Source organism: Lampris incognitus, chromosome 14 (assembly GCF_029633865.1).
Source record: "Lampris incognitus isolate fLamInc1 chromosome 14, fLamInc1.hap2, whole genome shotgun sequence".
Taxonomy (NCBI): domain Eukaryota; kingdom Metazoa; phylum Chordata; class Actinopteri; order Lampriformes; family Lampridae; genus Lampris; species Lampris incognitus.
In genome coordinates, this window is record NC_079224.1 from 6,391,962 (window position 1) to 6,457,199 (window position 65,238).

The following is a 65,238-nucleotide window of genomic DNA, read 5'->3' on the forward strand; positions in this document are numbered from 1 at the left end:
CACCATTCGGCTGTCCTCCCTCTCATTCACACGTAGGTATTCCGTATTTTAGTGTAGAATACTTTTTATAATACTTGTTCAAACTCCTTCTACACCCTGACAGCTATCAAGTAGGTAGACGCACTGAGAAAACAGCCGGTCTCTGTGACCGTCCCGTGCTAGATGCTGTAAACCATGTGCCAGTCCGACTCCACGCCAGCTAACTTCACTGATACATCCCTCCTCTTTGGTTGAAGGGTTGCTAATCTGTGAAATCACCCTGTGTGGAGTCCGGCTGGGGTGAAAACCTGCATACACGTGGCTCTCCATGGCACACGGTTAGCCACCTCCGCCGTAAACAGAGCTCGTTCTCTCTATACCCGCTCCTGATCAGCCAATCAGGGGAGTTCTTTGCAAGCCGGCATCCCCATTGGCCCCTACTACTGGCTGTCAATCAGTCTGAGCGTACATGAGGTTCTCAGGCAGAAGTGAGGGGGCGGATTCTTTTGCAGGTAGTTTTCAAAACTTAGCTAGCTAGCTCTTGCAAACGTCCACCCAGGATCACTGCGGTGGCTGTGCTCAGTTGGCGTGTGCTCCCGTTCACAGGTGGTGGCCCAGGTTAACAATGGAGCAGGGGAGTTCAAGGTGGCCGTCATGCCCAAGACCACGCTGTGCGACGGGATGTTCCACAAGATTTCAGGTGCGGTGACATGTTCCACAAGTTTTCAACGAGATTTCCCCCACAGCATCATACCATCAGGTTGTAAAAGGACCAGTAACCATCATACCATCAGGTTGTAAAAGGACCAGTAAGGGGCGTCCAGGTGGTGTAGTGGCCTATTCTGTTGCCTACCGACATGGGGATCGCCAGTTCGAATCCCCGTGTTACCTCCGGATTGGGCGGGCGTCCCTACAGACACAATCAGCCGTGTCTGCGGGTGGGAAGCCGGATGTGGGTGTGTGTCCCGGTCGCACTAGCGCCTCCTCTGGTCAGTCGAGGCGCCTGTTCAAGGGGGAGGGGGAACGGGGGAATAGTGTGATCCCTCCCACACGCAGCGGCCCCCTGGTGAAACTCCTCACTGTCAGGTGAAAAGAAACAGCTGGCGACTCAACATGTATGGGAGGAGACATGTGGTTGTCTGCAGCCCCACCCGGATTGACAGAGGGGGTGGAGCAGCGACCGGGACGGCTTGGAAGAGTGGGGTAATTGGCCAAGTACAACTGGGGAGAAAATCCAAGAAAAGGGGAACCAGTAATGGTTGATGGTGTTTTGCATTTCAAGGGTTTCCATGTGTGTCTTCACAGTGATCAAGAGGAAAAACGTTGTGCAGCTGCATGTGGACACAACAGGCCACTACAAAATCGGGCCGCCGTCGTCCCCCACCACGCTGACCAAGGACCCGCTGTATGTGGGCGGCCTCCCGGGTAAGTGCCACATGCTGCACCAAGCCGCAGGCGGATGGACTTGATCAATTAGTTGGTTAGTTGTGTATACGGTCATATCAGTCATATGTGTATCTCCTGTATGTCCTGTATGTGTGTATGTGTGTATGTCCTGTATGTCCTGTATGTGTGTATGTCCTGTATGTGTGTATGTGTGTATGTCCTGTATGTGTGTATGTCCTGTATGTGTGTATGTGTGTATGTCCTGTATGTGTGTATGTCCTGTATGTGTGTATGTGTGTATATCCTGTATGTCCTGTATGTGTGTATGTCCTGTATGTGTGTATATCCTGTATGTGTGTATGTCCTGTATGTGTGTATGTCCTGTATGTGTGTATGTGTGTATGTCCTGTATGTGTGTATGTCCTGTATGTGTGTATGTGTGTATGTCCTGTATGTGTGTATGTCCTGTATGTGTGTATGTGTGTATATCCTGTATGTCCTGTATGTCCTGTATGTGTGTATGTCCTGTATGTGTGTATATCCTGTATGTGTGTATGTCCTGTATGTGTGTATGTCCTGTATGTGTGTATGTCCTGTATGTGTGTATGTGTGTATGTCCTGTATGTGTGTATGTCCTGTATGTGTGTATGTGTGTATATCCTGTATGTCCTGTATGTCCTGTATGTGTGTATGTCCTGTATGTGTGTATGTCCTGTATGTCCTGTATGTGTGTATGTCCTGTATGTGTGTATGTCCTGTATGTGTGTATGTGTGTATGTCCTGTATGTGTGTATGTCCTGTATGTGTGTATGTGTGTATATCCTGTATGTCCTGTATGTGTGTATGTGTGTATATCCTGTATGTCCTGTATGTCCTGTATGTGTGTATGTCCTGTATGTGTGTATGTCCTGTATGTCCTGTATGTGTGTATGTCCTGTATGTGTGTATGTCCTGTATGTCCTGTATGTGTGTATGTCCTGTATGTGTGTATGTCCTGTATGTGTGTATGTCCTGTATGTGTGTATGTGTGTATGTCCTGTATGTGTGTATGTCCTGTATGTGTGTATGTGTGTATGTGTGTATGTCCTGTATGTGTGTATGTCCTGTATGTGTGTATGTGTGTATGTCCTGTATGTGTGTATGTCCTGTATGTGTGTATGTGTGTATGTCCTGTATGTGTGTATGTCCTGTATGTGTGTATGTCCTGTATGTGTGTATGTGTGTATGTGTGTATGTCCTGTATGTGTGTATGTCCTGTATGTGTGTATATCCTGTATGTGTGTATATCCTGTATGTGTGTATGTCCTGTATGTCCTGTATGTGTGTATATCCTGTATGTGTGTACATCCTGTGTGTCCTGTATGTGTGTATATCCTGTATGTGTGTATGTCCTGTATGTCCTGTATGTGTGTATATCCTGTATGTGTGTACATCCTGTGTGTCCTGTATGTGTGTATATCCTGTATGTGTGTACATCCTGTGTGTCCTGTATGTGTGTATATCCTGTATGTGTGTATGTCCTGTATGTGTGTATGTCCTGTATGTGTGTATATCCTGTATGTGTGTATGTCCTGTATGTGTGTATGTCCTGTATGTCCTGTGTGTGTGTATGTGTGTATGTCCTGTATGTGTGTATGTCCTGTATGTGTGTATGTGTGTATGTGTGTATGTCCTGTATGTGTGTATGTGTGTATGTGTGTATGTCCTGTATGTGTGTATGTCCTGTATGTGTGTATATCCTGTATGTGTGTATATCCTGTATGTGTGTATGTCCTGTATGTGTGTATGTCCTGTATGTGTGTATGTCCTGTATGTGTGTACGTCCTGTATGTGTGTACGTCCTGTATGTCCTGTGTGTGTGTGTATGTGTGTCTGTAGCTATCCATCCAGTGTGTAATCTGCCTCTTTCATGCCAGACAACATGAAACAAGGAGACATTTTTAAACAGGCATATTCATGAAGAAAGAAAGGGGGCGTCCGGGTAGTGTGGTGGTCTATTCCATGTCTACCAACACGGGGGTCGCCGGTTCGAATCCCCGTATTACCTCCGGCTTGGTCGGGCGTCCCCACAGACACAATCAGCCGTGTCTGCGGGTGGGGAGCCGGATGTGGGGATGTGTCCTGGTCGCTGCACTAGCGCCTCCTCTGGTCGGTTGGGGCGCCTGTTCGGGGGGGGGGGGGAGGGGGAGCTGAGGGGAATAGCGTGATCCTCCGGCTGGTGACTCCACATGTATGGGAGGAGGCACGTGGTAGTCTGCAGCCCTCCCCGGATCAGCAGAGGGGGGGGGGGCGGAGCAGAGACCAGAACGGCTCAGAAGAGTGGGGTAATTGGCCAAGTACAATTGGGGGGGAGAAGGGGGGGGGGAGAAAGAAGGAAGACAGGCAGGAATGGTGCCAGCTCTGAGGGCTCACAGCTTGTTACCTTGTCCTGCAGAGACGCCTGCCCCAGCGACCCTCCCGGTCACGTCGTCCTTCCTGGGCTGCATCCAGAACATGAGGATCAACGGGGACCCGGTCTCCTTCGAGAGGCTGTCTAAGGTGTTTGGTGGAGTCAGTCTCAGAGAGTGCCCAGCAGGTTAAAGCATCCCGGTCTCCCAGTACCCAGACCCCGGGGACCACGTCCGCCGCGTGCCATCTGTCACCAGACAGAGAATGTGTAACTGGGTCAGAATGTACACATCACTAATGCGTCTGAATGTGAGGCTGCATCAGCATGTGTGTCTGTGTGTGTGTGTGTGTGTGTGTGTGTGTGTGTGTGTGTGTGAGCGGTGCATGGAATCACAACCTGTAGCTCTGAACTGAAAAACGAGTGCTTTTCTCTGCAGCGTGTCTGTATTTATTTTGTGATAAACTCGTTATCACGCTGCGGTTTTTGTGGTTGTGTATTCTACCGTCGGAGGTCTCGTATCAGGTCTGATCTACATGGGCACTGGGTCCATTTACCCACTCTACCCGGACAGCATCCGGGTGTGGGCCACTTCAGGCAGTGATGCGGCACTGATGGCCCTGACAAAATGGATGTGAGCCTGAAGTGGCCCACATGTATAACAGCAAATATGGCCCAAATGTGCCAAATCACATGTGGGCCTTTTCTGGCAAAGGTGTGGTGGTCTGGGCAACATGTGGTCTGGATGGGACCCTGAAGTGGCCCGTGTGGTAAATGCTGAATATATCCCACATATCACAAAACAAATATGGCCCACCTTTGGCAAATATGTGGCACATGCGGCATTGCTATGGCTTGGTTCTGGCCCAGATCTGGCGAACAGGAGCGGGCCGCCCAAGTGCCACCATTCCACGCGGTATGTGGGCCGGATGAAGGTGTCGGGTGTGGGACGGGTCCGGGCCACAGCAGTTTTGCTATCTGGGTAGACACTCTTGCTACTGTATGTGGTTGTGATTGGTGAGGTCTGCATAACAGTCCAGATTGCCAAGTCCGGGGGCCAAATGTCTAAACTGTACGTACACATGAAAACTCTACTTACGCCTCTTCCCACGCAGCTTTCCCACTGTGCGAAACTCCACGGCGGTAAGAATGTTCATACAGCTTTCACATCACACCATGCATACCGTATACGCAGTCTTTTGAGTCCCGTTAGTGTTATAACAGACCAACAAGTCCTCCAACCCATATGACCACACGGGTGGTTTGTCCTCTAATATGACCCACAGGAGGGTTTCCTAAAGTAGCGCCCCTACCGACGGCAGGAGGTATGCCACAGATACTTTTCGCCTCTGTGCATTGTGGGTTTTTAAAACAATGTGAGAACAATAGAATAAGTAGGCAGTGCGTTTTTGTGTTGTTTGGCCGTCTAGTATAGTAACTAAGATGCTATTGGCAGTATGTTTACCTATGAATGACGTCATAAGAGCTAACTTAACCTTAGCCACAAGTTACAAAGTCAGCTAGTGTGGACATTAGAACCGCTATGTGACATTACACTTTGCTTTATTAATATTCCTTCTCGCGACCAATTAAACTAAACCTTTGGCCTTTATATGCAACCAGCCAATCGGAGGTGTGTCTGAAGCCATTTATAGTACATTGTGGGCGTGGTCAGAAAGCTCGTACGCATGCGCACAATTTCAGGATATTGAAACTACGAGGAAAAAAAACAGGTGGGAACAGACGTACGAAGGGTTTTATAAAGACTGCTTATGCGTGTTCCCTGTTTTGCGTGTACACACATTGCTACACCCAAGTATACACAAAGTTTTATACATTCGGCCCCTGGTATGAGCGACCCAGCACTTTAAACGACATGCCACTTGTGGTGCTTTCAGGGCGATCAGCAGTATTGGCTGGTATCTCTTTATGCATTACTGTCGCCTCAGCTGTTCCACGTTTGGATAGTTTACAGATCTAGTCCCTGTTAGTGTCCAGATCTAGTCCCTGTTAGTGTCCAGATCTAGTCCCTGTTGGTGTACAGATCTAGTTCCTGTTGGTGTCCAGATCTAGTCCCTGTTAGTGTCCAGATCTAGTCCCTGTTGGTGTCCAGATCTAGTCCCTGTTAGTGTACAGATCTAGTCCCTGTTAGTGTACAGATCTAGTCCCTGTTAGTGTACAGATCTAGTCCCTGTTGGTGTACAGATCTAGTCCCTGTTGGTGTCCAGATCTAGTCCCTGTTGGTGTACAGATCTAGTCCCTGTTAGTGTCCAGATCTACTCCCTGTTAGTGTACAGATCTAGTCCCTGTTGGTGTACAGATCTAGCCCCTGTTGGTGTCCAGATCTAGTCCCTGTTAGTGTACAGATCTAGTCCCTGTTAGTGTCCAGATCTAGTCCCTGTTGGTGTCCAGATCTAGTCCCTGTTAGTGTCCAGATCTAGTCCCTGTTAGTGTACAGATCTAGTCCCTGTTGGTGTCCAGATCTAGTCCCTGTTAGTGTACAGATCTAGTCCCTGTTAGTGTCCAGATCTAGTCCCTGTTAGTGTCAGCCCGTCTGACTCCGTGTTCTCTTGTTCTGCGTGTTAACTGGTTTGGACAGATATGGACCTTTTACACAGACCTTGAAATCAAAATATTTTACATGGACTGTATTACCATGGCTTTGACCGCTTTATTCCTTTTTTTTATTCTTACATAGAGATGTTTTGTGTGGAAGTGAATGTTTGAAATGCCAGAAAATATTATTACAGCATATATTTATGTTTTCAAAGCTTTGTCTTTTTTTAAAAATCTTTTTTTTATCAGCTATTGTCTATCAGCAGTAGGAGAATAATTGTTGAAAATGTCTATTTATAGTGGGCAGTAGCCTGAAAATTTGCTGAAACAGAGGCTACGAAGACCTTATTACTAGAGTTATTAAAATCAGAAATGATTTCACTTCCCCTGCAAGTTTATACCTCATTGCCTTTAGTCGTGGTAATATTTGTGGATAAAATTATTGGATATATTTTTTTACATGCATTCCTGTCTCTTGACCAATGATACTCATTTGTCAGCCCTTTTATATTCTGTTTTGTGTCATTTATGAATACTTTCCATTTCGTTGAGTAAGACAAATATAGTGTGACTTATTTTGCTGTTGAGTTGTTCTCTTATCCTTAAAGATGAAATTTAACACTGCCCTGTTTTGACTTCACTACCAAATATTACTTGTTCTTGGTCCTAAGGGCACAGATGTCATTACAACTTGGTGGGGGGATTGATCAAGACTGCAACTGTGAAACTACACCCGAGACTCCCCGTTTCTGCCCCTCTGTGTTGCTGCTGATGCCCATAACAGATTGTTTTACTGTTGTTATTATTTAACAATTATTTAACATTTATTATTTAATATTTACTAAATATTATAAATAATTATAATCTATTTTAATAATTATAATTTATTGTTTATTAAACATTATAAATAACTATAATTTATTATTTTAATAATTTATTATTATCATTATACTTTATTATTTATTAAATATGATAAATAATTATAAATATTAAAATAATATGAAATATTAATTATTTAATAGTTCTTGTTTAACAACTATTTAACATTTGTTTTAGCCCATCATTCATTTTCTATGAGGTCTTTCTCGACTGGAACATTATAATGTTACAGGGGTCTTCGTCCTACTTACACACTGCTGTTTTGAGCCAACAAAATTTGTCCTCATGTCCACCTTTTTTATTTGCCATGTTTTGGTAAACCCTGACCTGGCTGACACACACACACACACACACACACACACACACACACACACACACACACACACACACACACACACGACAGGAAGGATTTAGGTTAATTATGGAAGGAATTAATATGCTTTTAACTGAACTCTTATATAACGCTAATTTATGCCATAATGAGCAATGGGTGTTAATGTGGGCTACTTGAAGCTATAACGTTAGCATAAGTTCACAGTAGCTAGCTAATATGAGCTGGCACACATTTAAATAACTAAGTAAACATTTATGTTAGCTTGACAATTGTTACCATGTACGATGGAGCTCCTCCACATCCACTTTAAACACTCACCATCACGAACTGGAATGAGTCTCCGAGTTTTTAAATTGATATAACTACAACATAAAGGCCTGTCTCCAATAAAGGCCAGGTGAGCTACACTGTTGAAACAAATATTACTGGGAGTTTTACAGGTATGATCAATGTAACATTAGCTAGCAAGCTAGCTTAAATAGGGAACTGGCTGGGGATCAGTTCAGAATCAGAAACACTTTATGTGTCGTTTCATTTCATGCACTTGTGCACATTAAATGAAACGAAACATCGTTTCCCTCAGCCCACAGCAGTGCCACACAAAGACAAAAACACAAGAACTACAAGAACACATATATCCAAACTAACACATATATCCAAACTAAAAAACTAACACTTATACACTGTATGGACAAAAGTATTGGGACACACCTCTTAATCACTGAATTCAGGGGTTTCGTTCAGACCATTGCCACAGGTGTATAAAATCCAGCAGCTAGCCATGCACTCTGCATTTACAAACATTTGTGAAAGAATGGGTCGTTCTGAAGTGCTCAGTGAGTTCAAGCGTGGTACTGTCATAGGATGCCACCTTCGCAATAAGTCAGTTCGTGAAATTTCTTTTCTACCCTGCTAGATATTCCACGGTCAACTGTAAGTGGTATTACTGAAAAGTGGAAGCGTTTAGGAACAACAGCAACTCAGCCACGAAGTGACAGACCACGTAAAGTCACACAGCGGGGTCAACAAATGCTTAGGCACAGTGTGTAAAAGTCGCCAACACTCTGTTGAGTCAATAACTGCAGAGATCCAAACTTCCTCTGGCACTGACATCAGCACAAAAACGGTGTGCCAGGAGCTTCATGGGATGGGTTTTCATGGCCGAGCAGCTGCATGCAAGCCTTACATCACCAAGCACAATGCCAGGCGTCAGATGGAGTGGTGTAAAGCACACTGCCACTGGACTCTAGAGCAGTGGAAACGTGTTCTGTGGAGTGACGAATCACACTTCTCTGTCTGGCAGCCTGATGGACGAGTCTGGGTTGCGTTCGCCAACTGCATCACTTCCGGCCGGCAGTCTCGAAGGAGACGCCTCGCCCCTTTCGTGACAAGGTGAATCCAGGCCGAACGACTGCTTTTTCCCGCCACACAGAGACGCATTCATGTGATGAACACAAGCCGACTCCGCCCTCCTCCCGAAGACAGCGTTGCCAATCATTGCTGCTTCATCGAGTCCGGCCATATTCGGATCTGACGAGACCGGGGCGCGAACCCCCGGTCCCCAGTGGGCGACTGCATCGACACAAAGCCGATGCTTAGACCGCTACACCACCGCGGACCCTCCTTGCACCTTTACTAATCAACTCTATGTCAACGTGGATTGTAAAAAACAAACAGCTAAATAACTATAAAGCTAGTGTTAAACAACACTAGCTAGCAACATAATCCGTGACGTCATATGTAGTCGGAGGAAGGACCCCGAGTCGATATTGTACCCAAGCAGAAATGGAAACCACACTGGAACTGCCCGTCTATATGGGTTAGCAGTTAGCTTAGCCTGCTCCGTTTCCGCGTCCTGTCAAACCGCCCTTGGTGTTTCCTCTTCAGGCGCAGCTCCGGTCGGGGCCGCGGTCCTTGGGCCCACCACAGGATGCAGGCAGACCAAGCTCCCTCAGCCGATCCAACGCCAGCTCTCCCAGCCAGACACCTTCGACACACATCCCTGCACTCCACACGACGACACTAAAAGCACAGCCAAGGCTAGGCGAGGCCGCCGCCAGACCGCCCTCGGTGTTATCGGAACCGCTGGTCTGCATGGGCTAGCAGTTAGCATAGCCTGCCCGCTTCCGCGTCAGACCGCCCTTGGTGTTACCTCTTTGGTCCCTGGGCCCACAGGACGCAGCAGACCAAGGTCTCCCAGCCATCAAACGTAGCCAAACTTAGACGCAGACGTGGACAAAGACACTGCATTGACGGTACTGGTTGAGGCCGCCGCAAACGTGAATTGGCGCCGCCATCTTCCCACACCGGAAGCGGAACTTCCGGTTCCACACCGGAAGCGGAAGTTGAAGCTAAATCACTTGAGATGGTAAAGACAGTTTGCTTACGTTTTTAAACCTTTTATTGTTTTTATGGGTAGACTTTATATTGGTTTGAATAAAATTACTTACAAGGCATCTGTCACAGGACTAGCCTGTGGTCCTGGCAGTCACTAGTCACACCACCACGAGACTCACTCACTGAATACCAAACTCTGATGGGCTACGGAGATGGACTCTGGAAGACGTGGTCTAATAGCAAACCAAGTGTCAGGATGAAGTAAAGCGTCAACTTCATTTCCCAAATTCCCACTGTTTAGTATATGCAAGAGTTCAGACCACTGAGCAGGATACTTGGGGGGGGGGGGCACACAAACAAAACCTTCAAAAAGTGTTGTGTTTATGTGTGAATTGTTTCAAAAGTGGAGTTGGCGTACTTCCGGCAGTGCGATGAGTGAGTAAGGCGGAAGGTTTTAGAGCTCCCTATCAATCTACTCATATATTTTCGTAATGTGTGTGTGTGTGTGTGTGTGTGTGTGTGTGTGTGTGTGTGTGTGTGTGTGTGTGTGTGTGTGTGAGTGTGTGTGTGTGTGTGTGTTAGTTAGTGTAGATAGCGGGACCGAAAACTAAAGCATTTATGATCCTAATTCTTTTTGGAGGTGGTAGGTATTGTCTCAGAGAGTAAGGGAAAAATCCCAGAAAATTAAAATTATGCATAATTATGCATAAATATGCAAAATATTAATTTTTCTAAAAATGGCTAAAAACCACTTTTCTCGGCATTTCAGATTATTCTGAGCATCTTTGATTTTTTCACCTATATATAAAAAAAATTTCTGGGACTTAGAAATGTTGGAGGGGGTTGGAGTGGGGGGGGGGGGTTTAGGGGCAGGGGGAAGGCGGTTAGCTGGCAGGATGAAGAGGGGGGAGATTTAGACGGGTGGATAACCACACCGCTACATTGTAGCGGGGCTCTTCTAGTTGTTCAATAATTTGGAAAATCGACGGTGCTTTTGGTATCTACAGTGCCCTTTGGTTCCCATTTAGTTGGGAACCAAAAAAAATGTGCTGGCAATATCTTTTAAAAAAAAAAAATTAATAATTTTATTCAAAGTGCTTCACAAAGTGCTCCACAAAAAAAAACAAAAAAAAAACTAACCGGTTACTTTCTTGCCCGGTGCGGGATTCGATACGAAGTGTACAGCACCACAAGGCGACATCACTAACCGGTCGGCTAAAGGGTCAGACCCGTTAGCTAGGGACTAACGTGTCCTATTAGTAGTTGTACGCCTTTGTTAGGAACTGCGTTACCCAGAATCCTAGACTTCATGTCGCAGGCTAGTGACGTGCTGAGGTCAGAGGTCGAGACGTATGAACAGGGAGCCTGGCTTGTGGGATAAGTAAAAGCTTCGGCGTGAATTTGGGAAAAGGGTCTGGGTCCGTTCATTTTAAAACAACAAACAAAACGTGGTAGCAGGAGTGAAACTACAGCGAGGTGTACATTGTGACGAGCGACATGGATTCCTTAAAACCACCCGGAGAGTTTGAATCTTACCGGGGATGTCGACAGCAAATGGCGGACCTTCAAGCAGCAGCGTGCCTCGCGGCCATGGGACCGGAAACGAAGCCGGATGCTAGGAAGGTAGCGTTACTGCTAACAGTAGCAGGCCCACACGCCACTGAAGTGCACACTAGTGCAGTGGTTCTCAACCTTTCTGGGGTCCTGGACCCCCTGCGTATTTTTGATCTACCCTGAGGACCCCTCCACCTGATCTTGGGGGAGGGGGGGGGGTTGCAATTTGATAGAAACAGTAGAAACTGCATTTTAAATGGCATTATAGCCTTTATTCACTCTTTGGGGCAAAAATAAGAGCTTTCAGTTGTAACTTAGATATAGTTAACAAAACAGAATTCTTATGCAGTAACTTTCAGATATATGTAACAAAACAGAATATGTATTCAGTAACTTTCAGATATATGTAACAACACAGAATATGTATTCAGTAACTTTCAAATATATGTAACAAAACAGAATATGTATTCAGTAACTTTCAGATATATGTAACAACACAGAATATGTATGCAGTAACTTTCAGATATATGTAACAACACAGAATATGTATTCAGTAACTTTCAGATATATGTAACAACACAGAATATGTATGCAGTAACTTTCAGATATATGTAACAACACAGAATATGTATGCAGTAACTTTCAGATATATGTAACAACACAGAATATGTATGCAGTAACTTTCAGATATATGTAACAACACAGAATATGTATTCAGTAACTTTCAGATATATGTAACAACACAGAATATGTATGCAGTAACTTTCAGATATATGTAACAACACAGAATATGTATGCAGTAACTTTCAGATATATGTAACAAAACAGAATATGTATTCAGTAACTTTCAGATAGATGTAACAAAACAGAATATGTATTCAGTAACTTTCAGATATATGTAACAAAACAGAATATGTATTCAGTAACTTTCAGATATATGTAACTAAACAGAATATGTATTCAGTAACTTTCAGATATATGTAACAAAACAGAATATGTATTCAGTAACTTTCAGATATATGTAACACAAAAGAATATGTATTCAGTAACTTTCAGATATATGTAACAACAGAATATGTATTCAGTAACTTTCAGATATATGTAACATAACAGAATTTTTATGCAGTAACTTTTAACAATGCAAACGGGAGCGAGATCTCTTATTAAAATACAATAAATGACACTTGTGAAACAGATGTAATTAGAGAAAAAAGTCCTGTTACCCTTTATAGTTTAGGTAGATAAAGGTCTCAGTCACATTTGAGTAAAATAATCCTATTTCTATAAATGTCATAGGATCTTTTTTTTTAAAGATATTTTATTTTCACGGACCCCTTGCAATTACACCAAGGACCACTAGGGGTCCGCGGACCCCCGGTCTAGAAACACTGCACTAGTGTAACGTGCATGGATAACTAGACACGGTGGTCCTTGACTAACGGGTCGGACTCTTTAGTCGAGCGGTTAGCGACGTCTCCCGCGGTGCGGGCGATACGGGTTCGCGTCCCGGCCGCGGCAGTTTCTGTGGTTGCCCCCCGAATTCGCTGCAATACTTTCGCGTATGAAAATGAAGATGACAAAGAGAAACTCGACGAAGTGTTAGATAAATTTGATGCTCACTGCTGTCCAAAGAAAATGAGACTTACACGAGAGATATGTATTTCGTCCACCTGTGCAGCAACAACGTGAGCCTTTTGATAATAGCTTTCTGACCGACCCGAAGCTAAAAGCACAGTCATGCAACTTTGCTACACTAAAAGGCTCCATGATACGGGACCAGATAGTTTTTGGAGTGGAGGATAAAAAGGTCATGGGCGGCACCGTGGCGCAGTGGTTAGCGCGGTCGCCTCACAGTAAGAAGGTCCTGGGTTCGAGCCCCGGGGTAGTCCAACCTTGGGGGTCGTCCTGTGTGGAGTTTGCATGTTCTCTGCGTGTCTGCGTGGGTTTCCTCCGGGGGCTCCGGTTTCCTGCCACAGTCCAAAGACATGTAGGTCAGGTGAATCGGCTGTACTAGGTGTAGGTGTAGGTGTGGGTGTGGGTGTATATGACGGCCCTGTGTGATGGCCTGGCGACCTGTCCAGGGTGTCTCCCCGCCTGCTGCCCAATGACTGCTGGGATAGGCTCCAGCATCCCTGAGAGCAGGACAAGCGGTTCGGAACATGGATGGATGGATGGATGGATGGATGGATAAAAAGGAAAGAGAAAGGCTACAGAGGGAAACAGAGCTAACGCTAGAAGGCGCTATTAAGATCTGCCAGGCGAGTGAGCTGTCCCAAATGCATGTGAGGACGTTCAGCGAGATGGCAGCGGGCACAGTGACCGTGAATGACTGCGTGGCTGTTGGTGCGGTCTCAAGCCAAGGAAGAAGACGCACACAGACCCCACCTGCACAGCAGACAGACAACAGGATGTTCAGCTGCAAACGTTGCGGTTCACAGCCCAAGCCAAGACAGTGTCCAGCCTCTGGTAAGCAATGTTCTAACTGCCAGGGAAAGAATCATTTTGTAAACTGCTTCTCAAAAAGAAAAGAGGGTGAAAATATCGACTGATGCCTCTCAGGACGGAATTGGTGCAGTACTCTTACAGGCTGAAGGTGAGCATTGGAAACAGTGGCCTTATGCATCCAGGTCCATGACAGAGAGTGTTGATGTGCTCAGATAGAAAAAGAATGCCTGGGGTTAGTGTTTGGCCTGGCCTAGAAAGGTTCCACAGCTATATATATATATGGCCTACCCACTTTCACTGTAGAGACAGACCACCATCCACTAGTTGCCATCATCAAAAAGAACCTGGATGAGATGTCACCAAGAATTCAACGGCTCATGATGAAAATGCAGAGATATGACTTTGAGCTGATCTACACGCCAGGAAAGCACCCGATCCTTGCCGACGCACTTTCACGAGCACCCACACGGAAAAGTGTGAGTACAACCAAGGAGGATGTTCAAGGTCATGTGAACATGGTGTCTCTCGCGCTTCCTGTATCAGACACAAAGTTCAGACAAATAGCCTAGGAAACAGCAAAAGACAGAGCTTCAACGTGTCATTGAGAACATGAAAAATGGATGGCCTGCAGGTTCCTGTCCACTGTTCTACAGCATCAGAGGTGAATTGAGCGTTGTTGATGGACTTGCTGAAACAAAACAGAATCATCATCCCACAAGAATTGAGACAAGACATATTGCAAAGACTACATGAAGGTCATCTTGGTGTCGAGAAGTGCAAAAGGAGGGCGAGAGAGACAGTCTTCTGTCCTGGAATTAATAAAGACATTGAGAGACTGATAAGCAGGTGTGAGACATGTCAGAAACACAGAAACGAGCAAACCAAAGAGCCTATGATAGTAGCAGAGGTGCCAACAGCACTATGGCACAAAGTAGAAATGGACTTGTTTCATCTCAAAGGTAAAGACTTTCTAGTGGTCATTGACTATTATTCAAACTCCTGAAATGGCATTGCTGTCAAACACATCATCAACCTGTGTCATAACACACACAAAATCCATTTTTGCCAGACACGGCATACCAAACACAGTGGTGAATGACAACGGACCATGCTTCACCAGCACAGAGTGGCAGAAATGTGCAGAACAGTACGACTTCAAACATGTGACATCTAGTCCTCTATATGCACAGTCAAATGGAAAAGCTGAGAAAGGCGTCCACATTCTCAAACAGCTACTGAAGAAAGCTGCGAACCGCAAGTCAGATCCCTACCTCGCTCCACTCAGCTACAGAGCATCACCACTTGAGTGTGGACTGTCACCTGCTGAGTTGGTGATGAATCGAAAGCTCCACACCACACTGCCGAGCTACTCAAAGCAGAAGAAACGTCCAAAACTCGAACAAAAGCTGCAGCAACACAAGATGAAGCAGAAGTCATTTTCTGACAAGACAGCCAAGCAGCTTCCACCACTGTCTAGTAATGATACAGTCAGGATTGAGGACCCTGATGGATGGAGTACGAAAGCCACTGTTCTTCAAGGAGTAGCTCCACGGTCATTCAGTGTGAGGACGGAAGGAGGACAGATCTTCAGATGCATCGTCGAAGTCTGCTCAAAACACAAGAGCCAAATCAAAACAGTGACACCTCTGAAAACACCTCTATAGACCCAGTGGGACATGCCAGCAATCAACAGGTTTGTTCTGGTTTACCCAAGCAAACAGATGCTGCAGGTCCTGAGGTCAAAGCATCTGCTGAAACATAGAGTCTTCAAGGAGTAGCTCCACGGTCATTCACTGTGAGGACGGAGGAAGGACAGATCTTCAGACGCAGTCGTCGAAGTCTGCTCAGAACACAAGAGCCAAATCAAAACAGTGACACCTCTGAAAACACCTCTATAGACCCAGTGGGACATGCCAGCAATCAACAGGTTTGTTCTGGTTTACCGAAGCAAACAGATGCTGCAGGTCCTGAGGTCAAAGCATCTGCTGAAACATGCAGTCTTCAAGGAGTAGCTCCACGGTCATTCACTGTGAGGACGGAGGAAGGACAGATCTTCAGACGCAATCGTCGAAGTCTGCTCAGAACACAAGAGCCAAATCAAAACAGTGACACCTCTGAAAACACCTCTATAGACCCAGTGGGACATGCCAGCAATCAACAGGTTTGTTCTGGTTTACCCAAGCAAACAGATGCTGCAGGTCCTGAGGTCAAAACATCTGCTGAAACATGCAGCAGAGCGAGAAGAATTATTAAGAAACCGGACAGATTAATGGAAAGTATCTGAGATGTTAAAAAAGAAGTTATTTATGTTTTTATTGTGTTTTAAGATCTTTCGTGCTGTTCATCCTTAAGGAAAGACTTGTTTGTTTATTTATTTATTTTTTTAAGAAGGGAAGATGTGTTGTTATACGCCTTTGTTATGAACTGCGTTACCCAGAATCCTGGATGTTATGTTGCGGGCTAGTGACGTGCTGAGGTCAGAGGTCGGGACGTACGAACAGGGAGTCTGGCTTGTGGGATAAATAAAAGCCTCGGCGTGAATTTGGAAAAGGTCTCGGTCCATTCATTTAAAACAACAAACAAAACACCAGCCAAGCTGACGCCACCACTACGGACAATACTGTTCTCAGTGCTATCGCATCACTCCACGCTGATATAACCGCTGCGCCACCGTGCCGCATAATATAATATATTAAAATATAATATAACTAGAGGGTGACACGGTGGCGCAGTGGTTAGCGCAGTCGCCTCACAGCAAGAAGATCCTGGGTTCGAACCCCGGTGTAGTCCAACCTTGGGGGTCATCCCAGGTCGTCCTCTGTGGAGTTTGCGTGTCTTCCCCGTGTCTGCGTGGGTTTCCTCCGGGTGCTCCGGTTTCCCTCCACCGACTGAAGAGATGTAGGTCAGGTGAATCGGCTGTACTAAATTGCCCCTAGGTGTGAATGTGTGGGTCCTGTGATGGCCTGGCGGCCTGTCCAGGGTGTCTCCCCGTCTGCTGCCCAGTGATGCTGGGATAGGCTCCAGCTTCCCTGAGAGCAGGATAAGCGGTTCGGATAATGGATGGATGGATGGATGGACATTTAGACTCAATGCAGCTCACAAGATGTGCACACACAGCAGGTCAAACACAAAAATAACTGGCCTGCTGCCTAATGAGCATTTTGTGAAAGTATTTCCCTGGATGGTATTAAGACTGGTCATGAGGAATTTAAAGAATGGGTATAATTAAAAGGGTTCAAGAGTGAGTGGGGAGGTAGGGGTGCTGATAGGAAGCAGCCTTTAGAAAATAGAGACTCCCGTTTGCTGTTGGAGAAGGGTAACATTTTCTTCCTGTCATTGACAGGGCTCCATCAGTGGTGATTCCAGCCAATTTATTCCAGGATAGACCAGCACCCTCAATTGTACTGCACAGCCCCTGAAATATATTTTAACGATCATGGATGAGTAGACTCACGAGCCCTTGGCTAACGGGTCGAACCCTTTAGTGGACTGGTTTACTTAGTCTCCCCGGGTTCGCTGCGGCGGTTCCCGGACTGCCCCCCGAATTCGCTACATAGGTGTCAGAAGTGGGATGGTGAGACCGCGAGGCCATCGGAAGCGCGTGCGCCCAGAGGTGTGAGGCAGCTGATATGCTGAAGCACGGGGACGCGCTTCCCGAAGGAGGGGGAGGGGGGGTAGTGTAACGATCATGAAGGAATAGACTCGTTAGCCCTTGGCTAACGGGTCGGACAGTGTAGTCGACTGGTTAACGTAGTCGGCCGTGGTGCAGGAGACTCGGGTTCGCATCCCGGCTGCGGCAGTTCCCAGCTGGCCCCCCGAATTTGCTACATTGGCGTCAGAATTGGGATGGTGAGACCATGAGGCCATCGGAAGCGCGTGTGGCAAGAGGCTTGAGGGAGCTGATATGCTAACGTGCTTCCTGAAGGAGTTGGGTAGTGTAAAGATCATGAAGGAGTAGACCCGCTAGACCTTGGCTAACAGGTCGGACCCTTTAGTCGAATGGTTAACGTAGTCGCCCATCACGGGTTCGCTTCCCGGCTGTGGCAGAATCCCGGCTGCCCTCTGAATTCGCTACATTGGTGTCAGAAGTGGGATGTTGAGACTGTGAGGCCATCGGAAGCGCGTGCGCCCAGAGGCGTGAGGGAGCTGATAATATACAGCAGACAGGCAAAATGAAAATCAAATGTCTGAAGGCGAAGAGCAAAACCCTTGTTATGGCAATTCTTTAATTCCACTCTGACAGTAAATGAGGAGCGAGACAAAAATCTCTTACAGTATTGTCACACTTTAAAGAATTTAAATACTTGGGGCCGACTGTCCAAAGTAATGGGGAGTGCGGAAGAGAGATGAAGAAGAGAGTGCAGGCAGGGTGGAGTGGGTGGAGAAGAGTATCAGGAGTGATTTGCGACAGAAGGGTACCAGCAAGACTTAAAGGGAAAGTTTACAAGATGGTTGTGAGACCAGCTATGTTGTATGGGTTGGAGACAGTGGCACTGATGAAAAGACAGGAGGTGGAGCTGGAGGTGGCAGAGATGAAGATGATAAGATTTTCATTGGGAGTGAAGAAGAAGGGCAGGATTAGGAACGAGTATATTAGAGGGTCCGCTCAGGTTGGACGGTTTGGAGACAAAGCAAGAGAGGCAAGATTGAGATGGTTTGGACATGTGTGGAGGAGAGATGCTGGGTATACTGGGAGAAGGATGCTGAATATGGAGCTGCCAGGGAAGAGGAGAAGAGGAAGGCCAAAGAGGAGGTTTATGGATGTGGTGAGGGAGGACAAGCAGGTGGCTGGTGTGACAGAGGAAGATGCAGAGGACAGGAAGAGATGGAAACGGATGATCCGCTGTGGCGCCCCCTAACGGGAGCAGCCGAAAGTAGTAGTAGTAGTAGTAGTAGTAGTAGTAGTAGTAGTAGTATTGTCACACTTTAATATGTTTAATGTTATCCGTGTTATACCTGTATCGTCACAACATTTGAGCAGTTTATTTTTATTGTCCCATTTTCTCTCTCAACTGCTCCACCACTCTGTGGATGATAGGCACAATGTTGCCTCAGATTGATACCCAAAAATGTTGAAAAGTTGTTTAATAGCACTATGTACAAAATGAGTTCCGTTATCACTGCTGATCTTCCATGGTATTCCCCATCTGGGAATAATCTCTTTTACTAGCATCTTTGCTGGAGGCATCTGCCTTTCCCATAGGGAGAACTTCAACCTATTTAGAGAACATATCAACAATCATGAGACAATATTTATTTCCCTTACATGGAGTTAGTTCAATGAAATCCAACTGCATGTGATCAAATGGTTGGTCAGGGGGAGGGTGCTAAAGGCCTGTGTGGTTTGCCCTCCTTATGGCATTAATTTCAGACAAATTAAATATTTTAAACATAAATTTTGGAAATAATTTATGAAGCCAGTGTTTGTTTACTTCGTCCACCACCCCGCTTTTGGCACATGGTCTATCCCATGTGCCAATTTTGTGAAACAAACACTTAAGCAGGCAAGAACATCCGTCCCCAGACTGCCATATATTATTTACCTATGTGCACTCAGGCTCTTTTTTTCTGTCTAACCTCTCTATCTTATCAATACAGACGTCATAAAACCTCTTTTTCTGTCCACAGTCTGTGTGAAGGGTTTGTCTGGGCCAGGCAGTCCTACTGTAGGTGTACTCTGTTTTAACTGAGTGAAAGTTGCGTCGGCAGCTCCTGTCGATGTCACATTGTCAGTTGGTTTTAGTCCATGGCCATGCATAATACATAATAGCGGAGCCTTCAGAGATGCATAGTCACAGATCCACTGTCTACAATAGCCTGTCATCCCTAAAAATTACATTAATTTCCTCTTAGTGAAAGGTTTTTGAATTTTGAGGGGGACTTCCACTTGTTTTGAGCCCCGTTTTACCATTTTAGAGATCTCGTGCCCTAGAAAGGTGACTTTTTCCTGGACAAATTGCACTTTACTCAGACTGGCCTTGTGGCTCTGTTCTACAATGCAAAGGTACCAATCTCATAAGCTTGTTTGTTGATGAACAGATCATTAAATCATCAGCATACTGTATCAGTACGCTCTCTGCTGGAAGACCTAAATTCTGCAGATTTGCATGCAAAATACCAACTACAACAACTTAGTTTTGTGTGACACCTTTCAAGGAACCCAAGGACGTTTAGATAAGAACAAAAAGAAAAAAATACAAGGACAGAAAATAAAAATAGCAAAGCTTGCCGGGGATGATAGAAGTGAGTAGAGAGCATACGCCTTGGTGAACAGGTGAGTTTTCACAGAAGCAGCATTGCGGATCTCTGCTGAAATCGAGTTCAAAGGGTTGGGGCGGCCACACTAAAGGCTCTATCCCCAAAAGTCCTCAGGCTGGTGTGGGGGATGGAAAGCAAGCCCGTGTCTGCGGACCGCAGATTTTGGGATGGAGTATAGGGGTTGAGGAGGTCTGATAGGTACTGGGGGGTAAGGGCATGGCCGGATTTATAGGTGAGGAGGAGGATTTTATAGGAAATGCGGGATTTGACCAGGAGCCATTGAAAGCGGACAAAGGTGGGAGTGATGTTTTGTCAGGGCTTGGTGCAGGTGAGCACTCTGGCAGCTGCATTCTGCACATACTGAAGCCTGTCTAGGGCTTTGCTAGGTAGCCTAGACAGGACTGCATTGCAATAATCCAGACGGGAGGTGATGAAGGCATGGATAAGGGTCTCTGCCACGGAGTCTGAGAGTAGTGGCCGGAGTCTGGAGATGTTTTCGGGGTGAAAGAAAGCAGTTTTGGCGATGGATTTGATGTGTGACTGGAATGAGAGGGTGGAGTCCAGGAAACCAAGGTTGCGGACTTCTGGGGATGGGCAGATAGAGCAGCCATCCACATTGACAAGAAGATCTCCAACCTTCCGGAGCAGCACCTTGGGAGCCACAACCATGAGCTCAGTCTTATTGCTATTTAGCTTGAGTAGATTTGATGACATCCAAATTTTTATTTGGATGAGGTAGCTGACAAGGGATTGAGGGAGGCGGGGCGGGGTGGGGGGGGGCTGAAATAAAGCTGATAAAGTGCTGAGATAAAGCTGCACATCATCAGCATAGCAATGGAAACTTAAACTGTGGTAACGAATGATTTGACCAAGGCGGAGCATGTAGATGGTAAAGAGGAGGAGCTCCAAGCACGGAGCCTTGTGGCACGCCTTAGTAGACGGGGGGTAGGGTGGAACTGGAGTCTCTGATGGTGACAAACTGTTTTCTTTTGGAGAGATATGACTGGAACCAGAAGAGAGCTACGCCAGTGAGGCCTAGGTATTCAGATAAGCGGTTGAGGAGAATGGTGTGAGAAACAAGTCAAGTGTCTTGATGCATGCTCAATAATCCAGGTAAGAAAATCAAAGAAGATTGAATCAGTTCATCTGGATACAACATTTACCGACAGATACATTTCATCACTCAACTAAGTGACATCTTCGGTCTAAACTGCCTGCAGGTATCCCCAACCCTTGTAAACAATACAGTACAATACAGTTGCATAATGACCAAAACCAACGACCAGTTTCATATGCAAAAATGAGCCGTGTATTTTCAAAACAACGCATCTCAGTTGCTTTCAAACCCCAAAACATGCTGCGCCAGAAGTTGATCCACCCCAGGGTTCGGGTCCCCTGGCACAAACAGAGCAATATCGTGTACGCGGTTAAGTGCATTGCCATGACTTAGACATTGGGGAAAATAAACAGATGCTGGCCAAAAGAATGGCACAACACAGGAGAGCTAACACGTCAGGCCAGGACTCTGCAGTCTACACCATCTACAGGACAGTGGCCACTCTTTCAGGGATGAGGATGTGCACATCCTTGATAGGGAGGAGCGATGGTTTGAACGGGGAGTCAAAGAGGCCATCTCTGTGAAGAGGGAACAACCATCCCTTAACTGGAGGGGGGGGGTGTGCTAAGAGTACATCTGTCATCATCTTACAATGCTGTGATTGCAAACATTCCCAAATCCTCTGAATAGTACACATGGCCATTGTAACTAGTTAACACTGTTAAGTTCGAACAAGCCCTGGCCCTGATCACATTAGTAGCCGTCTGCTGTCCCACTGTGCTGTTCGAATAGGCCCTATTTTCAGTTATATTTTTAATGTGTCACTCTGTCATTAAAAGGTCCCCAATCTATGGAAACAATCGACAGTAGTTCCTATTGCAAAAAAGAGCCATTCTCAGACTTTGAATGACTATAGGCCTGTAGCTTTAACCTCTCTTTTTATGAAGTTATTTGAAAAACTGATTAAAAAAGGAACTTCTGGACAGGACGGAGCACCTTCTCGACCCGTTACAGTTTGCATATCGAACCAACAGGGAGCTTCAGGATGCAACCGTAACTCTGCTTAACTTCATTCATAGTAACTTAGAGGGTAGTAAAAACCATGCCAGACTGTTGTTCGTAGACTTCTCGTCAGCCTTCAGTACCATACAGCCTCACCTGCTAGTGCAGAAGATTGTTGAACATTTTTGGGTTGGACAACCAACATTGTTGGATGGATTTTGGACTTCCTCACCAACAGATCTCAAAGAGTGAGAGTGAATGGACACTTTTCTGGCTCGACTTCCACATCAACCGGCTCCCCTAAGGGTTGTGTCCTCTCTCCTCTCCTATACGTCCTGTACATGAATGACTGCTGCAGTGTATGTATTTGTTCTCCTCACTACATGTTGTATCTATTTGTATTTATTTGTTCTCCTCACTACATGTTGTATCTATTTGTATGTATTTGTTCCCCTCACTACATGTTGTATCTATTTGTATTTATTTGTTCTCCTCGCTACATGTTGTATCTATTTGTATTTATTTGTTCTCCTCACTACATATTGTATTTATTTGTTCTTGTTGTCAGAGTTGTATTGTTCAGCGATTCGGGCGTGTATACCCAGTGCCAGACCGAAATAAATGTTAACTTTCGGAGGAATCAATACACAGTGGGGCGTCAGTTCTGTTCTCTTACCGGAATCAACGCAGAAAGAGAGAAGTCGGTTGCCGTTCGCCATAGTTAATTTACTCAGGTAACTTTCGCGATCTTTTGTCGTTAATCCCCTTGCATAGTTTGACAAACTAGCTAACTCCGCCATACTTCCGTTGCCTAAATGCGCGCACATCCACACCTACGTCATCACTGTTAACAGACAGATGCAGTTATACACGCACAGATCACATGTCAATCTCAGCGCATTTCATTGGCTGTTGTCATTGTCCGTCACACAATACCCGTATGTACTCATGAAGTTTGCCTGTGTTATACAAAATAAAGATTTACTTCTACAACTGAGAGCACACATTTCATACGTGTGAACAGTTCTCCTCACTACATGTTGTATTTATTTGTTCTCCTCACTACATGTTGTATCTATTTGTATTTATTTGTTCTCCTCACTACATGTTGTATTTATTTTTGCTCCTCACTACATGTATTTATTTGTTCTCCTCACTACATGTTGTATTTATTTGTTCTCCTCACTCCATGTTGTATTTATTTGTTCTCCTCACTACATGTTGTATTTATTTGTTCTCCTCACTACATGTTGTATTTATTTGTTCTCACTACATGTTGTATTTATTTGTATTTATTTGCCTTGTGTGTTCTGTGGAGTGTTCGTGTGTTTAAATGGTACTGCTGCTACACAACAGTTGCTCCTCTGGGGACAAATAAAACATACTTGACTTGACAGTCTGGCCATCCTGTGATCTTTGCAACACGCGCTGTGATTGGCTGAGAGCACGTCACGTGCTTGGCGGGCGCCATGTTGCCTACCAACGTCCGGCTCTGTCTTCATGACGTTTCAATGATTTTTCGGCCCATTTCTCGCCGATTTGTAGCATTTGAAGGAGAAATGGTGTGTTGTGCGGCTTGGGGCTGTTCATTTTGTTACGGGAGTCCAGCAATCGCATTATCCATGAAGCCAACTTGTAACATTAAATGTAATATACCTTTTATTTTTAGAAATAACACACTCCAGGTGTCACACTTTCTATATCAATGCGTCACACCTATTATTCACTCAAATGTGCACTTCCTGCTGGCTAACTGCCAATCATGGACGACTCACGCCGCCCGGAAGACATTTCAAAAAACACAAACTTTGCCTTACATTTAGAGACCTTTTATTGTGATAAAGAAATACAAGACCTTAGAAGACCACAAAACAAGCCCAAACCCAAACTTTCAGAGTACCGATCTCTATACAGTCTCGACGGTAGTCGGGCGAAAGCGAAGTGTTGCGGTGATACACAATTGAGGGTAGATTCACCAGGGGCTGCTGTTCCTTTAAGGCAGACGTTCAGAGTGCTGACGTAGGCACTGCTTAGAGTTTCCGGGGTGGAGCCCGGTTTGCAGCAGCCTAGCGGTTGGTTAGCTGGTTGCCAGGAGAGATTGCGCTGTATCGGTGTCGTTTTGTGTGGCGAGTAAACGGAATTGACTCGACTCTCCGTCTCCTCATTCCTGCACTCCCACAGTGTAAACAAATACACGTGGGTGAATGTAAAGTATGCCATCGTTACTGTCCTGGATGACGTATACCGACCTACATCCTGGTCAGAACCAATCAGAAGCGTCTAGGCCAATGTGTTCTCCATTGTTATGTCGTTTGGGGAAAAAAATTCACGGCCCGGGTGCGCCCCCTGGATTCGGGCATGTTATATCTACTATATCACCAGTACCGTCCAGTTCACTCACGCTGACTTCGGCTTCACTCACAACACCCGAAACGTACCCGCTTGACACGTCCCTTCCACCATGCCCGCCGCCGCGTTTGTCACGCCTACCGCACCATAGCCACGCCCACCGTGCCTGAGACCCTCACCCGTGTTTCTCTTATTTCTTTGAAAGTGCAGCTTGAGAGATCATGAAGTCAGCGCGATGCGCGCACGGGGCTGCCTACCAGTTGGTAGGCAATATGGCGCCCGTATAGCCTGGGCAGACCGGCTACACGGGCAGACCGTGTAGCCGGTCTGCCGTAAAAGAAGCCAGTTGGGCAGACTGGCTTCTTTCAAGGCGCTGCTGGACTTAATAGTCACACCCATATTTGCATATGAAACTGGTCGTTGGTTTCGGTCGTTATGCAGGTATATTGTACTGTACTGTTTATAAGGGTGGGGATACCTGCAGTCAGTTTAGACTGAAGATGTCCCTTAGTTGAGTGATGAAACGTATCTGTCAATAAACGTTGTGTCCAGATGAACTGACTCAACCTGCTTTGAAAGTCAAGTCAATTTTATTTGTATAGCCCAATATCACAAATTACAAATTTGCCTCAAGGGACTTTACAGCAACACAACAACCTAACCCTAACCCAACCATCAAATAAGGAACAACTCCCTAAAAAAAAAAAATTAACGGGGAGAAAAAATTGGAAGAAACCTCAGGGAGTACAACAAAGGAGGGATCGTTCTCCCAAGGTGGACAACGTGCAATGATGTTGTGTTTACACAATTTTCAGAATACAACATTGGAAGAGGAAAACAGAATTACAATGGAATTATAAGATATATGAAGAATAAACGGTTGAAGGCTGCAGAGAGGTCCAGGAGGATGAGAATACTGGTGCATTAGGCTCAGGAATGCAACTTGAACAAAGAACATTAAAGACACTAAGCCTGTTGCCGACCTGACTGGTACTGACCTACGGTCTTCAGCAGATCATCAGTTCACACACACACACACACACACACACACACACACACACACACACAAATATGCACCATAATACACCGCACTCTATTTATCATTACGGCTTTTTTGTGGTTATTTTATTTTATTGCTATTGTTGCTGCAGTGTTGAGGAGTCGAAACACAAGAATTTTACTCTCTTGTACTTAGAGATGTAACAATAAAGGATCTTGAATCTCTTCATTTGGGTCCAGGCCTGGCTTTTTGAGGATAGGAGTGAGTGCAGCCATTTTGAAGCTGGAGGGTACCGTGCTAGATTCAAAAGAGGAGTTGATAATGTCCACAATAATAGGGCACAGGGTAGGTAAACATACCTTGACCAGGATGGTGGGCATTGGGTCCAGGGAAGAGTTTGAGGCCTTGGCCATGGTGACCAACTTAGCAACTTGAGGAGCATCTACAGGGGAGAATGAGGAGAGGCAGCACTTGGGTAGGCACGCAGCAGGGGGAGCAACATCCTGCAACTGAGCTGTGTGTGTGTGTGTGGGGGGGGCAGGTACTAGAAGCTGCTGGTGGATAGAATCCAATTTGACCCGGAAGAATGGGGTTTGCTTCAGCATCCAGGTTTAGATCTTTAAGCCCCTTGGCGCGGTCATCGACAGGAAATGCTTCCATGACCTCAATGCTGTTAGATGAAACTTTGTGAAGACGAAGATTGCATGCTGCAAGCATCTTCTGCGTCCGCTTCAGCAGATCAATGACTTAATTAGCTGTGGGCCTCGACAAGAGTCCGTCATCAACATAGACTTCCCTCTCAATGAAGCGTCGTGCATCTGACCCGAATTCTTCTTCACCATGAGCTGCAGCACGACAAAGACCATATATAGCAACTGAAGGGGACGGTCTGTTGCCGAACACATGAACTTTCATTCGATACTCACAAATGTCATTAGCAGGATCATTGTGCTCATGCCACAGGAAGCGGAGAAAATCTCAATGGTCTTCACTCACGACAAAGCTGTGAAACATCTGTTCTATGTCCACAGTTACTGCTATGACCTCACGCCTGAACCGCAGCAGGACTCCTACCAAGCTGTTATTTAGGTCGGGTCCAGACAGGAGGACATTGTTGAGGGAGACACCATGACACTTTGCACTAGAATCAAAAACCCCTCTGATCTGGCCTGGCTTCTGTGGATGGTAAACACCAAAGATGGCTAAATACCAACATTCCTTTCCCTTTTGGGGTGGAGGAACAGGCTCAGCATGGTCACGATCAAAGATGTTTTGCATGAAGGTGATTAAGTGGTTCATCATCTCAGGCCTTCTCTCCAGTGTGCGCTGGAGAGATGCCAGCCGTGTGAGGACCTGGTCGGGGTGTTCGGAACACCCCGCACTAGCAGGGTGTTCTGAAAGGGAGTGGTGCCACCCAGCTGTTGCCATCGTACATGTACATCTCTCTGTTCATGACATCTAGGAAAAATCTGTCTTCAACAGAGAGCCCAATTTTGTTGTATGTATTAAAGACGGTTTCTCCTAGAGTGCATTCATAGGGTGTAAGCATTTTGGGGATGTGGAAGAGTCTGTGCTCAGACTCTGACCTATACTTCTCTATGATGCGAACTTTGTTTGGGCATGGGCTGAAGAAGGAAGGGCTTTTGTTTTCAAGGATGTTGGTGCGGTAAGTATGAACAGCTGCAGGCTTGTGAGTGTCCCCTAAGCAGACATTGCCTATATGATAACCCATCCGTGCATATGGGGCATCGTGTGGACCGTTCCGTTGCTCTCTCACCTTGTGAACTCTAAGTAGGTCTCGACCCAGGAGGAGGAGGATCTTAGCTTTAGGATCGAGAGGTGGGATAGAGTGTGCTATTGGCTTGAGGTGAGGGTGATGTAGTGCCACCTCAGGAGTTGGTATTTCAGCTCTGTCACTTGGAATGTTGTTGCACTCAATCAGTGTAGGCAATGTGACTGTCATAACTCCATCTAGTGATTCCACCACAAAGCCTGTAGCCCTTCTCCCGGTCATCTCTGTTGTTCCAGCACATGTACAGAGTGTAAATGGCGAGTCAGTCCCCTTGATGCTGTACATGTCAAAGAAGTCAGTCCTGGCAAGAGACCAGTTACTTTGGTCGTCAAGCACAGCATATACTCTTGTCACTCTTTCTGGGTGTGCTTTAGGGAAGACATTCACTAAGCAGATCTTGGAGCAGGACCTTGTGCTCTGACCCTCTCCACAGACTTCAATGCAGTTTGACGAGACAGTAGGCTGAGGTGTTGTTTCTGTTCCCTCCCCGCCATGCCCAGAAAGTGGAGACGGCGGCAGTCCAGGATGAAGAGCAGAGATGTGGTTCTCACTTTCACACTCTCTACATTTGATGGCTGCATTGCAGTCCTTGGCCACGTGGCTGGTTGAGAAGCAGCATCTAAAACAAACACCATTGTCCTTAAGAAAGGCCTTATGCTCCTCAATAGGTTTGCTGCGGAACCCTCTGCAGCAATTGAGTGGATGCGGCTTCTTATGGAGAGGGCACTGTCTCTCAACATCACCTCCTTTATAGCTAAAACCTTCCTGCTTGTCCTTCTCCTGTGGTATATCAGTCCTGTGAGCAGAAACTAGGCTTTTGTATGGTCTCTTTACAGACGCATGTGACTTGAGGTGATCTGTGCTACCTGTTGTCAGCCTGAAACATGGGTCGTTACGTGCTCATGCTTCTTTGCAGTTGAAATCGCAGAAGAATGAGAATGGAGGGAAGGTCACGCCATGGTTAGTCGTATACTCAAAACCCTGATAGAGCCACTGTTCTTGGATCTTGTGCGGTAACTTGTCAACTACTGGGGCAATACCACGTGCAGTGTCGAGATAGCTTAGGCCAGGGAGGTGGCCCTCTAATTTGGCAGCTTCTACCTCTTGCAGGAGATCGCCAAGCTCTCTCAGCTTCACAGGATCTTTGCCACTGACCTTTGGAAAGTTCATGAGCCTGTCAAAGAGTGATTTCTCAATTATATCTGGAGCCCCAAAGCATTCTTCTAAACGCTGCCAGGCTTTGCTTAATCCAGCAGGAGGATGACTAACATGCACTGCTCTTATTCTCCTTACATGTTTTGCAGATTCCTGCCCCAACCACTTAATGAGGAGGTCCAGCTCTTCACTGGCCCTGAGCTGCAATCCATCAGCCACATTAAGGAAAGAAGATTTCCACGCCCTGTAGTTCTCGGGGCAGTCATCAAACTTTGTGAGACCAGAAGTGATAAGATCTCTGCGTGCCAAGTATCTTGCTACGTCACTAATCTCAACAGTGCTATCTAGTGGGTGTTGTAGAATGGCTCTTTTGGATGAACACTGGGCTGCGTTGGCTGACGGCTGTGCTGGAGAAGGGTGATGAAGTGGGTTATTTGACCTTTGAGGCGACGCTGGCCTAGAAGTGCTCTCATTCCTCCTGTTGGACATACAAGTGGTGAAGCGTTGTCTGGGTGGAGTCCCAGGTCTCATTATGTGAACAATAGGCTCTATGGACTGTGAATAAGGGTTGACGCTTTCAGATGGTGGCAGTTGCTGGTGTTCAATATACTGGCGCGTTCTTTCAGTGGCCTCTTCAATAACTGAATGTATATCACCTTTTCAATCTCTTCTGCTGCTGCTTCGAGCACACTAGCCTCAGCAATGGCTGCTGTCACCCCCTTTTCATGCTTCAGTGTGTTCAATCTTGCTTCTATGTGGGCTTTTTCAATCATAATTTCTGATTCCATTTTAGCAAAGTTAGCTGGTGCGCGAGCTGCTTCAACTTTAGCACGAGCCGCAGCAGCTCTGCTCGCTGTTGATCCGCTGGATGTTATCTAGGCGACTGACCTGGTTTCAACAGTGGACCACTGTGTTTCTTCATATCCCTGCTTTACTTCCATCATTCAATGCTGCTGTGAGCCTAGCGTGAGCAGTGGTGACGATGATGAGAAGCATTGGGACTGAAGACCACTCTTCTAGGGTAGTTCTGCCCGCCATGAGGTTGCTTTTTTACTGTTCTGTCCTCATTTCACGCCCGTTCGCTCAACTAGACAGACAGCTAACAGCTAACACATCCAATGAACTTCAGAGGCAAGATGTAGTTTCCAGGCTTTTACTTGTCTTCAGTTCAGCAATGGAGTGTTATTCTTTTTTGTAAAACTGCAAACAAACACAAAATTTACATTATAAATGTGTCTTGTCATTACTCATATTCCATACAGATATGCACTAGCCTAGCCTATCAATCAGGTTACATAGAATAGCTTTTGAAGCTAACGTGGCTACCGCGATTTAAACGAGCATTCAAAACATTCTATCGATATATTCTTAAATACATTTCTAAGTCAATACTTACAAGCAAAGCCTTCCCAAGGCATGAACACTTTCAAGAGTTAGTACGAAATTTAAAAGATTTCCCAGAGAACAGCGTAATCATACAACTTCTGTCAATCAGCTTCTGGAATGAGAATGAACTTTGACCGGCGACGCCCTTTGACTATTCATGGGTTTCAGTCACGTGGTTTTTGTTGCTATGACCGCCATCTTGAGGACCGCGGTCCCCGGGAAGTTTGAAAGACTGTCCAGAATCGCTCACTTAACCACGGAGGAGAAGCAGCGTTATCTGCAAAAAATCGAGTTTTTAGAATTGGATCCTTATCTTCTATCCAAAGACCAATTAACCCCACTTCAGTCTGCTATAGATCTTCCTAATTTTACGTTTCACGACGTTTACGTGTACCTCGTCCACAATCCCTCGCCATACTCAGGTGAAGCCCTGAAAGCCTTCAAAAGCGCTGAAGCCTACCGCTACTTCACCGCAGGATGGGTGAAGGACGTCAAAATGAATCATGTAAAAACGAAAAGACTGTTCGTCTTTACAGTAAGGGTAAGTGGCAGTCTGTTGATAAATGTCATATTAGCATCAGTGCACAGGACACATCTATGAAGCTAGCTAGCCTTGCAACAAGACTGTCTTGTTACAAGGCTATGACGCTAACGCGGTAGCCAGCTAGCTAGCTAACGTTAGCTACTTACCCGAAACAAAGTGCTCGCTGAATAGCCTGGAGTGTTCTGTGGGAATCCAGTGGTCCCTTTTGATCGCTGTGATCCATTTATTTCGACAATCATGGTTTTTAGGGATTCTGTAAAATTGTACTCCATTTGTTTGTGACTTTTTGTGGTCACAACCCACAGCACAACAGATCGAAGGCATCTTGGCATCCGATGGTCCTCAAGATGGCGGTTTGATGCACCACTCAAATGACATGACCACCCATGAATTACGTATTTACGAAATCATTTCTATTTTAAGGGAAGCCGCTAGATGGCGCAAAAGCACCACAAATAACACTAGATTACCACTAAAGCAAGAATGTCATGACAGGGGTAGTGTAACGACCACGGATGAATAGACTAGTTGGCCGGTTGGCTAACGGGTCGGACCACTGTTTAGCGCAGACGCGGGTTCGCTTTCCAGCTGCGGCGGTTCCCGGCTGCCCCCTGAATTCGCTACATTGGTGCCAGAAATGGGATGTATTTAATGTAGCGAATGAACCATGCAGCCTACTGTCCTTCCATCCACAGAAATGTCCTCGGCCTTCCCGTAGTATATTCAGTGCTGTTGTATATTCAGTGATTCAGAGCTGTTCTGGTGCTGTTGCTTGGGTCTGAATCTGTGAGGTAAGTGCGTCCCAACAGATGGAAATGTGAACTACTAATAAGACACGTTAGTCCCTAGCTAACGGTTAGCGATGTCGCCTTGTGGTGCAGTACACCCCGTACCGAATCCCGCACCGGGCAAGAAAATAACCGGTTACATTGGTGGCAGCGGTGGGATCCGGAAGTGTGCAGATCCTCAGAAGTCTCTTCGGAGCGCGGGAATAACAAAGCGCGAGGGCGCGCTTCCGGGGAGGGTGACGACTGTAAACTACTAATAAGACACGTTAGCCCCCTAGCTAACGGGTCTGACCTTTTAGCCGAGCGGTTAGTGATGTCGCCTTGTGATGCAGTACATCCCGTATCGAATGCCGCACCGGGAGAGAAAATAGCTCGGTTACAGAAAGAAAAGGGGCTGGGAAATAAAATTGGTATTAGGAAATAAAAGTCTCTTGAAATAAATAAATGTGCAATTACGAAATAAAAGTCCCTTGAAATAAATAAAAGTAGTCCTTTGAAAATGTCATTTTGAAATAAAAATCCATCTATTTATTTATTGAACTATATTGACCCATTTATATTTGCATCTATTTCAAGTCTATGTTCTGCGCTCTCTGTGTTCAGCTCAGTAGCATCTGAATGCGAGTTCCCTTGCTTCTTTTTGCAGGTACTCTGGAACACGTTAGCTCCTAGCTAACGGGTCTGACCCTTTAGCCGAGCGGTTAGTGACGTCGCCTTGTGGTGCAGTACACCTCGTATCGAATCCCGCACCGGGCAAGAAAATAACCGGTTACAGAAAGAAGAAGGGCTGGGGAAAGGAATTTGGTATTAGGAAATAAAAGTCCCTTGAAATATAAGTACATGTGAAATTATGAAATAAAAGTCCCTTGAAATAAATAAAAGTAGTCCTTTGAAAACGTCATTTTGAAATAAAAACCCATCTATTTATTTATTGAACTATATTGACTCATTTATATTTGCATCTATTTCAAGTCTATGTTCTGCGCTCTCTGTGTTCAGCTCAGCAGCACCTGAATGCGAGTTGCCTTGCTTCTTTTTGCAGGCGCTCTGGCGCAGCCTGCTCTCTCTCCTCGCTGCCAGTTCGTGTAAAAAATAAATAATGGGATTGCGTGAATGCAGCCTACACCCCTAGTTTGCCGACCCTTCATTCTAAATTGAGACGATAATTAGCTAAAACTCCTCTTAGAAGTTTTAAAATTGAATTATACGTGGGTTGTAATTCAATGTCTGACGTCAAATTGACATTAAGACTAGTTTAAAAAAACTTGTCTGGTTGTATTTTTTTGTGAGGCACTTTGTAACATTGTTTTAGTAAAGCGCTATGTAAATAATAAAGATAATGATAATAATGTAACCGGTTATTTGGTTGCCCGGTGCGGCATTCGATACGAACTGTACTGCACCACAAGGCGACATCACTAACCACTCGGCTAAAGGGTCAGACCCGTTAGCAAAGGGCTAACGGGTCTTATTAGTAGTTTACAATAATAATTATCATTAATATTAAAGTGAACGTGTGATATTAAAAGCTAAAAAAAAACAAAAAACAAACCATCTGACAGGGGGAGGGGCGTTGCTCCAGCGCTCAAACGCTCTCTTCGCTCATTGGCTCAGAGAAGAATACCGTCACGCCCGGGTTCTATTTCCTCGGCCGTCAGCTGGGCCCGCGCATGCGCAGTAATGCTTGCGGCGCGCCGGTAGCGTAGACGCGTTAAGATCGGAACCGTAGCGCTCTTTTGTGCACCGAACCCCGTGTAAACAGCGAGCAGCGACCGGGGAGACCAAAGCGAACCCGGGTGGCGTTGCTCGTCTGCGGCTGCGCTGCCGGGCCGCCCGGCTGCGTCATGTCAGAACTCGGCTGGGAGACCGCCGCCTCGCTCTTCAGAGCCGCGCTGCCTGCGCCTGCGAGCGAACGCGCCTGAAGTCTCCGCCCTCCGCCGGTGTCCCGGCCGCCGTCGGGCTCCTTCTGCTGGCGGCCAGTTCGTCGGACGAGGCGGCGAAGCGGCCCCGGGTCTGAAGCTCCGTCCATGGCGGGAACAGCGGAACCGGCGCGGCAAAGCGCGGACTGCGTGGATGACGCCGAGTTGGCCCTGAGAGGGATCAACATGCTCCTCAACAACGGATTCCGGGAGAGCGACGAGCTCTTCAGGTCCTACAGGTGCGTCCGCCTCGCCCCGACGTGTGTTACGGTGACATGTGGTGGACCGGGTCCATGAGGACGCTGCCGGTGCTGGTCCCCGTCTGCCGCGCGGTGTTCACGTTCGTGTCGGTGGCTGCAGATTTGGTGACGTCTGCAGCCAGCGTTCCCGCATGTGTGTCGTCGCACGCGCACGCACGCACGCACGCGCGTGTGCGTTTGAACAGTCGTGCCGTTCCTTTAGGTCTTGACGTCACTGCTATGGGGCAGGCGTGTGCACAGGGATAGGGTTAGGGTACATATGCACCTTCCACTCCGTGATCTTTTCACTCCTGTTCGTTTTCTTCTTGCTTTTTGGCTTGCAGTTTCACTTGGCCCATCTTTTGTAATGCCAGGCCCTTAACCTAGGGTCTAACCTCACCCTAACCCTGCACAGAAAGGTGTAGGCCGCAACTCACGTGGCCACTCGCTTTTATTGGCCCTTATAGAATAAACCCCGAAACCATAATCGGAGCTGTTTCTGCCAGTGGCGGCTGGTGCTAAAATTGTTTGGGGGGGGGGGCAATGTACCTTGGCTCAGCACACCTGACAGCTGCTTTCATGTCCACCCAGTCAGAGTTATTAAGAAGGACCATGTAGCCTATAGACTTTATCAGGGTTCTTAGACAGAGGATGATTGACAGTCGAGACGAGGCGTGGTGGTGGGTGTGAACATGATTGACAGCCACGAGAATTGTCCAATCACATTAGATAAAAAAAAACATTAAAACAATACCAATTCACTGCCAGTAAGAGTGGGAGTGTCTGGGGCGGCACAGAACTGCGCCCCCATGGAAAACCTGAAGAAACCAATCAGACAGCAGCCTCAGGTCACCTGCTCACCACAAGTTAGAGGGCTTACATAAGGTATGGTTTGGCCGGCGCCCCTCACCCAGGAAGTATATGTATTCAGACAGGAAGTATATGTATTCAGACAGGAATCAACCAAATACCATTTGAACCAATATTTAATGCTGCTGACAGGAGCTCACAGACTGACAACACTTTTATTTCATCATTATTTGCATTAGACAACTAAATAATATCTAACATGTTTAAGTAGATTTTCATCTCTTGATATTTGAAAGGGGCGGCGCCCCGGCGCCCTGTACTGGCCAGCCACCGCTGGTAAAGACTTTGATTTCATACATCCATCCATCCATCCATACATACATCCATACATACATACACACACACACACACTGTAGTGACATGCAAAACAGGTCGGCATTCCTACCATGCCACTGAACTCGCCTCTCGACAACTGTAAAACCAGTATTCCCTAATGAGCAACTAATAGGGTAGTAGTGAACTAATTCCCTATTACTTGCTCTTAGCACTTATTGTATTCACTCATTAAAAAAAAAATCTTTCTTGCGCTTATACTTTAGCACTGGTTTTGCTCTTAGATGCTTGTTTAGAGAGAAGATGCACTTATGACCTCTGATGACTAGTAGTTCTCCTGAGTTCCTATGTTAAATGTACTTATTGTACGTCGCTTTGGATAAAAGCGTCGGCTAAATGACTGTAATGTCATGTAATGTAATGATTCTAGTTACATCCTTCATGTTGTCTGCAGCCACAACTTGTTAATCACTGCTAGTGAGCCATACATACAGTATGAAGGCTTGTTTTGCAAAAGTGGGCTATGTTTATTGGAGCATCAGTGGCCGAATATTGATGGGCCCTCCTACTGAAACGCTTTCTTCCCTGCTGCCATTACAACACCAACCATAAAAGTCTGATTGCTGGTTTCAGATATTGTTTTTAACTTCCTATAATCATTATGACGACAGTTAATTGGACCAATCACAGCCGGTCACTGAAGAAGTCGATCATCATCTGTGTGTGTCTGCTTTCAAGTTTAATTAATAACTGGCCTGGTTTGATGTGGTGACACAGAAGGGTGGGTGGGTTGAGTCATGACTTGTGGCGAAAGCTTAAATGTCACCTGACACTAATTACATATAGCACAGGATGTCCTACTGTGGCTCAAAAGACGAAGGCAGCTCACTGACTGACACATGACAGCCACTCCCATCAAACCCGTCACCTGGCTGCGGTCACTGCTGTGCTGCTCTTGGTCCTGTTGGGCTCGTAGTAGTGTGGGCTGAGGGAAAGATCTGCCCCTTCCTTAGGCACCTTGTAACGTTGTTTAGCAAGGTGCTATATAAATAAAGTTTTATTATTATTATTGTTGTTATTATTATTATTCCGAAATCACCTATTGAGCACGTTGCTTTTGCCCGTCTGCACCACTTATAAACTAAGCCTAGGTACTTTATTGTCAGAGGATGAGGTCTTGCTTGCTGCTTTAAATGGGCCCACCAAGACACTTGGATTACTAAATTCCTGACCCTCCTTTATAAAAGCTGTACTGGTAAACTGTATAGCATGTTTCTGTGTAGGCTTTTACAGAACTGTTTTTCCATCGTCTCCTTTTTCAGAACCCAAAGTCCTCTGATGAGTTTTGGAGCCAGTTTTGTCAGTTTTCTCGTAAGTAAAGATGCAACATCCTGTTGCAGCTCACCACCACATGTACAAAATGGGCACATTGTAAATGTCATGTTGCAGTCAGTTCTCTAAAAAGATGGCATTTAAGTAATTTCCCCTGTGTCCCCAACACGGACAAAACAAGGGTATTTATGTCGGCTGTACCTATTTGCATTAATTTAGGCTTTATTTTGCCTGTTTTTAAACCTTTGGCAGTGTAAAGTCTTTGTTACATAACAATCTCGAGACCCAAACTTGAACTAAATCAAATTTCAACACTGAGCCAGAGTCTTCAGTAAAGGGTCTCTATCCTGCGCTGACTGTTGTGCGTGGCCTAGTCATGTGCAGGTCTGCTGTAACCTGCTTAAACTTGTTTAAGACTGTCGGAGGAAATAAACAAGGCCTCTTACTTGCTGCTTGGATAGCAGTAGTGTTGTAGATGAAGTACAGCAAGAGCACCGAAGATGAACACCGCTATATTAGTGGAAACGTCTCATAGCCGACGAGCTGTTTTTGCATCAGCGATCATTGTCACCTCTCTCACAGTCTGCCTCGTGCCGGCCCCTGAGATATGGTATTTGTAATAATTTATCTTCTACCTAAAATCCTTCCAAAACATGTTTACAGCTTTTTCCCTTCTAGTGCTCAAATGCTCAGAACACAGCAGAATATTCTTTAGATCTGTCTTTATTTCTGCTCCTAGAATCCATAGAATCCATAGCCGATCATAGCGTCCATCCTATCAGTGCAGTCAACCAAGCCCCAAAGAGTACTTCTGCACATTATATTGAAAAAAACCCGCCAATTCCTTATATTCCTTTTTTTCCCCCCCATACATATAATACGGGTGGCACGGTGGCGCAGTGGTTAGTGCAGTCACCTCACAGCAAGAAGGTCCTGGGTTTGAGCCCCAGGGTAGTCCAACCTTGGGGCTCATCCTGGGCCGTCCTCTGTGGAGTTTGCATGTTCTCCCCGTGTCTGCGTGGGTTTCCCCCAGGTGCTCCGGTTTCCTCCCACAGTCCAAAGACGTGTGTCGGCCCTGTGATGGTCTGCCGGCCTGTCCAGGGTGTCTCCCCGCCGGCTTCCTGATGACTGCTGGGATAGGCTCCAGCATCCCCTGACCCCGATTGGGATAAGCGGCTTGGATAATGGATGGATGGACATAATACACAGTTTTTATAACTTCGCTGTTAGGTTTTCTTGTGATCTATGTTAACAACCTATTAAGTCTTTGCACATGCAAGTGTACTTGGGTAAAGTATGCGTGGCACTATTTTAACAATGTAGATCCATATCTTAATCTTTTAAATCTTTCTAAGAGAAGGCCGAGTGTTCATTTGGCTGCAAAAGTCATGCTTCATTCTAAAATGTCGTGTAGTTTAGGAGCAGTCGTACTGCCATACTTGTTTGTTTGCACAGTGTTGTTTATCTGTCTGCCTTTTGTAGAACGCCATGATGACGTTTGAAGAAGAGAAAATGCAAGTGGCCTTTGAGGATCTCAAGGCCACGGAGAAAATTTGTGAAAGGGACAACGCTGGAGTCATCGAAACCATCAAAAACAAGATCAAGAAGAGTGTTAGTGATGCAACTCACTCTATATACTGACATGATGTCTGTGCAAACACAGCTCGTGACTTTCTCCTACTCCTCCTGATCCATGTACTAACATACATTTCTGCTCTGTCCCATCGCAACCTACTTCATTAAACAAAGGGTGGATAGAAAATTAATGCTCAAATTAATACACTTAGGGCATTTAGCTGGTGTGCTCCCAAGTGTTCACAATGACTTGCAAGTGATTAACACACTTTGGACAATGTGCATGAAGGCTAGCCAGTACAGAGAAACTCCCAGGTTTGCTCTCAACACGTTTGGCTGTCTTTCTGCCTTCCTAAACCCCCCTATGTGTGCCATGTTGGTTTGTGCAGACGGACTCTCAGAGGTCAGGGGTGGCTATAGTGGACAGCCTGCAGAGACAGATCATCATCGCAGATTGCCAGGTTTACCTTGCAGTGCTGTCATTTATCAAACAAGAACTGTCAGGTAAGACGTTATTTGTGCACTTGTTGTTTTGTGGCAGTCTGGACCATTAAAGTCTGCAGGAGGCTCAGACCCGTGTGACCAAATGAAGCAGCAGTCATTAGTTTCACTGCTGCTGGATATGTAACTGTTATGTACATTTTATCTGAATACCAGCTGGCCATTGTAAAAATCTAATGCAGGTTGTCCGGGTAGCGTGGCGGTCTATTCCATTGCCAACCAACACGGGGATCACTGGTTCGAATCCCCATGTTACATCCAGCTTGGTCGGGCGTGCTACAGACACAATTGGCCGTGTCTGAGGGTGGGAAGCCAGATGGGTGTGTCTGTCCTGGTCACCGCACTAGGGCCTCCTCTGGATGGTCGGGGCACCTGTTCGGGGGGGGGGGACTGGGGGGAATAGCGTGATCCTCCCACATGCTACGTTCCCCCTGGCGAAACTCCTCACTGTCAGGTGAAAAGAAGCGACTGGTGACGCCACATGTATCGGAGGAGGCATGTGGTAGTCTGCAGCCCTCCCCGGATCAGCAGAGGGGGTGGCTCGGAGAGTGGGATAATTGGTCAAGTGGAATTGGGGGGGAAAAAAGGGGGGAAAAGCTAATGCGTCTCTGAGTGACTCTCTGACCCCCTCACAGCATATATCAAAGGAGGCTGGATCCTCCGTAAAGCCTGGAAGATGTACAACAAGTGCTACAGCGATATCACTCGGCTGCAGGAGGGCAGCAAAAGGAGGCCGTCTGACCAACAGAGGTCACCGTCGCCGTCCCTTTCCTCCACCTCTGACCAGACCAGCGACAGCCACGCCGCTCTGCCGGGGCCACCCCCCTCCCAGCGGTCGGAGGGGATCAGCCCCGAGGCTCTGGACAGGCTCAGGGGTTCGGTCAGCTTTGGCTACGGCCTCTTCCACCTCTGTATTTCCATGGTGCCTCCGCACCTGCTGAAGATAGTCAACCTGCTGGGTTTCCCCGGTGACCGTCTCCAGGGCCTGTCAGCCCTCACGTATGCCAGTGAAAGTAAGGACATGAAGGCCCCCTTAGCTACGTGAGTAGGTGTGCTTGTAAAAAGCAGTAGGTGTCACAAATTCTTCTTGCAGTATGTTCTCTTGTCTAATTGAGTGATTTTAGATTTCAGTTTCTGTTTGGATGACGTTTGTTTTTTTCCAGTTGTTAGCAGTGCCAACATTAGCCTTGCAAGATGAAGTGGTTGCTTGATTTGGTGGCTTGCCCGCAGTACACTGAAACTTGACAGGAAAATCATTTATTCCTCACCAGGCTGTTCATTACTGAGTCGCTGTATCATGATTGGGCATTTTTCCACCATGCAGAATTGGCTGAACATTAGTGCCACCCACACATCCCCCACCCACATAATGAAAAAAAAAAAGAAAAAAAAAGAGGAATGCATTAAGTGCTTGCCAGGTCCCAAACGGTGCAGCTCTAATAATAGGCAGGTGCTGGCTCCCAGCTGAGACACCTCCCCCGCCATTGCCTCTGAAATGAATGATCCTGTATTCCATGTATTACTGTTCATCAGCCAGGCCTACATTTGGCAGGTTTTATAGTGTGTGTGTGGGCGTCCAGGTAGTGTAGCAGTCTATTCCGTTGCCTACCAACACGGGGTTCGCCAGTTTGAATCCCCGTGTTACCTCCGGCTTGGTCGGGCGTCCCTACAGCCACAATTGACTGTGTCTGCGGGTGGGTAGCCGGATGGGGGTATGTGTCCTGGTTGCTGCACTAGCGCCTCCTCTGGTTGGTCGAGGCGCCTGTTTGAGAGGGAGGGGGAACTGGGGGGAATAGTGTGATCCTGCCATGTGTTACGTCCCCCTGGTGAAACTCCTCACTGTCAGGTGAAAAGAAGCGGCTGGTGACTCCACATGTATGGGAGGAGACATGTGGTAGTCTGCAGCCCTCCCCGGATCAGCAGAGGGGGTGGAGCAGCGACCGGGACGGCTCGAAAGAGTGGGGTAATTGGCGGGTACAATTAGGGGAAAGAAAAAAAGTAGTGTGTGTGTGTGCAATCACAGTATTATTTGTACTGTTAACTTTTCTGCTGCTTTCATGCAGGTTGGCTCTCTTGTGGTACCACACGGTAGTGCAGCCCTTTTTTGCTCTTGACGGCACAGACACAAAGGCAGGTCTACTGGAGGCCAAAGCCATACTTCAACAGAGAGAGGCCGTCTACCCCAACTCCTCCCTCTTCAGGTTTTTTAAAGGCAGAGTGCAGCGCTTAGAGGTAGGTAACAAGCCAAAGAAAGCCTAACCGTCAGTGGCGGCTGGCCAGTAGAGGGCGCTGGGGCGCCGCCCCCTTCAAATGTCAAGAGATGAAAATCTCCTGAAACATGTTAAATATGGTGAGCAGGTGACCTGAGGCTGCTGTCTGATTGGTTTCTTCAGGTTTTCCAGGGGGCGCAGTTCTGTGCCGCCCCAGACACTCCCACTTTTATTGGCAGTGAATTGGTATTGTTTTAATGTTTTTTGATCTAATGTGATTGGACAATTCTCGTGGCTGTCAATCATGTTCACACCCAACACTGCGCCTCGTCTCAACTGTCAATCATCCACCGTCTACAAACCCTGATAAAATCTATAGGCTACATTGTCCTTCTTAATAACTCTGTGCCTGTGTGGACATTAAAGCAGCTGTCAGGTGTGCTGCGCCAAGCTAAATAATTTTGCCCCCCCCCCAAATATTTGACACCAGCCGCCACTGGTAACAAGCCAAAGAAAGCATAACTGTCTACTGCCGCACAGCCTGTTTTTCAACTCTGCAAATATAAAAATCGTCATTTCAGTTTTGCTCTTTTCCAGTGCCAGATCAGCAGTGCCTTGACGTCCTTCAGCGACGCTTTAGAGCTGGCCTCGGAGCAGAGGGAGATTCAGCACGTGTGTTTATATGAAATAGGTACTGTTTCCTCCATTACAAACCTCTTGACTTAATCTGGCGTGCGCCGTAATAACATCTGACTGTTGGTCTTTTAAGGTTGGTGCAGTATGATTGAGCTGAGCTTCAGAGATGCCTACAGGGCTTTTGAGCGACTGAAGACCGAGTCCCGCTGGTCCCAGTGCTACTACGCCTATTTAACTGGAGGTTGTCACAGTGCATATAAATTAACTTCAAGAACACTTCCTGTGAGTGATGGCTATGTGTCGGCTCTAAAGCCTGCTAAATGTGTTTCTGCGGTCCCGCGCAGTGTGCCAGGGAGCCACAGGTGATCTTGAGGGAGCAGCGGCTGTCTTCAAGGATGTTCAGAAGCTTTTCAAACGCAAGAATAATCAGATAGAGCTGTTCTCTATGAAGAGGGTGAGAATTGATTCTCCGCTCCAAATTCTCAGAGCGCCTGAATTTAGTCAACCAAAGAAGTAATGCAAGTACGTGCCAATGTTATGTAATGTAGTTTGTCTTCCTCATGACTTATCAGGTGTGTGTGTGTGTGTGTGTGTGACAGGCTGAGAAGTTGAGGAAACTTAAACCATCTCAGGAGCTGTGTATACTGGCTGTGATAGAGGTCCTGTACCTTTGGAAAGCTCTGCCCAACTGCTCCATCGCCAAGCTGCAGACCATGAGACAAAGTACCGTGCAGTCAGACATGACTAACGTGGATGACACTGCAATACTCACACTGCCATTTAATTAGATGTGTTGTGTTTGACTGAGCTTGGATCATTGAACGTCCATACACTATCGTCTTTTCCTTTCAGCTCTGCAAGGAATTGAGGATGCTTCATGTGCTGGACTGAAAAACCTGCTCCTTGGTACAATAAACAAGTGTCTGAATAACACCAAAGATGCTGTTCAGGTATGCTGAAGCTTCACATCAGCGTGATGTCAACTGTTTGAATGTACAGACATGCTTTTGAGCGATATGTGGACCCAACGAGGGAACCACAATTTTCAGGGTACATCTCAATGTGGCACAGCGGCACAGTGGTTAGCACGGTCGCCTCACAGCAAGAACGTCCTGGCTTCGAGCCCTGGGGTAGTCCAACCTTGGGGGTCGTCCCGGGCCGTCCTCTGTGTGGAGTTTGCATGTTCTCCCCGTGTCTGCGTGGGTTTCCTCCGGGGGCTCCGGTTTCTTCCCACAGTCCAAAGACATGTAGGTCAGGTGACTCGGCCGTACTACATTGCCCCTAGGTGTGAAGTGTGTTTGTGTGTGTGTGTGTGTGTGTGTGTGTGTGTGTGTGTGTGTGTGTGTGTGTGTGTGTGTGTGTGTGTGTGTGTGTGTGTGTGTCAGCCCTGTGACGGCCTGTCGGCCTGCCCAGGGTGTCTCCCCGCCTGCCGCCCAATGGCTGCTGGGATAGGCTCCAGCATCCCCGCGACCCTGAGAGCAGGCTAAGCGGTTCGGATGATGGATGGATGGATCTCAATGCTGTAGCCTAGAAGTTCATATTTGTTTGATATATGTATTGTTACTATTTCAAAGTTTTGCATTTTGATGCTAGATGTGGAACTGACACGAATAACAAATTAGCACTTGGGCAGTTGTACAAATGACAGAAATAATTTAACACATCTCAGAAATAAGGTGCTCTGTGTCAAAGTTAACAACAAAGTCAACTTTCCCTTATTTTTTTCCACGTATTTTATATATTATTATATAAGGGGAGAAGCAGCTTTGCTGGCCACCTTTACTGCGTGATATGAAATCACAGTTTTGCATTGCCTGCATCAGGACTCAACATGCAAATAACCAGACCAGTGGTTCTCAATCAAGTCCTCAGGCACCGCCAGTATTGCTGGTTTTCTACTCTGCCTGGTAGGTCGTTGCTTTCACATGTTCCAGACATTCAACCCAGCCACGGTGGATGCGTACAACAGTGCATTCTTACTGTTGGTCCCAAGCCCGGATAAATGGGGAGGGTTGCGTCTTGTAGGGCATCCGGTGTAAAGCCTTTGCCAAATCAAATATGTGGATCATAAATCAGACTTCCACACTGGATCGGTCGAGGCCCGGGTAACCAACGACCACCACCGGTACTGTTGGCCAGCAGGGTGCTGGTGGAAACTGTGCTACTGTTGGGTGATGGAGAAGGAGAGGGGGAGGCATATCCAGAGGCAGTGAGGGAGGAGGAAGGGTAGGAGTGTGGAGATGAGAGCGAGAACTTTGAATGTTGGCACTATGACTGGTAAAGGGAGAGAGCTGGCTGATATGATGGAGAGAAGGAAGGTAGGCATACTGTGTGTGCAAGAGACCGGGTAGAAGGGGGGTAAGGCCAGGAGTATCAGAGGTGGGTTCAAACTCTTCTACCATGGTGTGAATGGGAGGAGAAATGGGGTAGGGGTAATTCTGAAGGAAGAGTATGTCAAGAGCGTGCTGGAGGTGAAGAGAGTGTCAGACAGAGTGATGAGTATGAAGCTGGAAATCGAAGGTGTGTTGATGAATGTTATCGGCACATATGCCCCGCAAGTTGGGTGTGAGATGGAAGAGAAAGAAGAATTCTGGAGTGAGTTGGACGACATGGTGGAGAGGGTACCCAAGGAGGAGAGAGTGGTGATTGGAGTGGACTTCAATGGACATGTTGGTGAAGGGAACAGAGGTGATGAGGAGGTGATGGTAGGTATGGAGTCAAGCAGAGGAATGTGGAAGGACAGATGGTGGTGGATTTTGTGAGAAGGGTGGAAATGGCTGTGGTGAATACATATTTCAAGAAGAGGGAGGAACACAGGGTGACGCACAAGAGTGGAGGAAAGTGCACACAGGTGGACTATATCTTATGTAGAAGGCGCCATCTAAAAGGGATTGGAGACTGCAAGGTGGTGACAGGGGAGAGCGTAGCTAGGCAGCATCGGATGGTGGTGTGTAAGATAAATTTGGAAATCAAGATGAGCCGTGGATGCAAGGATCAAATGGTAGAGGTTGAAGAAGGAAGACTGTTGTGTGGAGTTCAGGCAGGAGTTAGACAGGCACTGGGTGGTAGTGAAGAGTTGCCGGATGGCTGGACAACCACTGCAGAAATAGTGAGGGAGACAGCTAGGAAGGTACTTGGTGTGTCATCAGGACAGGAAGGAAGACAAGGAGACTTGGTGGTGGAATGAGGAAGTACAGCAATGTATACAGAGGAAGAGGTTGGGAAAGAAGAAGTGGGGTAGTCAGAGAGATGAAGAAAGTAGACAAGAGTACAAGGAAATGCGGTGTAAAGCGAAGAGAGAAGTGGTGAAGGCAAACGAAAAGGCGTATGGTGAGTTGTAAGAGAGGTTGGACACTAAAAAAAGACAAAGGACTTGTACCGATTGGCTAGACAGAGGGACCGAGCTGGGAAGGATGTGCAGCAGGTTAGGGTGATCAAGGATAGAGATGGAAATGTGCTGAGAAGGTGGAAGGAGTACTTTGAGGATGTGATGAATAAAGAAAACGAGAGAGAGAAGGTTGGATGATGTGAGGATAGTGAATCAGGAAGTCCAGTGGATTAGCAAGGAGGAAGTGAGGGCAGCTATGAAGAGGATGAAGAGTGGAAAGGCAGTCGGTCCAGATGACCTACCTGTGGAGGCATGGAGGTGTTTAGGAGAGATGGCAGTGGGGTTTTTAAACTAGATTGTTTAACACAATCTTGGAAAGTGAGAGGATGCCTGAGGGGTGGAGAAGAAGCATACTGGTACCGATTTTCAAGAATAAGGGCGATGTGCAGAACTGTAGCAACTACAGAGGTATAAAGATGATCAGCCACAGCATGAAGATATGGGAAAGAGTAATAGAAGCTAGGTTAAGAGGAGGAGAGGTGACGATTAGCGAGCAGCAGTATGGTATCATGCCAGGAAAGAGCACCACAGATGCGATGTTTGCTTTGAGAATGTTGATTGAGAAGTATAGAGAAGGTCAGAAGGAGGTACATTGTGTCTTTGTGGCTTTAGAGAAAGTATATGACAGGGTGCCAAGAGAGGAGGTGTGGTATTGTATGAGAAAGTCGGGAGTGGCAGAGAAGTATGTAGGAGTGGTGCAGGATATGTATGAGGGGAAGTGTGACAGTGGTGAGATGTGCAGTAGGACGGATGGGTTCAAGGTGGCGGTGGGATTACATCAAGGATCGGCTCTGAGCCCTTTCTTGTTTGCAATGGTGATGGACAGGTTGACGGATGAAATCAGGCAGGAGTCTCTTTGGACTATGATGATCATGGATGACATTGTGATCTGTAATGAGAGTAGGTTGCAGGTTGAGGAGAGCCTGGAGAGGTGGAGGTATGCACTGGAGAGAAGAGGAATGAAAGGCAGTAGGAACAAGGTGGAATACATATGCATGAACCAGAGGGAGGACAGTGGAATGGTGAGGATGCAAGGAGTGGAGGTGACGAAGGCATTTGAGTTTAAATACTTGGGGTCAACTGTTCAAAGTAACGGGGAGTGCAGAAGAGAGGTGAAGAAGAGAGTGCAGGCAGGGTGGAGTGGGTGGAGAAGAGTGTCGGGAGGGATTTGTGACAGAAGGGCACCAGCAAGAGTTAAAGATGGTTGTGAGACCAGCTATGTTATATGGTTTGGAGACAGTGGCACTGATGAAAAGACAGGAGGTGGAGCTGGAGGTGGCAGAGATGAAGATCCTAAGATTTTCATTGGGCGTGATGAAGGAGGACAGGATTAGGAACGAGTATATTAGTGGGTCAGCTCAGGTTGGACGGTTTGGAGACAAAGCAAGAGAGGCAAGATGGAGATGGCTTGGACATGTGTGGAGGAGAGATGCTGGGTATACTGGGATAAGGATGCTCAATATGGAGCTGCCAGAGAAGAGGAAGGCCAAAGAGAAGGTTTATGGATGTGGTGAGGGAGGACATGCAGGTGGCTGGTGTGACAGAGGAAGACGCAGAGGACAGGAAGAGATGGAAACGGATGATCCACTGTGGCGCCCCCTAACGGGAGCAGCGGAGGTGGTCCTGACATTCAACACCTGAAACAACAGGTGTGAATGTTATGAGCTACGTAGTAGAATAGAAACCAGCTGTACCGATGGTAACTTTGAACCTGATTCAGAACCACTGGACTGGACCAATGAGAGGCTGTTGCCGTGCTGTCAATAACCCAACAATCAGCACAGTTTCTTAGCATACCCAGTTCCACTCATTACTTGTAATACATTTCTGGCCAGGAGATGGCACTAGAAGACCGTGTGTTGAACATTAGGTGTCAGTCAGAATAAATGGAATAAAGGAAATTTAGATTTTTTTAATCAGGATTTTCTAGTCAAGGTTGGGGATGTCCTGTTACTAAGATATAAAATTACCCAATGTGTTCACTGCATGCAGTATTCATCATTGTGGTAATGAAACTTGCTTCTTGCTTTTCCTCATGTGTTGTAATTGATTCTTGCAGCATTTCCATTTGGCTGCAAGAGATGAGATTGGTCTCCTAAGCAACTCTTATGTGCAGCCCTACTCCTGCTATGAACTCGGATGTCTGTTATTAGACTGCCCAGAGGTAGAGAGAGAATTTTAATCATACTATTATTAACATAAATATGGTGTTACAAAAAGTGAGAGGGAGAGAATATTAAAGTATTTCATCTGTCTTTTTACGTAGACTACAGAGAGAGGTAGAACACTGATGCTCCAGGCCAAGGTAAAGCATGTTACATGGCTCTTTGTATAAAAAGAATAGATACTCAATACATGCCATTTTATTGAAGCCTATCCAACATATTGTGTGTACTTGTACTCATAATTCTCTCTGTGGTGTGTACTCTGCAGGAGGAATATGCTGGCTATGACTTTGAGAACAGGCTCCATGTCCGTATCCATTCTGCTCTGGCCTCCACAGGCGCTGCAGCTCCACCTTGACATTAAAGCTAAATAAAGGCTTTACCGTTTTCATTAGCGGACACGTTGGAATAAACAGGACACAAATCTCAGTGGAAAAGAACACGGCTTCAACAGCATTCTGGGTATTCTGATGATGCAGTTGTTGGTTTTTTTTACTGGTTTCAGTTCATAGCTTATTTCAAAATGTGCATACACTGTCGGGGGTTACGGAGGAAATGTTACAGTTGTTAGTTTAGATAACCAAGCCATCCCCCATTTCCTAACAGTCTACAGTTTTCAATTACACATACTTGTCATATAATTGAATAATTTTTAAAACTGATTTTTAAATTGAGAATAAAGCAACACTGCTACTCATTAAAACATTTACCCAGACAGCTTGGTGGCGAGGTTCAGCTCTGCCAGCCAGAGGACCGCGAAAAGCCTGGCGGTCCCTAACGAGCAGTTGCAACGAGCCACTCCCGGCCTTCAGGAGCCCTTCACTGCGGTGGTCCTGAGGTGCAAATCACTACAGCAAGTAGGAAATCACAACAACTCAAACAACAGCAAACTGGAGAACACAAAAACAAGTCACAAAACACAACAGCAAATAGAACACAACGACAAACAGGAAAACGACTCGCACAACGAAACGGCAAATGCAATACGACAAGCTGCAAATCGAATTAACAAAAGAGGAAACACGATGAGAAATATCAGAAAACACAACAACAAATCAGAAATCACAACGCAATGACGTCAACTCCTACCGGAATGGGTGGTGCCTGGCGGCAGGGGTCGTCGCTGACTGGACTAATTTCGCGCTTGATACGTGAAGTGATTCTGGACCGAGTCTACCTGCTGCTTTCACGTAAACACGAGCGCTACCAATATAATTCAACGTTTGCGCGTCCTTTGGCGGTCTCCTTTGTGTGGCCACATGGAAGACGCTTTCATTCCTCTTAGAGACAACAAGCCACCATCAGAATCAGAACCACTTGTCCTTTCATTCCATGCACCTGCGCACATGAAATGAAACGAAATATCGTTTCCCACAGCCGTGCAGCACAAAGACAACAACACATATCCAAACTACAAGAACACGCATATCCAAACTACAAGAACACACATATCCAAACTACAAGAACACACATATCCAAACTACAAGAACACGCATATCCAAACTACAAGAACACACATATCCAAACTACAAGAACACGCATATCCAAACTACAAGAACACACATATCCAAACTACAAGAACACGCATGTCCAAACTACAAGAACACGCATGTCCAAACTACAAGAACACACATATCCAAACTACAAGAACACGCATGTCCAAACTACAAGAACACACATATCCAAACTACAAGAACACGCATATCCAAACTACAAGAACACGCATATCCAAACTACAAGAACACGCATATCCAAACTAAAAGAACACGCATATCCAAACTAAAAGAACACACATATCCAAACTACAAGAACACGCATATCCAAACTACAAGAACACACATATCCAAACTACAAGAACACACATATCCAAACTACAAGAACACGCATGTCCAAACTACAAGAACACACATATCCAAACTACAAGAACACACATATCCAAACTACAAGAACACGCATGTCCAAACTACAAGAACACGCATGTCCAAACTACAAGAACACACATATCCAAACTACAAGAACACACATATCCAAACTACAAGAACACGCATGTCCAAACTACAAGAACACACATATCCAAACTACAAGAACACGCATATCCAAACTAAAAGAACACGCATATCCAAACTACAAGAACACGCATATCCAAACTAAAAGAACACGCATATCCAAACTACAAGAACACGCATATCCAAACTAAAAGAACACGCATATCCAAACTACAAGAACACACATATCCAAACTACAAGAACACACATATCCAAACTACAAGAAAACACATATCCAAACTAAAAGAACACGCATATCCAAACTACAAGAACACACATAGCCAAACTACAAGAACACACATATCCAAACTACAAGAACACACGTAGCCAAACTACAAAAACACACATATCCAAACTACAAGAACACACATATCCAAACTACAAGAACACGCTTATCCAAACTACAAGAACACGCATGTCCAAACTACAAGAACACACGTATCCAAACTACAGGAACACATGTATCCAAACTACAAGAACACATATATCCAAACTACAAAAACACACGTATCCAAACTACAAGAACACACATATCCAAACTACAAAAACACATATATCCAAACTACAAGAACACACATATCCAAACTACAAAAACACATATATCCAAACTACAAGAACACACATATCCAACATATAAAAAAAAAACTGTCCAAGAGGGCGAACGCCGGGATGACTGTCGGAACTGCCGGTCTGCATGGGCTAGCAGCTAGCTTAGCCTGCCCCGCTTCCACGTCCTGTCACCGCCCGAGGAACTCCAGGCAGGGCTGTAGTCCATGGGCCCACCAGACACAGCAGACCTGGCTCCCCCAACTGATCCAACGCCAGCTCCCCTAGCCAGACACCTTCGACACACCTCTCCGCACTCCACACGACGACACCAAAAACAGAGTCAAGGCTAGGTGAGGCCGCCGCCAGACCGCACTCGGTGTTATCGGCACTGCTGGTCTGCATGGGCTAGCAGTTAGCATAGCCTGTCCCGCTTCCACGTCCTGTCAGACCGCCCTTGGCGTTTCCTCTTCGGGCACAGCTCCATCCTGTGGGTCCCTGGGCCCACAGGATGCAGCAGACCAAGCTCTCCCAGCCAGCAAATGAAGACTCAAACATTATGTGTAAACGTGGCAAAAGACACTGCAGACGGTACTGGGTGAGGCTGCTGCAAATGTGAATTCGCAAAAAAAAAAAAGTGACTTCGCGCCACCGTCTTCCCACACCGGAAGCAGAACAGGATCCTTGTCGTTGTGTTTTGTCTTTTGTTAATTTGATTTGCAATTTGTCATTATATTTTGTGACTTGCCATGGTTGTTGTGTTTTCCTATTTGCCGCTGTGATTCCCTATTTGTTGTTGATTTCCTATATGACCTTTGAGTTGTTGTTGTGTTTTCCTATTTGTCGTTTTGTGATTTGCACTTCAGGGCCACCAAACTCAATCTATCCATGTCAATGTTAATTTAGAGAGGTTTCCATTTTGCCTTCCGTAAAGTCTTCTGTAAAGGCTTTACCTTTGTTAAATCACAAAGGCACATCAGTACTAGCTACTTAAATTGTTTTTCTCTTAAGCTTATGGTCTATTTTTTAAAGCAGACTTATATTCGTATCAATGTAAATAAACATTTGCACATTGAATTTTGTGGGTATGTGCCAACAAATTGTTCTGTCACTTTCGAGTTACCTAGCTGCACACGGTGCTTTACTCATTTGTTATAAACTCCCTTTTCCATTTTTTTTTGTTTCAAGCTAATAAATATCTTGGGAACCCCGGGTCTCGGCTGTGATGAGTTCTATTCGAACACACCACGTTCGAAAGATGACATGTAGCCACCAAGATGTATTCTGTCATTTCAAATGGGTACATCTGATTAAAAACAAAACAAACAAGACAAGTGAGTTCTCTGACATGTAAAAGGCAAGTAACCTATTCCAATAGATACGCCAGTTGCATTTTGGGTTCCATTTTTCAGATGATAGATTCCGATAAGGATATTTACAGATATACAAATTTCCTCTAATCACTGGTCAAGACAGAAAAGTGAAACATCACACCCTGTCCTGGGTCCACAAATATACCCCCCCCACTCCAAAATCTCTCAGATAATGGAGCCAGATTGTCAGTTTGTTGCCATCCACAATGACGCATCCTTTTTTTCGGTGGCAATTCAAAGGGGGGCGATGAAGAGCACCTTTTCTCTGCCACCTCAATCACCTGTTCCCCAGGGTCCATTCCCACAGATGGTCCAGGATCTGGCTTTGTTTCAACATAAAAAGGGATCTAAGACTACGACCCCTGACAGCGCTTTTTTGGGGGGGGGGGTACTCTGCCAGCAAACGGGTCTACTGAGCTCTTTGAACATGTTCCTCTTGACCAGATTCACCAGGACGAGCCAACAAGTCTATCAAGTCCTCCGTTTGCAGTCAATGAAGTTAGGCTAGCTCCAGTTCCCCTTTCTGGTAGCCTACCTGCAGTGATGCCAGAGAAGGCTGGGGCCTCTCCAGAGAAAACCGAGGACATGCTGACGCTTCAAAATGCCATCAGTCAGTGTCCAAAAACACATGCCCCTACACCAGGAGCGATGAGGTCCTCCTGTCTTGTGTACGTCCTCCTGGCAGCAGAGTTAAGATGAGACTGCTGGTTTAATATGCCATCTGAGCTCTACACCAGAAGACACCCAAGGCCTCCTTTTCCTGTTCATAACCCCAATGCTACCCAGGAGGTCAGAGCTTTGTGGCCAATGCTGCTGGAGTTAAGAAACTATAGACAACACAGTTTCAAAGCCAACACAAGTGAGATGACCCAGGCAGACAACTACAATCCCACCTCTTGCACTGGTTTAGATGTATCTGGAAGTCAAGGTGTATACCCCTTTAACTGCTCATGTTCACCAGCAGAAGGATTCGTCGTCTCTTGACCCCAGGGTAATGCAGAGTTGGCTGAGGGTCACCATGCTTCCGCTTAGACCCAACGTCAGCACAATTCAATGTCTGGCACTGCAGTGTTAAATAAACCAAGGCATACAGACAGACATAGACCACCAGGGCTCTCAAAGGCCAACTAAGATAAGTAAGTAAGATACCAAATATTACCGAGGGGTGTCATATAGCTATTCTTATAAAGATGTTGTATCAGTAATATCCATCCATTCATTATCCAAACCGCTTATCCTTACTCAGGGTCACTGGGATGCTGGAGCCTATTCCAGCAGTCATTGGGCGGCAGGCGGGGAGACACCCTGGACAGGCCGCCAGTCCATCACAGTATCAGTAATATTATCCAACCTTATCAGATATTGTGCAGACCTGCCAACGTAACCACTGGCCTCTGTGCCACGTCAAGTGCCTAGAGTCCCTACCAAAGATTGCGAGTGACCATCTCACAACCACATGGTTAATAAGTCTGTTTACTAAGACTGTGGCAGTTGCTTCAGCAGCACCAGTAGCATCAGCAGCATAAGATGCTTGAACCAGCCCATGCAAGTTGACATCCAGTCTGAATCCTTTTGCCCTCTATCTAGATTCACGTAACACGTGGCTCTAGCCAAGGGAACTGAACATGCAGTTTATGCACAGCATGTTTCTGTTTCAGTGCTCTTTGCTTTGGAAATCGGTGTATGATTGAACCTGAATCTGGTATGTTGAAGTATAAAAGGCCCACTTCGCCGAGTTTCACCCTTATGTCAATCCACGAGTTTCCTGGGGGGAGGGGGGCGATTATGGGTAATACTTCCGGTGTTCGGCGGGACCAGTATCATAAGAAGTGTTAGCCATTGCTGCTCGTGTTTAAAGAAAAGACACTAAACGTTTTGCTAACCTACATCTAAAACGTGGTTCCGGAGCTCGGGGACAACACGTGCTGTTCGTGGTTGAACGTACAACCAGACGAAAGTTAATGAGCGGCTTAGACGAGAGTGCCTCGATCATAAGCCTGAAACTGAACCAGACTGTTCCTGCCAGCGATGGTACACTCTCCACCACCCCCACAAGACGAAGACGCAAAAAGAAACTGGCTAAAGAACTTAAACTTAAAAAAGCCCCTCAAACTCTTGACGCTTGCTCGTTTCACGTTGCTGACGTAACCGGTTATTTTCTTGCCCGGTGCGGGATTCGATACGAGGTGTACTGCACCACAAGGCGACATCACTAACCGCTCGGCTAAAGGGTCAGCAGACCCGTTAGCTAGGGGCTAACGTGTCTTATTAGTAGTTTACAGTCGTCACCCTCCCCGGAAACACGCCCTCGCGCTTTGTTATTCCCGCGCTCCGAAGAGACTTCTGAGGATCTGCACACTTCCGGATCCCGCCGCTGCCACCAATGTAACCGGTTATTTTCTTGCCAGGTGCGGGATTCGATACGAGGTGTACTGCACCACAAGGCGACGTCACTAACCGCTCGGCTAATGGGTCAGACCCGTTAGCTAGGGGCTAACGTGTCTTATTAGTAGTTTACACTGATAAGAAGACAAGGCTGGCTCAGCCTCACCCAACGCTTCTTACGGGTGACGAGAGGCCACCAGAGAAGAAGAGCCGCGACCAATCAGGACTCACCACGTCACAACAACCGGTAGGTTCATGTGACGTCCACTAGTTTGCTCGCTGTGTTTACCCCACGTTTCTTCAGCTTTCAGGATCTCACTATCCCTGGCTGTTATTCTTAACTTAAGCGTTGTTTTTAAAAAATATTATTGGTATAAGAAAAACCTGTCTGTCGTGGTGACAGGCAGGTGACCTGACGTGTTTACTTGCCGCGGACATGTGACCTTACCCTTTATTGGCAGGTGCTGATTTCATCCCCTGTTTTAACCAGCAGATACAGAATGTTTATTTTGACAATACTAAACCTAGGCTATGTTTCCGGACGTCTGTGTGCAAGTTCGAGTCTGATGAGCCAACCCTAGTCCCCCGTACACACCACTTAGTTTATTTGCAGTAGAGAATAGTCTCATAAGTCCGCGGTGATGTAGCGGTCTAAGCATCGGCTTTGTGTTGATGCAGTTGCCCACTGGGGACGGGGGTTCGCGCCCCGGTCTCGTCACATCCGACTATGGCCGGACTCGATGAAGCAGCAATAACTGGCAGCGCTGTCGCCGGGAGGGGGCGGAGTCGGCTTGTGTTCGTCACGTGACTGCGTCTTTGGTGTGTCGGAAGATTAGTGGTTCGGCCTGGAGTCGCCTTGTCACGACAGTGGGGAGGCGTCTCCTTCCAGACCGCCGCGGGGAAGTGATGCAGGTGGCGAACGCATGCAGTACGAGGGTTGGTGTTTGAATTAAAATAGGGATCGATTGGCCACTAAATTGGGAGAAAACAGGGAAAAATCAGAAATAAATTTAAAAAAAGAGAATAGTCTGATAACAGCTACAAGTAAGGCACCATGTTTAAAATTGTTTATTTAAAGTAGCCCTAATTTGTTATTATTATTTGCCTTTCCAGATACTTCACAAATAATAGTGTAAACTACTAATAGACACGTTAGCCCCTAACTAGCGAGTCTGACCCTTTAGCCGAGCGGTTAGTGATGTCGCCTTGTGGCGCAGTACACGCCGTTTCGAATCCCGCACCGGGCAAGAAAATAGCCGGTTACAATATCACGAACTAATCATTAATTCATGTTATCTGAACATTGTACTTTAAATTTGTGTACATTTAATTTCTGTCAATCTTTGTACTTTTCCTTCTGCTTGAATTGATAACTACTGAAGCAATACAGCTAGTGTGCTGTTGTGTTTTGTACGGACCAACCTGTCTGTCTGTAACCCAGTGTTGTGTTGTGTTGTTTATGTTCGTTCCAGGTGGGGTCGCTCTTGAAAATGAGACCCCGTTGTCTCGACCTGTATAAATAAAGGTTAAAAAGATGCTGTGACCTAAATGTGCACTTTATGTATTAGCTGGGATAGACTCCAGCCTCCCCACCACCCTGAGAGCAGGATAAGCATACCCTGAGTGACTAACTGCTATTTTAACACGTATTGCCCCAAAATTAGTGTTTTTTAATTGATCTATAGGTCAATACATACGATCTCAACGTTCTGTCACCTCAGCACCCAGCTTATTTGCATGAAATCACTCCCAGTCCTGCTATCACTCATTTTATTATACATCATAGTACTGGAAATGAATTAATGACATGGTACATAATTTAAATATATGCATTTGTATATTTGACATACATTAAATTACACATTTTTACCACAAATGTTGTTTCTTTGTGTGGTGTTTGTGTTCTTTTCAGGTAATGTTTCAGCAATATTTACAAATAGTATCTCAGAACTGCTGTTTGTAGTGACTGCAATGAAACCCACAATGGTTTGGGAGCTCTAAGGAAAGGCAACGGTCTTACTTCGTCATGTCACAGCTATCAAAAGTCAGGAATCAGGAACACTTTATTTGTCATTTCACATGACATGCCGTTTCCCCCAGCCCACAGCAATACAACACAAAGACACAAACACATATCCAAACTAAAAAATAAATAAATAATAATAAATTTCAAAAAATCACTGTCCAAGAGAACGAACGCCAGCCAGCCTTGGTCGAAGCTCCAGGCAGGGCCGTGGTCCTTGGGCCCACCGGACGAAGCAGACCAAGGTCTCCCAGCCGGTCCAGCTCCAGCTCTCCCAGCCAGACACCCTCGACACACCTCCCCGCACTCCTCACGACGACACCAAAAACACCACAGTCAAGGCCAGGTGAGGCCGCCGCCAGACCGCCCTCGGCGTTTCCTCCTTGGTCGAAGCTCCGGGCAGGGGCCGTGGTCCCCGGGCCCACCGGACGAAGCAGACCAAGGTCTCCCAGCCGGTCCAGCTCCAGCTCTCCCAGCCAGACACCCTCGACACACCTCCCCGCACTCCTCACGATGACACCAAAAACACCACAGACAGGGCCAGGCAAGGCCGCCGCCAGACCGCCCTCGGCGTTTCCTCCTTGGTCGAAGCTCCGGGCAGGGGCCGTGGTCCCCGGGCCCACCGGACGAAGCAGACCAGGTTCTCCCAGCCGGTCCAGCTCCAGCTCTCCCAGCCAGACACCCTCGACACACCTCCCCGCACTCCTCACGACCACATCAAAAACAACACAGTCAACGCCAGGCGAGGCCGCCACCAGACCGCCCTCGGTGTTGCTGGAACTCCCGGTCTGCATGGGCTAGCAGTTAGCTTAGCCTGCCCAGCTCTCCCCGCCACCAAACGAAGACAAAAAACTTAAGAAGCAAACGTGGACAAAGACGCTGCATGGACGGTACTGGGTGAGGCTGCCGCAAATGAGAATCTGCACCGCCCTCTTCCGACATCGGCACTGGGTGAGGGCACCGGAAGCGGAAGCCATATAAAAGAAGAAAAAAGTACTTCATATATACTTTGACAATATTTCTCTTTAGGTTTTCATTTGGACTGCAGTTCAGCCAGGGGGGCACAGTATTCTAGAATTCTGTGGCAGTTGGAGGAATGAAGAAGGATCAGGCTGTTATAAAACATTAGAGAGCACAAAAGGATGTAAATTGTATTTGTGAATGCCCACCGGCTACCCAGCCACTGACCTCACCACACCTCACCGAGGGGGTACCTGCAGCCAGTTGAGACTGAAGAGGTCACTTAGATGAGGATGAAACGTGTCTGTCAATAAATGTTGTGTCCAGATGAACTGGTTCAACTTTCTTTGCTTTTCTTACCTGGATTATCGAGCATGCATTAAAGACATATGCCCATGTAGTTCAGGCACATAAACAGGGTGGGGGTGTTGCCTTATGTCTATTTCCAGTCTGACTTCTAGACTTGAATCTAAATTCCAAACTTTTGAGGCTCTTATTCTGGGTCCATCTTCCTCAGCCATGAATAGACTCGGCTCGGTCCAGATTGTGACACTCTATTGACCTACTGGCTCTTACTCGCTATTTCTTAAAGAATTTGTCTCAGGTCTTGTCACTCATTCTGATGAGAGTATAATTCTTGGTGATTTCAATATTCATCTGAATAAGGCTGCTGATCCTCTAAGTAAAGCCTTTCTGGCACTAGTTGATACTTTTGGGTTCGCTCAGTTTGTTCGAGAGTTGACTCATTGCAGTGGTAACACCCTTGATTTGGTTTTATATAAAGGGATAGCTGTTTCTGGTCTGAATGTCTTGCCAATCACATCTGCTGTGTCAGATCATTTTCTGAAGCATTATTGGCCTGCCCAGTTAATGTCAGCACAGATGTAATTGCCACTCGCCACATTGGTCCCTCCACTGTAGCTGCATTTGGCCAGCAGCTGCCTGAAGTCTTGGCTCCTTTCACTGTAGTGACTGACTCTGCTGAAAATCTCACGAGTGACTTAAATGTGGCCCTCTCTAGTCTCCTCGATTCAGTTGCATCTCTCACTACCAGAGCTAGGCGACTAAAGAGGCCTACACCCTGGTTTAATGACGAGACACGTGCTCTTAAGTGGGAGACTGCAACGTAAAGGGTGAACATCAAAATTGGAAGTTTTTTTTTACTCTATCTTGGCATGAGTGTTTATTGAAGTACAAGCATGCTTTATCAGCTTTAAAAGCAGCATATCTCTCACTTAATCAATATTAATAAACGTAATCCTAGATTTATCTTCGACACTATCTAAACTTACTAATAGGGAGCCGTCTATTTGCTGCTCACCATTCATGGCCCATGAGTTTCTAGACTTTTTCTACAATATGGTTGATGAGATCATAAACAAAATTAGTTCTTCAACTCCAGCTACTCCTGCAGATCCCGTCTTAGCAAATTCATATCTATACAACCACTCACTGATAGTCTGTTATTACAGCTCCACCAATCAAATGTCAAATTTATATTGTCAAGTTGCTGACACAACACTAGAGTTTAGAAACAAAGTGGAAAAAATGTTTATTTGGCATTTATGCCTTAAAAGGGGATTTGAATTTTGATGGGTCTGAAGCTTAGGTCACCTTAGGCCTGACATGTGCTCATTTGTAAGTCATTTACACTCAGGACTTGATGTAATCAACGCCAGCTGGCTGGAATAGAATGATACCCTATTTAACAGTATGGCACTCTTATGGTTTGTTATTGCAGGTACTGAAGAATTAAATAAATGACCTAAACATGACAACCATTCTGTTACCATTATTTTATTCTCTATTTACTGTTGAACTCAGTACTTTGTAACATTCTCAAATGGAGTGTTTATACTGTGTGTAAGTATTACAGACAATGCTCACATAGCATCACTGTTGTTCTCGCTTAGTTAGCGTAATTTAATCAAATTAATTAACTGAATGGTAGAGGAGTGTACGTGGTCTTGGAAATTATTCATTAGAGAATACGTCTTCGATTAAATATGCCTGAAAGTCTTCATGAATTGCTAGCCTAATTAATGTTTTAGAGACTAGAGGGAATATGTAGTTAAATATGTTGTTGCTAAAATAAGTACTAACTAGGTATCGCAGATTTGATTAATGGTTGGTGTTGAGGAATGAGCGGAGTCTCAAGTCTCTGTTTTCACTGTTCAACAAAAATTTTACTATATACGCATGTATAAGAGTCAGCGTATGGGTACAAGACTATCAGAATAGGAAGAACCGAGAAGAAGGTGGTCTTTTATACACAGAAATATGGGGGTCAGCACGATACTTTTTTGCTTTCATACAAAGGAAAAATTAATTCTCCAAAATATATATTTTCCAAAACTATACTTTGAACCGGTCAAAATTAACGAACCTACCAGTATCACAGACAGTGGAATCAGTTCATCTGGACACAACGTTTATTAGAGTCAGATCCCACCAGTATGTTTGTTGAAATGCTCTGAATGCTGAAACCCATGATGCATCCCTTCAATTTTCACTGATAATATTTACCTCAGCATCAAAATTGCCTCAAGGATTTCAGAATTGTTCCAATTGAATTTTACTTAAACTTAACAAATAAATTCATTTTCACAACTGTTCTGAATTGAAGGCGGCACAGTGGTTAGTGCGGTCATCTCACAGCAAGAAGCTCCTGGGTTCGAGCCCCGGGGTAGTCCAACCTTGGGGTCGTCCCGGGTCGTCCTTTGTGTGGAGTTTGCATGTAATCCCCGTGTCTACGTGGGTTTTCTCCCACAGTCCAAAGACGTGTAGGTCAGGTGAATCGGCTGTACTAAATTGTTCCCAGGTGTGAATGTGTGTGTGTTTCGGCCCTGTAATGGACTGGTGGCCTGTCCAGGGTGTCTCCCCGCTTGCCGCCCAATGACTGCTGGGATAGGCTCCAGCATCACACTACCCTGAGAGCAGGATAAGCAGTTTGGACAATGGATGGATGGATGGTTCTGGATTGAACATGGCTGATTCTTCCTCGTTACATTTCCTACAGCGCATGCCTTTCCTGTTAGTACCGAATGGTTACTACGATTTGATTTGAAGATACATCTTAGGATGCACTGGGACACATCGTCAGAGATGTTTCCTGAGGTCCTCGGGTGTTTCAACATCATACACTCTCACTCAGGCGACCAGACAAGGTTGATCAGGCCCTGGCTTGTGTCCCAGCAGCATTGGCCCACAGATCACTTCTTCTGATCCAAAGCCATCTGGAGACCCTCTCTGCAGCCTCCATGGAAGACTTGATGGCTTTCCTTTTAGCAGCCCCAGTGATGCAAAGTAGAGTGTAGAGCTTGCACAGTGAGCGGTCGGCAAAGCCTCTACACCCCACTTCAATGGGCTCACAATAAACCTTCTAGCCTCTCCTCCGGCACTGATCCACCAGCTCCTGGTACTTGGACGGCTTCTGCTAATTTGTCTCCTCTAGCCAGTCCTCTCAGGGAACCATCAGCTCTACAAAGAGCACTTGTTTTGAAGAGGCTGATGATTGCACTATATCTGGCCTCAACGAAGTTGTTATAATATGGTCTGGGAACCTGAGCTGCCCCTCAAGGTTGACTCACAGCTCCCAGTCTGATGCAGAGGTGAGGAGACTGGCTGCTAATCTGAGCTGTGACTGAGGCTGCTCACCAGCCTTGACAAAGGCAATGTTCCTCTGTCTGCAGGCTTGCGTGTTGTTGGCCACAGCTTTGGAGATGGCCTCTGCAACTGTCTTCAGCACCTGGTCATGTCGCCAGCAGTAACGGCCCGCCCCCAGGGCTGATGGGCAGCTGCTGAGGATGTGCTTGAGTGAACCTTTTCCAGGGCACAGAGGACACCAGGGAGAATCAATCTTGACCCAGGGATGGAGATTTGCTGGGCTAGGCAGAACATCATACACAGCTTGTACCATGAACTTGATCCATTGTGGTTATGCCTGCCAGATATCTGCCCAGGATATATTCCTCTCCGGCACATTTCTAACATACTGTAGCGATCGGGGAAGACGGTCACTGGACGGATGAGGGCTATGTACTGGGGAAGCACAAGGAATTATGGGACTGTTATGGTCATGTTTAGATCAAAGAGTGGGGAGTGAGATCCAGAGACTGGAGCGGTACATCGCGCAGACCCGTTGGCGCTTGAAAAACTTGACATGGCAAAAGACAGAGCCCACCAGAGATGGAAATGTTCAAGCCCAACCTGACAGCTCCAGTGCATCGCGGCTCCACCGCCCCCTAGAGACCAGGAAGACCAGCGCCGGGGAATGAACACTGCCCACCGCCATCGATCGCCCCCTAGACGCCTGGAGGACCAACACCGGGGAGTGAACGCCACCCATCGCTGTCGATCGCCCCCTAGGCCAGGAGGACCAGCACCTGGGAGCAAAAGCTACCCGCCGCTACTGAGGACCAATGCCGGGGAGCGCATGCGGCCTGCCTCCCCCGATCGCCACCTAGTGAGCAGCAGAGACAGCACCTAAAACACCAGCCAAGCTGAGAAGCTGCCAAAGTACAATGGGAGGGCACTGCTAGAGCCATATCTCTCGCAAGTGCAATTGGTGGCATGGCGTAGTGGATGGAGTAACGACGAGACTGTCATCCATCCGGCTCTGTCATCGGAGGGAAGGGCCTTGCAGGTTCTCCTCGATCTAGCCTCAGCAGAGCAGCGGGACCTCCAAGCCCTGACCATGTGGCCGGAAAGGCGATTCGGGCGATGACCCTTCACCGACCAGAGCAGTTGTAGCAGAGCGACATTGTTACGCTAGATTGTGGACTGAGTCTTTAATTTGATATGCTGTGGAGTTAGAAAACAACGAGACAGGAGACGTGAGAGTAGACGTAGTCGAGGTAGTTTACTAGCTCCAACTTAGTATGTCATACATTCGACAACGACACTGAACTGTGAACCGGAAGCGGAAGTGCATTATCTGACCCCTCGCCTCTTCCCTTAAAGGTACACCGTCCTCTTAGGTGAATGTCTCTCGTTATATAGATGTGGGTCACCACAATGCATTATTAAAATGACTGGTCTCTTATTGTGAAAGGTCACTGAGCGGAAGTTATAGCGCAAAGGACGACACCAACTGGTTTTGTTTATGTGGGTGACTTCCTGGTTTCATATTAACTTCTTACAACGCACTAGTGCATATCTCATGGTCAACGTACATTTCGTAAGTCATTATAAAGCTGATAGAATCCGGTCATAACATTTCAAAGCTGATATTTGGCGGTATGAAGAAGCTATAATATAATGGACCCTTCCGTTGAGGAACAAGCTCTTCGTTCGCGCCTGGTGCGTTCCCGTTCGCTCTGGGCTTTGGAAGAGAAGGTATGGAGTCTATGAGCTGTTAAGAGAACTACCCTGTAAATACTGTTTCTAATTTACCATCGACGGTCATGGTGATAACCGTTAACGAGTTTGTGTTTTGTGTTGCAATTCTCGACTATTCTGTTCAGTTACGTGGATTTAAACTAGAAAATGTGATGGGAACTGCACGTTCTAGTGTGGGAGTGCGTTGTTAGAATGTCCAGTAGAGGGTGCTGTTGCCCACTCGTACTGAAAATAGCGTTGTCGGTGAATCAATTGCAGGCTGTGGGCACTGTATGCGGAAGGAGACCTGTATATTCACTGCTGTGTACTGTTTTCATACAGGCTGCTGATGGCAACAAAAAAAGTACCTGGTACCAGATACTATCCCTAACTTTTGCCCAATGGAAAACCAAAGCGAGTAGAGTTGAGTCGAGCCGGTACCGTGCAGTGGAAAGGGGGCATTAGTTGAGTGACCCCCCCCTTTTTTTATACTCTATTGATCCCCTGTGGGGGAATTCTTCTCTGCATGTAAGCCATCCTAGCTGTGTAGCTAGGAGCAGTGGGCAGCCACCGTGCAGCACTCGGGACCACCTCCAGTGGGTCTTGCCCTGCCTCAGCCGGGGGGCACAGACAGGAGTATTAACCCCAACATGCACGTCTTTCTGATGGTGGGGGAAACCGGAGCACCCGCAGAAAACCCACCACAGACACGGGGAGAACGTGAAAACGCCACACAGGGGACGACCTGGGATGACCTCCAAGGTTGGACTACCCCGGGGTTCAAACCCAGGACCTTCTTGTTGTGAGGCGACAGCAACAACCGCTGTGCCACCGTGCAAACGTATCTGTCAGTAAACGTTGTGTCCAGACGAACAGAGTCAACCTTCTTTGGTTTTCTGACCTGGACTGTGGCGCAGCACCAAGACACTACGTTGAATGCGTAAACTCAGATTGAGCCATGCCGGCGGGGAAGCTGCTGACACAGCGGCACTTACCACTCGGTTTCATTTCAAGTGGACTCCAGAGATTTTGGTCGCTCAAACACCGTTGCAGTTACTAGTGACCCCAGGTGCAGTAAAGCCACACAACGACCTTCAGGACTGTAGCTTTAATTGCCTGGCCTAATTTGAATTGGCCTGCTACAAGATGGCCCTGCACATACTTATGCTGCACCATCCTGCAGTGGGTTCGGGCATCATGTTGTGGCTAATGGCTACCGATGGAGAGCCGCGTAGCTGCTAGTGTGCGTCTCATGTCATGGGATGGATGATGAAGACATTAGGTGGATGCAGATAAAGATGGATGGGGCCCCTGGGAGGGTTTGATTTCACTTCTCAGTGGACAGTTAAGTCAGGGTTCGATTATTTATATGGCCCTAAATCACAGTTACGGTCTCAGAGGGCTTTAGCCTTCATTCACACAGTGAGAAATGGATGAGGAGACTGCACAGGAAAACAAATTCATGGAAAAGAAAACCGGGAGAAATATCAGGGAGCGTATCAGAGGAGGGGTCCCTCTTCCCCATCAGGGGGGAGTCAGGAATCAGAAACATTTACTGGTCCTTTCATTCAATGCACCTGCACACATGAAATGGAACGTAATATAGTTTCTCCCAAGCCCACAGCAGTGCAACACAAAGACAACAACACATATCCAAACTACAAGGACACACATAGCCAAACTACAAGGACACACATAGCCAAACTACAAGAACACACATATCCAAACTACAAGGACACACATATCCAAACTACAAGAACACACATAGCCAAACTACAAAAACACACATATCCAAACTACAAGAACACACATATCCAAACTACAAGGACATACATATCCAAACTACAAGGACACACATATCCAAACTACATATCCAAACTACAAGGACACACATATCCAAACTACAAGGACACACATATCCAAACTACAAGAACACACATATCCAAACTACAAGGACACACATATCCAAACTACAAGGACACACATATCCAAACTACATATCCAAACTACAAGGACACACATAGCCAAACTACAAGAACACACATAGCCAAACTACAAGGACACACATATCCAAACTACAAGAACACACATATCCAAACTACAAGAACACACATATCCAAACTACAAGGACACACATATCCAAACTACAAGAACACACATATCCAAACTACAAGAACACACATATCCAAACTACAAGGACACACATATCCAAACTACAAGGACACACATATCCAAACTACAAGGACACACATAGCCAAACTACAAGAACACACATAGCCAAACTACACATAGCCAAACTACAAGAACACACATAGCCAAACTACAAGAACACACATAGCCAAACTACAAGAACACACATATCCAAACTACACATAGCCAAACTACAAGAACACACATATCCAAACTACATATCCAAACTACAAGAACACACATATCCAAACTACAAGAACACACATATCCAAACTACAAGAACACACATAGCCAAACTACAAGAACACACATAGCCAAACTACAAGGACACACATATCCAAACTACAAGAACACACATAGCCAAACTACAAGGACACACATTTCCAAACTACAAGAACACACATATCCAAACTAAAAGAACAGACATAGCCAAACTACAAGGACACACATATCCAAACTACAAGGACACATATATCCAAACTACAAGAACACACATATCCAAACTACAAGAACACACATAGCCAAACTACAAGGACACACATATCCAAACTACAAGAACACACATATCCAAACTACAAGAACACACATAGCCAAACTACAAGGACACACATAGCCAAACTACAAGGACACACATATCCAAACTACAAGGACACATATATCCAAACTACAAGAACACACATAGCCAAACTACAAGGACACACATATCCAAACCACAAGAACACATATCCAAACTACAAGGACACACATATCCAAACTACAAGAACACACATATCCAAACTACAAGAACACGCATATCCAAACTACAAGGACACACATATCCAAACTACAAGAATCCAAACTACAAGGACACACATATCCAAGCTACAAGGACACACATATCCAAACTACAAGAACACACATATCCAAACTACAAGAACACACATATCCAAACTACAAGGACACACATATCCAAACTACAAGAACACACATAGCCAAACTGCAAGAACACACATATCCAAACTACAAGGACACACATATCCAGACTACAAAAACACACATATCCAAACTACAAGAACACACATATCCAAACTACAAGAACACACATATCCAAACTACATATCCAAACTACAAGAACACACATATCCAAACTACAAGAACACACATAGCCAAACTGCAAGAACACACATATCCAAACTACAAGGACACACATATCCAAACTACAAAAACACACATATCCAAACTACAAAAACACACATATCCAAACTACAAGAACACACATATCCAAACTACAAAAACACATCTATCCAACATATCAAAAAGGTTTTTCACTGTCCAAGACAGCGAACGCCAGGACCACCGCCGGAACTGCCGGTCTGCATGGGCTAGCAGTTAGCTTAACCTGCCCCGCTTCCACGTCCTGTCAGACTGCCCTCGGTGTTTGCTCCTCGGATGCAGCTCCAGGCAGGGCCGTGGTCCCTGGGCCCGCTGGACGCAGCAGACCAGGCTCCCCCAGCCGATCCAGCGCCAGCTCTCCCAGCCACCAGACGAAGACACAAACTTAGACAGATGTGGACAAAGATACTGCATGGACGGTACTGGGTGAGGCCGCCTCAAACTTAATTTTGCGCCGCCACCTTCCCACGCCGGTACAGGATGAGGACGCTGCAAACGTGAATTCACGCTGCCATCTTCCCACACCAGAAGCGGAACGCAGAAACACATGTAAGCAAGGGCATGCATTAGGTGCCAACTGGCCAAGGTAGACAATAGGTAGGCAACAGATTTTGAAATATCATCTAAGTGTGTGTAGTTGTGATCATGTGAGTGTGTGCCCTTTGGTGTGCATGCAGTCAGTGTCAGTCCTGGATCCACTTGCAGTGTGTGTCTGTTGCTTGCTGACACAGCACACGTCTCAGGGGAGAAGGTTGGACGCTTGTTTTTATTAGCTTATCATTCAAGCACGCCGCACCGCAGCTACGTCTGCAGACTTATGCTCAACACGCACACCCGAAGAGCCTCTCCCATCTACACACTTCATCATTTTTATCTCCGCACTACATCCCTGTATTGCATCCATCCACACACACACACACACACACACACCCCTATGTATTGTAACACCT

General features: G+C 46.2%; 2 protein-coding genes across 2 annotated transcripts in view; both read left to right on the top strand.

The window, feature by feature from the left end:
* LOC130123470 (laminin subunit alpha-3-like) overlaps positions 1–7,078 on the top strand; it is a 125,106-nt gene extending 118,028 nt beyond the window's left edge. Inside the window, exons 75-77 of the mRNA XM_056292640.1 lie at positions 586–679; positions 1,285–1,404; positions 3,800–7,078. Of these exons, the coding sequence (XP_056148615.1) occupies positions 586–679; positions 1,285–1,404; positions 3,800–3,945 (360 nt within the window). The 3' untranslated portion in view covers positions 3,946–7,078. The remainder of the gene's footprint in view (positions 1–585; positions 680–1,284; positions 1,405–3,799) is intronic.
* Positions 7,079–32,911: 25,833 nt separating this feature from the next.
* Positions 32,912–46,872, top strand: LOC130124101 (tetratricopeptide repeat protein 39C-like). Its single transcript, XM_056293502.1, has 14 exons — positions 32,912–33,345; positions 35,811–35,859; positions 37,303–37,431; positions 37,785–37,899; positions 38,532–38,937; positions 39,960–40,128; positions 40,704–40,797; positions 40,876–40,983; positions 41,087–41,196; positions 41,342–41,465; positions 41,595–41,692; positions 46,190–46,294; positions 46,397–46,435; positions 46,564–46,872. Exons 1-14 carry the CDS (start codon positions 33,215–33,217, stop codon positions 46,651–46,653), a joined length of 1,767 nt encoding a protein of 588 aa, XP_056149477.1. The 5' UTR covers positions 32,912–33,214; the 3' UTR covers positions 46,654–46,872.
* Positions 46,873–65,238: the final 18,366 nt, after the last annotated feature.

What these genes read in the sequence shown, in the direction of transcription:
- LOC130124101 (XM_056293502.1), top strand. Translation starts at nt 33,215, where the DNA reads ATGGCGGGAACAGCGGAACCGGCGCGGCAAAGCGCGGACTGCGTGGAT. An exon ending in AAAACAAGATCAAGAAGAGT is followed by an intron (nt 37,432 to 37,784) that starts GTTAGTGATGCA and finishes TGGTTTGTGCAG; the next exon opens with ACGGACTCTCAGAGGTCAGG. An exon ending in GCAGAGTGCAGCGCTTAGAG is followed by an intron (nt 40,129 to 40,703) that starts GTAGGTAACAAG and finishes GCTCTTTTCCAG; the next exon opens with TGCCAGATCAGCAGTGCCTT.